Genomic DNA, 54,205 nt, shown 5'->3' with positions numbered 1-54,205 from the left:
TGTGTGTGCCCATCCTGTGTCCATGGCTCCATACATGTGTGTGTGCTCATGCTGTGTCCATGGTTCCATATATGTGTGTGTGTGCCCATCCTGTGTCCATGGTTCCATCCATGTGTGTGTGCTCATCCTGTGTCCATGGCTCCATCCATGTGTGTGTGCTCATGCTGTGTCCATGCCTCCATACATGTGTGTGTGCTCATGCTGTGTCCATGGTTCCATACATGTGTGTGTGCCCATCCTGTGTCCATGGCTCCATACATGTGTGTGTGCTCATCCTGTGTCCATGGCTCCATACATGTGTGTGTGCTCATCCTGTGTCCATGGTTCCATACATGTGTGTGTGCCCATCCTGTGTCCATGGCTCCATACATGTGTGTGTGCTTATCCTGTGTCCATGGCTCCATACATGTGTGTGTGCTCATCCTGTGTCCATGGTTCCATATATGTGTGTGTGCCAATCCTGTGTCCATGGTTCCATACATGTGTGTGTACTCATGCTGTGTCCATGGCTCCATACATGTGTGTGTGCTCATGCTGTGTCCATGGCTCCATACATGTGTGTGTGCCCATCCTGTGTCCATGGCTCCATACATGTGTGTGTGCCCATCCTGTGTCCATGGTTCCATACATGTGTGTGTGCCCATCCTGTGTCCATGGTTCCATACATGTGTGTGTGCCCGTCCTGTGTCCATGGCTCCATACATGTGTGTGTGCCCATCCTGTGTCCATGGTTCCATACATGTGTGTGTGCCCATCCTGTGTCCATGGTTCCATACATGTGTGTGTGCCCATCCTGTGTCCATGGTTCCATACATGTGTGTGTGCCCATCCTGTGTCCATGGTTCCATACATGTGTGTGTGCTCATCCTGTGTCCATGGCTCCATACATGTGTGTGTGCCCGTCCTGCGTCCATGGTTCCATACATGTGTGTGTGCCCGTCCTGTGTCCATGGTTCCATACATGTGTGTGTGCTCATCCTGTGTCCATGGTTCCATACATGTGTGTGTGCTCATGCTGTGTCCATGGCTCCATACGTGTGTGTGCTCATGCTGTGTCCATGGCTCCATACATGTGTGTGTGCCCATCCACTGGCCATGGCTGCATACATGTGTGTGTGCCCATCCTGTGTCCATGGCTCCATACATGTGTGTGTGCTCATGCTGTGTCCATGGCTCCATACATGTGTGTGTGCCCATCCTGTGTCCATGGTTCCATACATGTGTGTGTGCCCATCCTGTGTCCATGGTTCCATATATGTGTGTGTGTGCCCATCCTGTGTCCATGGTTCCATACATGTGTGTGTGCTCATCCTGTGTCCATGGTTTCATACATGTGTGTGTGTGCCCGTCCTGTGTCCATGGCTCCATACATCTTTGTGTGCCCATCCTGTGTCCATGGCTCCATACATGTGTGTGTGCTCATGCTGTGTCCATGGTTCCATCCATGTGTGTGTGCCCATCCTGTGTCCATGGCTCCATACATGTGTGTGTGCTCATGCTGTGTCCATGGCTCCATATATGTGTGTGTGCTCATCCTGTGTCCATGGTTCCATACATGTGTGTGTGCTCCTCCTGTGTCCATGGTTCCATACATTTGTGTGTGCCCATCCTGTGTCCATGGCTCCATACATGTGTGTGTGCCCATGCTGTGTCCATGGTTCCATATATGTGTGTGTGTGCCCATCCTGTGTCCATGGTTCCATACATGTGTGTGTGCTCATGCTGTGTCCATGGTTCCATATATGTGTGTGTGTGCCCATCCTGTGTCCATGGTTCCATACATGTGTGTGTGCCCATCCTGTGTCCATGGTTCCATATATGTGTGTGTGTGCCCATCCTGTGTCCATGGTTCCATACATCTGTGTGTGCTCATGCTGTGTCCATGGCTCCATATATGTGTGTGTGTGCTCATCCTGTGTCCATGGTTCCATACATGTGTGTGTGTGCCCATCCTGTGTCCATGGCTCCATACATCTTTGTGTGCCCATCCTGTGTCCATGGCTCCATACATGTGTGTGTGCTCATGCTGTGTCCATGGTTCCATCCATGTGTGTGTGCCCATCCTGTGTCCATGGCTCCATACGTGTGTGTGTGCTCATGCTGTGTCCATGGCTCCATACGTGTGTGTGTGCTCATCCTGTGTCCATGGTTCCATACATGTGTGTGTGCCCATCCTGTGTCCATGGCTCCATATATGTGTGTGTGCCCATGCTGTGTCCATGGCTCTATACATGTGTGTGTGCCCATCCTGTGTCCATGGCTCCATACATGTGTGTGTGCTCATGCTGTGTCCATGGTTCCATACATGTGTGTGTGCCCATCCTGTGTCCATGGCTCCATATATGTGTGTGTGCCCATCCTGTGTCCATGGCTCCATACATGTGTGTGTGCCCATCCTGTGTCCATGGTTCCATACATGTGTGTGTGCCCATGCTGTGTCCATGGCTGTATACATGTGTGTGTGCCCATCCTGTGTCCATGGCTCCATACATGTGTGTGTGCTCATGCTGTGTCCATGGCTCCATATATGTGTGTGTGTGCTCATCCTGTGTCCATGGTTCCATACATGTGTGTGTGCTCATCCTGTGTCCATGGCTGCATACATGTGTGTGTGCCCATCCTGTGTCCATGGTTCCATACATGTGTGTGTGCTCATGCTGTGTCCATGGCTCCATACATGTATGTGTGCTCATGCTGTGTCCATGGCTCCATACATGTATGTGTGCTCATGCTGTGTCCATGGCTCCATACATGTGTGTGTGCTCATGCTGTGTCCATGGCTCCAACCATGTGTGTGTGTGCCCATCCTGTGTCTATGGCTCCATACATGTGTGTGTGCCCATCCTGTGTCCATGGCTCCATACATGTGTGTGTGCTCATGCTGTGTCCATGGTTCCATATATGTGTGTGTGCCCATCCTGTGTCCATGGCTCCTTACATGTGTGTGTGCTCATGCTGTGTCCATGGTTCCATACATGTGTGTGTGCTCATCCTGTGTCCATGGTTCCATACATGTGTGTGTGCTCATGCTGTGTCCATGGTTCCATACATGTGTGTGTGTGCCAATCCTGTGTCCATGGTTCCATACATGTGTGTGTGCTCATGCTGTGTCCATGGTTCCATATATGTGTGTGTGTGCCAATCCGGTGTCCATGGTTCCATACATGTGTGTGTGCTCATGCTGTGTCCATGGCTCCATATATGTGTGTGTGTGCTCATCCTGTGTCCATGGTTCCATACATGTGTGTGTGTGCCCATGGCTCCATACATGTGTGTGTGCCCATCCTGTGTCCATGGTTCCATACATGTGTGTGTGCTCATGCTGTGTCCATGGCTCCATACATGTGTGTGTGCCCATCCTGTGTCCATGGCTCTATACATTTGTGTGTGCCCATCCTGTGTCCATGGCTGCATACATGTGTGTGTGCTCATGCTGTGTCCATGGTTCCATACATGTGTGTGTGCCCATCCTGTGTCCATGGTTCCATACATGTGTGTGTGCCCATCCTGTGTCCATGGCTCCATACATGTGTGTGTGCTCATGCTGAGTCCATGGCTCCATCCATGTGTGTGTGCTCATGCTGTGTCCATGGCTCCATACATGTGTGTGTGCCCATCCTGTGTCCATGGTTCCATACATGTGTGTGTGCTCATGCTCTGTCCATGGTTCCATACATGTGTGTGTGCCCATCTTGTGTCCATGGCTCCATACATATGTGTGTGCCCATCCAGTGTCCATGGCTCCATACATGTGTGTGTGCCCATCCTGTGTCCATGGTTCCATACATGTGTGTGTGCCCATCCTGTGTCCATGGCTCCATACATGTGTGTGTGCCCATCCTGCGTCCATGGCTCCATACATGTGTGTGTGTGCTCATGCTGCGTCCATGGTTCCATACATGTGTGTGTGCTCATGCTGTGTCCATGGCTCCATACATGTGTGTGTGCTCATGCTGTGTCCATGGCTCCATACATGTGTGTGTGCTCATGCTGTGTCCATGGCTCCAACCATGTTTGTGTGTGCCTATCCTGTGTCCATGGCTCCATACATGTGTGTGTGCCCATCCTGTGTCCATGGCTCCATACATGTGTGTGTGCTCATGCTGTGTCCATGGTTCCATATATGTGTGTGTGCCCATCCTGTGTCCATGGCTCCTTACATGTGTGTGTGCTCATGCTGTGTCCATGGCTCCATACATCTGTGTGTGCTCATCCTGTGTCCATGGTTCCATACATGTGTGTGTGCTCATGCTGTGTCCATGGTTCCATATATGTGTGTGTGCCAATCCTGTGTCCATGGTTCCATACATGTGTGTGTGCTCATGCTGTGTCCATGGTTCCATATATGTGTGTGTGTGCCAGTCCGGTGTCCATGGTTCCATACATGTGTGTGTGCTCATGCTGTGTCCATGGCTCCTTATATGTGTGTGTGTGCTCATCCTGTGTCCATGGTTCCATACATGTGTGTGTGTGCCCATCCTGTGTCCATGGCTCCATACCTCTTTGTGTGCCCATCCTGCGTCCATGGTTCCATACATGTGTGTGTGCTCATGCTGTGTCCATGGCTCCATACATGTGTGTGTGCCCATCCTGTGTCCATGGCTCTATACATGTGTGTGTGCCCGTCCTGCGTCCATGGCTCCATACATGTGTGTCTGACCGTCCTGTGTCCATGGTTCCATACATGTGTGTCTGACCGTCCTGTGTCCATGGCTCCATACATGTGTGTGTGCCCATCCTGTGTCCATGGCTCCATACATGTGTGTGTGCTCATGCTGTGTCCATGGTTCCATACATGTGTGTGTGCTCATGCTGAGTCCACGGTTCAATACATGTGTGTGTGCCCATGCTGTGTCCATGGCTCCATACATGTGTGTGTGCTCATGCTGAGTCCATGGCTCCATACATGTGTGTGTGCTCATGCTGTGTCCATGGTTCCATATATGTGTGTGTGCTCATGCTGTGTCCATGGTTCCATACATGTGTGTGTGCTCCTGCTGTGTCCATGGCTCCATACATGTGTGTGTGCCCATCCTGTGTCCATGGCTCCATACATGTGTGTGTGCCCATGCTGTGTCCATGGTTCCATACATGTGTGTGTGCCCGTGCTGTGTCCTCAGTTCCATACATTTCTATTGAGGCATGATATACTATTTCCAGCTAGAAGTAACTTTTAGATTTTTACTTTTGGTGTCAGGAAAGCTTGCTTTGGGAGTCTGAAACCGGCTCTGTGCTCTGAACTTTTGTGGCTCAGGCTGTGTGCCAGTTCTGTGGCTGTATTCTGGACAGCTTCTCTGAAGTCATGTTTTGCAGTGTGTTTCTTCCAGCAGGGAGAGTGCTGATTCTGGTGCAGCAGGTGGAAGGATACTGGTAGAAAATTCACCTGCTATAGCTATAGTTTGTCAATAATTTGTGACTGGCAAAAAGTAGTTCAAAGGCTGTCACTTCCTTAGGGATGGGAGTTTGGCAGAGAGGATCACTCTTGCTTTGATACAACATCCAAATACTTCTGTGCCACAAAGTGCTCTGTTCTTATCTGGTGAAAGTGCCCAATATAAGCAGAGGTTTAAGAGAAGGTGGATAAATGGAGTTTGAATGTGTAACTGCTATTGAAGCCAGTTTCATAAGCAGCTTAGGCCTCTAGAAGCTGGTTTAGCCTCTGCAAGTCTGGAAACCTGTGCAATGCTTTGCTGTTTCTTTCCAGCCTGCTCTCTGGTGTTGGTACAAAAGTTGCATATGTTTATTTTTAAAGTTGGAGCTACCTTGGGCCAGTTTCCTGGTTCCAGTAGGTGTCTTAAGGCATACAGCAGCGTTTGAGGCAGGTGGGACCCCTCTTGTGGCTGCAGTGTTTGCGTAGGTTGATTGTGAAAGGACTGTTACAGCAAACCCCGGGATCAGAACCAAAACCTGTTAACACATGAGGAGTCTGTGTGTGAAATACAGGGCTAGGGGAAGCTCCTGTGGCTTAGTTACCCAGCTGGTGTAGCTGGAGAGAGGCTGACTTTCCCAGCTGGGAACAGCAGGCAGCAGCAGCGCTAGAAAGCAGCAGTTCCTGGCTCTTGGTGACATGCCTCTGTCTTAACTTCTCAGTGAGTCATAGCATGTTGTGGAAAAGACAGTGGGTGTCAGTGCAGAGAAGTAACCTGCAACTGGCACACCTTACGTGGACCTCCTGTCCAGCATGCTCTGGTCATTCCATACCTACTCTACAAATGTTGTTAAGACCTTTCCTGGTACTTTGATTACTACGTGGTACATCTGTGATTCAGATCCAGTCCTGTTACAGTTCTCTTTTTATATGTGTTTATACACAGCCACACACACAGACACACACACACAGCCCCGCCCCCACCTCACAGCCCCACATCCACACACACACAGAGATGACTTTTTCTCTAGTGATCACTCTTTAGAAGCTTTCAGGCCTCCACATTGGGAATACCTCAGAGCTTCATAGAGAGTTGCGTATCTTACAGAGTCATAGAATTATCAAGGTTGGAAGGGACCTCAAGGATCATCCAGTTCCAATCCCCCTGCCATGGGCAGGGACAGCTCACACTAGATCAGGTTGCTCAGAGCCACATCCAGCCTGGCTGCAAAAACCTCCAGGGATGAGGCTTCCACCACCTCCCTGGGCTACCTGTGCCAGTGTCTCACCACCCTCATGGGAAAGAATTTCTTCCTAACATCCAATCTGAATCTACCCTTTTCTAGTTTTGCCCTAGTCCTATCACTCCCTGCTACCCTAAAAAGTCCCTCCCCAGCTTTCTTGTAGCCCCCTTCAGATACTGGAAGGCCACAATCAGGTCTCCTCAGAGTCTTCTCTTCTCCAGACTGAACAGCCCCAACTCTCTCAGTCTGTCTCCTGTAGCCCTCTGATCATCCTCGTGGATGCTGGACACATTCCAGCACATCCAGATTCTCCTTGTAATAGGGACCCTAAGCCCAGACTGCTTGTTTTGTTTCATCCCTGTTTTGTGTGTCAAATTCTGTGTGCACTGTACTGGCTTCCTTCTAGGTAGATTTTGGTAGTATTGTACTTAGCAGCCCAATCTCTGTAGCCTGTAGGAACAGGAAGAGCTGGAACACTGTAGAGCACTTGTGTTTGTTACTAAGAACACTGATAGGTTTGTTGCTGGTGAAACCTGAGGTGCTTTAGTGGTCAGTAATCTCTGCTAGTTTGAGTTTTAAGTAGTTTGGAAAAACATCAAGGGTTGATAACAGTGCTAAGTTATGTCTAGTTCATCATAAAACAAACATAAATGTGTGATAACTTTTTAAAACCATTGGCATAAGGCATGGGAGAGGCTTGAATGAGTTCTAAAAGATCTGACACGAGAATGGGCCACAAGAATGTACAAGAGCCATGTCTCCAGTGCAGCAGGAATGTCTGGTGACACTACCTGTGCTCCTGTCTAAGCAGAGTGCAACAAACCTTGCCTTTTCTTCTTGTCTGTGGCTGCAACCTTTGTTTGCTGAATTTCTCTTTATTTTTGTTAAGGAAATTCAGCTGGGCTATATTGGTAAGCAGGCGGGGGGGACTGAGGTTAATCCCCCCACTTACTGCTGGAAGGCTGGCTGGGCAGATTGGAGCTTAAGGAGCAATCATAATGGGACAGATAAAAGCAGGGCTCAGATAGAATACAGGTGCCTCTATCTCAAAGAGAGTGATAACAATTCTGTTTGTATCACTGTGTTTATATTAAATATGGTACTCTCTGGGGAAAGGAAACTTAAGACTGTTCTCTTGCCCTTTCGTTGCTCTTGGACACCCTTGTCCTTACTTACGGATGTTTCATCCAATTTGGATCAAATGTGAGGATATATTTGAAGTTTCTGTGTGTTTTCTGGAAAGCAGCAGGCACAGAATCACAGCATGGTGTATGGTCCTACAGCTGCAGTGTATCTCCTCCACTTGCCCAATGGGCTGTGACTGGGAGTGACAGAGAAGTGCAGAATGAATGTATAGGAAACCAGGTATGTGCAGTTGTGCTGCTAATTAAATGATTATTAAAAAAGAAATGCTTTAAAGAAGGGCAACTCAGAATGCAAGAGCTCACAGTTTAGCTTGGCCTTTACCTTTTGAAGAGGCCCTGTTATGGCAAAGTCTGGCACAAAAAGTATGCCTTCGAAGGAGTTAAATGCAGCTGAAAAACTTGAGAGGAGGGTGTGGAAGGGCAAATGGGTAGAAATATCTTTTTGAAAGTGTTTTTTGTTTGGTTGGGCTTTTTTAATCCTGTTTTGAAGTAAGCCTTACCTTGCAATTTTGCAATTCAAATGCAAAATTTTCTAATGCTAGTTTGAGAGAAGGAGGAAACAAAAGAAGCTGGCAGAAATGAAAGTGAAACAATTGTGTTGCTTCCTTTCCCGAGCCTAAAATGAATTCTGCAGGAGTGAAACTGAAGCTGATTCAAAGCATTTTTAGTTTGGTTGTTGTAGGTGTGTATAGGCTTAGTAATTTTCTAGAGTTTGAGGGCAAATGGTATCTCATCTGACCTTAAGATGTTGTATTTCAGCCAGATTATTTTTCTACTAAGAGCCAAGAACTGAGCTAAATTTGAGAAGTAGCTGGCACTGTGCATTCAGAAAGCAGGGCAAATTGAGTCCCCTCCAACACCAGGAGATTGAATACATGAAGTATGCTGAAATTATTCCAACAGGTTAATCATAGCCCACGTTGCAAACACTGGTGAAAAACGCTGGTGGTGTTGCCAAGCTGCCTGGGAAGAAAGTAATTTTTGATTCCAGTTCTGGCAGTTTGGTGTGAGCCTGAGCTAGTGAATCAGATGTGCCATCCAGGTCTCAGAAAGGTGCCACCTCAGCACTGATTCACTCCGCTCCAGTGTTTTGTTCCCATGTTGCTCTTTTCAGAGGCTCTCCTTTCTCTCCTCCCATTTCCCTCTCCTGCACAAATGGCCAATGTCTGACAGAGGAAGCCTCCAGAGGATCTTCTGGAGACTGTCTTGGGTTTAATAGTGGTCTGCCTTCATTTTTCATGGCTAGCTTCATTATTTGGTGTACTTTGCAGTTCTTTGTGAGATGGTGCTGTAGTTACTATTATATTACAGATTTAAATTATTGTTTGATAAATCATTTTGGTATGAAAGCAAAAATCCATCCTGAATTACAACGTTAGGATTGCACTTGCATTTTCAGGGTCTGAATTTCACTGTGGAAATTAAATTGAACTTTCTAAGTAGAATTTTTGTAGATTTTTTGTTTGTTTGTTTGTTTTTAAACCTTCTTGCAAAACATGAATCTGAATTTGACGATTAGACAAAGTGGAGCACAACGAAACCCTACTTTTCCTGCACTGCCGGAGTTTCATGATAGCTTTAAGCTGGAAGTGGTGCCAAGAGAAGTTGTCCCCACCCTGCTAGTTGTTTGTTATTACCAGCTCCTGCTGCTCCTCCTCCCTGTGCCAGTTTTAAATTAAGCTGGATTGGTTTTCCAGTTTGGTTCACTGCACGAGGGAAGGAGCAGCCCGAGCCGAGGGAGTGAATGGTCTGGGTTGGAGAAGGAGTGCTCTTGCTTCTGTCAGGTTGGTGCTGACCTAAGCTGCTTTTCAGTCACCCTGCAATCGTGGTCTGGGTGTGCTCCAGGCGAGAGCTGAAGGGTGACGTTGATGTCAGAAATGAACGTGGGGTATTGGTTTGGGTTTGGGTTTTTTATTTTTTCCCTTCCTCTTCAGGTTGAGCTACTAGATCTTAAGGAATAGTTTAGAATTTGACAAACCCAGCTCTCTTTCCTCTTTTGATTGCATAAAAATTGCAGTAGAGCACAGTTTAAAAATAGCAATGTCTTGTGCATAGCTGTAACATCTCAGCAGGCTGTGGAGCACTGCTTCGTGCTGGTGGGCATGGACTGGAGTCCTTTAGCTGAACTGTGGGGCCCCTGGGCTCTGCTAACCACACTGAGACTTGGGCATCAGTGCTCCAGGTAGGCTGTAATCCCTGCTGCTGAGTTAGGGAGAATTGCTGTAGGAGGGCCGACTGCAATCTGAAGGCAAATATTGCTTAATCTTTGGGAGTTTTAACTTATGGTCTAGCAGTAAGAGCCAGGTGTAATCAGTTCTTAATAAAAAAAAAAAAATCATTGTAATATTAACTAAGTGTATTTGGAAGAGAAAGTACCTTAGCTTTTGGAAGGAATTTAGGAATACAGATGCTATTTTTCTTTTTAAAGTTTTATATTTTCCTAAAGACTGTGATGCTAGCATTAACCTCAGGAAAATTCCTCTGGCTTTTGTTTGATTTTCATTTGTGAAAGATAATAGATCATTTCAATTATGTCAATAGTGGCTTAAGAGAACCATTTTTGGTATGTCCTGAAGTGTTTACTGCTGTGTGTTTCTTTAAAGTGAGGGAGAGAGAGTGACTGTGTTAACTAATCTGAAAAAAAGAAACAGTACTGCCCTTTATGCTGATAATACTCACAAATAGTTCCTTTTTTAACCAGACATTTTAATATGACCCTTCCTTCTGGTTCTTATTATTGAAGTTCAAAAGTACATTGTGATAATTCTGACTTTTCTGTTATTGCTTTTCTTCACTAAATGATAAGCTGCTGAGTTTGATGGGTTCTCTAAATCCCAGAAATTTCCATGGATAGTACTTTTACCTCCTAAGTACATAGCTGGGCAGGAAGGAGAGAAACTCTGAACTCCATCTCTTGCTATAATTTTATAAAATGAATTCTGTTCTGTGTCCAGTACTTCATTCTTAGATTTTTATTGCTATCTCAAGGTTATTAAAAAAAATAAAAATCCAAGTTCTTATTGCAGATTTCCTGTTTGTGTTCTGTAGCAGTAAGAGTGATTCCTTACAGACAGGCCCATTGATACATGCTTACCTTCCCTTTGGACAGTGCTGGAGTTGTCTCCAATGTAAAGCTGAGGTGATTACACCACCTAACAGAACTGACTTTAGATAGGCAAGGTTCATCTCCAGCTAAGTGAAATCAAATATTTACTGTTTGTGAGGGTTTTGGCTAACCAAAATGTTACTTGCTGGCAGTTAACTCATATCAGAATTATACCTGTCAGAAATAAGTATCTGTGGACAAAGGTTGATGGGTCAAGTTTATTATTAATACTTGAAGCTCTGTCTCTAAATACTTTTTAATCAGCTAGGAAAATGGAACTGGCTTGCCAGAAAGTGAATTAGTTTTCTAATTTGAGCTGTATATTTATTGAGTGTTATTTTTTAGAGGTGTTATATTTTTTTCTCTCTTTTTTTTCAGTCCCAGTGGAGTTGCAGACATTTTGGTTCTTGTTTTATCTTTTTTTTTTTTCCCAAGAAAGCCAAAAATAGGAAGGAAAGAAAGAACAAGCTGTTGGCAGGTTTATCACTGAGTGTTTTTTACCATGTACTGCAGTTTTTTGTCTCTTCCTATTCCCTTCTCTTTTGAGCAGGAGTCAAGGTGGTCAAAATTTTCATGACTGTTATGAAGATTCATTTATGGCTGTGGGGGGAGTATGATTCCTATGACAACTTGTAGTTACACCTTAGAGAGGTTTATTTTATTGTGTTGTCTACACAGAGCTTTGATATTTCTGCTTGAGTTCAAAAATGTCTATCGTTGTTTCTTCAGTAGACAATCAGCTACGATCCTTGCCTGCACAGTGGATTTAAAATCAACTGCAAATTGCTGAAGAATTGCACTTCAAGTGGTCTCAAGAGACAGGAGAAGCAGGTCTTCACTATAATGGAAGAGGCCAAGAGCTCAAAGAATGGAAATCATGACCCAAGGAAGTCTGTCCGTCTTGCCTGTGAAGAAGGCAAAGCAGTCAGAGTTACAAATAACCAAAATTACAAGCATAATAGAAATGACAAATCTGTGAAAGATGTTGGGAGGAGCTCTCCAAGTGGGAATAGCAGCAAAAAAAGTAAACAAAATGATGGTTGTTGTGACAAACCAGGAGAGAATAAATCATTCAAAGTGAACAGTTGTATTCCTGGAACTAAAGACATGGGGTCAAGCATTCAGGAGAGAAGTCATGGAAAAGCTAAAAAAATTTCTAATTTATCATCACCAGTGGAAAACCTGAAACAGACAAAAGCTCAAGCAGTGGGAGAAGATTTTCCAGGCTCCCATGTTTCAGGGAATGGGGTCAGTATGGAAAGCTTGATGGCTGCACAGAAAGGGAAAGTGATGTTGGAAAACCCTCTGGGAGTTCATGCATCGAAGACCAGTGCTGATCAGACTGGGGATCCTGGTAAGGCTGCTTCAGATCAAAGGAAAATGGACCATAAGCCTGATGACTTCAGTGAGTATTGTTCATCGCTGTCTTACTCAATTTTCTTCTGCTAAAATTGTTAACCATCTGAAAGAGGCTTGGAAGTGTTTCTGTTTGCATCCCTTTTCACACATCTAGGAAGTTGCTGCTTGCATTTAGGCAGAACGTGCTCTTAATGCAAGCATGGTACTCAGAGAATAAGAAATTACAGCTGGCTTTTTTCCTCCTGCCTATGGCATAAATGTCTCTGCAAGATACTCAGTCTGCCTGAGTTTCAGGCAGTTTTGTGAAGGTAGTGCCTTGGAAGGGGAGACCCCTTCACTTACACTGCCATGTACCCAAATGCCACGTCTGCTTTGCAGAAAGGGCAGGGGAAGGTCTGCAAGAACAGCTTTTGTCATAGGTGGGGGCAAATATTTACCTTTTTTTTCTGTGACCATCGTGTTCTCTTCGTTACTAAAATGTTTCAAATGCTGATTTTGGGAGATCTGGAGTACCTGATGTCGCTCAGCAGTTAACCCTTGTGAGTGTTCAGTTTTTGCACCTCTTTTTCAGTTTAGCTCAGGCTTTCAGGATGCTGTTTGAAGACCTTCTACTAGTTGGAGACCTTCTAGTTGTAGAAGAACTTCCCATTGTTGCAATGGCAGTTGCTTCTGTGGAAATAGTGGGAAAATATTAACATGCATATTTTTTTAGCCATCTTAATAAAATCGAGCAGGAAAAGCAAGTTGAAGTGCAGCATCCTGTGAACAGTCAGCTCTTTGCAGACCACCATCATGTAGCACAGGTGCCATCTGTCACTGAGAAACCAGGGCTTGACAACTTGCTCCAGGTCAATTCCCAGCTGGTCTGGGGCCACAGATCTCATTTGAAAGGAAAGGAAAACAAAAGCGAAATGCAATGAACCCTCAATTTGTTGCTATAAAAGCCACTGGAATGATGGAAGCTGTGGCTTTTTGTCCAGGTTGGTGGCCTGTGACCAATCCACAGGCATCTGGAGGAACTGGCCGGTCGGAGCTGCCCTGCATGTTTGCGAGCAGCCGTGTTCCAAAGCTCTGCGCTTGCCAGCTGTGGGTGGCAGGGTGGCACGGTGTGCTCAGGTGCAGCTCCAGCAGCCTTCTAATTGAGAGCTTGGCATGCCCTGATGACTGGCTCCTTGAGATCATTGGCTGAGTGTCTTTAAAGCAGTTCTATGGCTGCTTCCTTAACAAAACACCTTTTTAAGGCTGGTGTTTGTGATTGTTACAGCAGAGCATCGGGACCTTGCATGCTCTGTTCTGCACAACCAAGCCCCCTGTTTCTTGCCTTGAACGACTTGAGAGAGAGTCTAAAGTTGTCACTGAAACACAAAATTCATCTACCAAATTTGTTCCTCTCTTTTTCCATAGCAAACTCTGAAGTCTCCGAGATGTTGGTTAACCTTCTAGAAAGACTCTGATATCTAAGGTGGTTTTGGCCAACCTTTGGACCAAACCCTGGAATGTAACTAATTTGTGTCTGGCTCCTTAGTGAGAAGCTCTTAACCTGCTGTGTCGTCTTAACTCTCGCTTTGCTTCTCCTTGAGTTACTCTGAGGAAAATATTTTTTTCTTCCTCTAGGTAAACTAAAGAATTCTGAATCAACTAAAGAGCATGCTTTGGAAGCTGATGACTTAGAAAATGCCACTGTCCTTGATGAATCTAACCTGACAGCTGAACAGCAGCTAGGATTGAAACAAGCTGAAGAACGCCTGGAAAGAGATTACATCTCCCGCCTTGAAAAAGTAGGTTGAGTGATTTATCAGACAAAAAAAATGAAATTAGTGGCTTCTTTCATTAGCATCACCATGTTTCTGGTTGGATGATATTTCTGCTAGAGCCTGTTGCTTCTGTTTCTTCTTTCTTTATAATCACTTTAGTGATCCAAGGTATTCCCAATAGCTGACTTGTGGCAGATGATATGGATTGGAAACTTAATGCTCCTTTTGTGGCACATGCAGCCTTCGGAGAACAGCATTTTTTAATTCTGCAGACCTAAGTTTTACAGTTCCAGTGCACAGCTATGATTTTTTAGGAGCTCTGGCCACTGGGAAACTCAGAATACAGGATCAGAAAGAACTTTGTACTATCTTCAGCAGGTGTCAGGTAATGATAGGACTAGGGGAAATGGAACAAAACTACAAATGGGTAGATTCAGATTGGATGTTAGAAAGAAACTCTTCACCATGAGGGTGGTGAGACACTGGCACAGGTTGCCCAGGGAGGTGGTGGAAGCCTCATTCCTGGAAGCTTTTAAGGCCAGACTGGATGTGGCTGTGAGCAACCTGCTGTAGTGTGAGGTGTCCCTGCCCATGGCAGGGGAGCTGGAAATGGATGATCCTTGAGGTCCCTTCCAACCCTAACGATTCTATGATTAGCCTTCCACCAGTCCAGGTCATGTGTATTGAACATGACTCATTAAATGTGTTCTTCATCCAGTCAGACTGGGGAGTCAGTCTAGGTAATTCAGAAGTATTGCTCAATGGAAGTGTTTCTTACAGCATTTTAATTCCTTATATCTTGTCCTAGGAAAATAAACCTAAGTTAATGGCTTTCTTCTACACACTTGAAGATCATTGCCATGCCTGCAGTCTTACCTTCTTTAGACTCATTCTTTGATTTAAGGGCTCATTTTTATTGCTGTTCTGTAGGCATCTGTCATGTGACTGGTATCCAAAAGTGGCCATGCAATTTCAGCTCAGGTCTTACACTCAGAGGAAAGATGACTTCATCTGTCTGATTAGGATCTCTGCTTTCTTGTAGCAGCAGTAGGATGTTGGTTTGTAGTTTGACCAGCAGTGCTCCCCCATATCCTTTTCTTAAGAAATGCCCTCTCAGGTGTTCCCAGTCCTGTGTTGTTTGCAGTTCATAATCCCTAAAGAGGAATGATACTTCGGTTTGGTATTACTTAATTGCAGGTTATTTAGTCCATTTCTCTGCTTTGTTGGGATCACTGAATTGTTGTTATGGCTTCTGTGACTCCTCCCACCTTGCTGTTTTTCACGGCTGTAGTCAACACACCCTCTGCTACATTTCTATGTCTTCAACAACAAACCTCAGCAGGACCCCTGTTGAAAAATCCTTAGCACGCTTTTAGACTCAGTGAACCAGTCCAGGTGTGTGTGCTCTGAGGCCACTGAGCAGTTTTGCTCCCACCTTACAGTTCTTTATCTAAGTAGGATTTATGGCCTCCTTCTGAGACTGATACTATGACATGTGACAAAAGCTTTGCCAAATTCTAGCTACAACATCTGCTGCTGCTTCCTCAAGCCCTTTGATTTTATCTTGAAAAGGCAGCCCTAGTATCAGTTCAGTGTGATTTGTTTCTAGCAGATGAGTTTCTCACCTATGAGCTGCTGTTGTGTTTATTACTAACTCCAGTTTATGACAGTGTTTTTCTGGGTGCTAATTCTGACTGGTCTCCAATTCCTTGGCTCATCCTGTTTAGCCTTCCCATTCTCTGTAAGGTCTTTGAAATACAACTAGCTCTAAAAGTTGCTTTAGTTCCCTGAAGGGAGGGGTTGAACTAGATGACCTTTGGAGGTCCCTTCCAACCCAGACCATTCTGTGTGATTCTGTGAATATCCAAGCACAAATTTCATGAGGTCTGGCTTGTTAGGATGCTTCTGTCTTAAGCAGTAGTCCATAGCTTTTTTTGTCTTGCTGTTTTGAGATCTTGCCCATTTCATTGCTGTTGAGAACTAAATGATTTAAAAAGGCCTTACAACAAAGGAAAAAAGGCCTTACATGATTCACCCTTTCTGGCAACATAATACTGCAGATCAGCACTGTAAATACTCAGTTCTCAGCAGTACTGCTACTGCTGATCTTCATTCACTTTTTGAAGAGTGGTAGATTTCATCTACTTAAATCATCAACTCTTCAACACTTGAAGCTTACAAGTTAGCCAAGAGTAATAGTCTGTAAGTTGTTTTCCAAATGAATGCTTAATTTCATCTTAGTAGGTACCTGCCTCACATACAATAAGGGTGAAGAGTATTAGTGCTAAAAGCATAATGACTGTTATTTTGAAGTGATGTTTTCTCTGCATTTGGACAGTATCAGACTTTTTTTCCCCTTTTTTTGCTAAAGATCAAACTCAGTAAATGGAATAAACTTGCCCAAGTTTGGAGTGGTTTAGGTTTCCATATCAGTAAGCTAAATTTACCTGATATACTTACTTAGTCCATTTTCTGTCTTCAAGTGGTATACATTCATTATTATGTCACTGTTTAAATATCTGGTGCTTTTCAGTATGCTTTTGGGTTTTAATAAATACAGATGTAGTAGAATTAGGATGAAAATGCTAAGTAGGACTTTTATTTTCCCAGTAATAACTCATAGCAGTTATTGGAGAAATGCTAACAAGTCTGGAGGAAGACTAAGGCTTTTTTATTGGGGCCCTTTGTCTTTGCAGTGAGCCTATCAAAACGTTTCCAGCCTCCATGGCTGTGTTTCATTAGAGCAAGACAACAGGATGAGACAGGTTAAATTACAACATTTGTGAACAAGCCTTCATCTTGGCAGAGTCGGTCATTTATGCCTTTTAGTTTCATAGCTCTCAGTGGTTTCTTGGTTGAATAAACTGCACAGTATCTGCTCTTGGACCCTAGGAAACCAATGATTCCCCAGCCCCCACCCCCAGCATCTCCTGAGGCTTGACTGCTTCTTACAGACTCTCAGGGGGCTCCCAGGTGGCAGCTTTCCATTTGTCTACTTCTTCTCTCCCAGCCTGTCTGTACACAAAGGTGATTGTTCTGCATTCCTGTCCAGTTCTGAGCATCCCAAAGTATTAATCACCATGGAATGATCTTCGCTTTGTCAGGGGGTCCCACCTTATCCGGAGTAGAGTCGTTAGCAGGTCAGACACTGGCTCTCTTCTTCCTTGTTGGCCAGCTGCACCCTTTGGACTGGAACAAAGCCTGCAGCACTTGCAGAGTGCTCTGGGAATGTGCTGGGCAGACAATAGCACCATCTGTCAGAACGTGGATAGAGGATGAGCCGGTGAACACTTCTCATTTTCTCATCAGAGAAAGCAGGATGCGTGCTGAGAGTTAATAAATCCATAGTTATTAAAAGCTTCAGCTGACAAGGGAATGACTTCCTGGCTTTTAGGTCAGCCTGAAGAGGCAGAAGCTCTCAGTCTTTGCTGAGAAGTGTCACACTCAAGCCAGCTCACTTTCTTTCTTCACTTTCCCCACGTGCCATGCAGGTAACAACCCAGTTCCACTGTTTTCTGAAGATTGCTTAACGTTTGCAAAGCATCCTTGACAAGTAGTTGTTACACCTGGGTTATTACTCAGAGAAGTTAATTTTTCAGACCCCCTTGGCAGAACATTTTGGTTTCATCTCTGGCCATTTGTCCCCAGCGCTCCCCGGAATACACCAACTGTCAGTACCTGTGCAAGCTCTGCTTGGTTCACATCGAAAACATCCAAGGAGCTCACAAGCACATTAAAGAAAAGCGGCATAAGAAAAACATCATGGTAAGTGAATACGTGCAGGGCTGTGTGGTTTGGTGCTGGGTGAAAGATCCACACATTTCTGCTGTTCATTTTCTGTTTGAATGGAACGTCTTGATGATCTGCCCAGGCAGAGAGCTCACTGCTTCTTAATTCGTATCTCCAAGTAGTAGCTCATCATACTTAGAGTGCAAGGTAACTTAAGTGAGAAACATATTTAAATCTTCCCTGTGTTCCAAACAATCACATTGTTGGTAGCAGGCCCTGCAGGGATCAGGTATTATGTCTAGAGTGAAAAAAAGAGAGGTAAAATACGGAAGGATTCCGTTCCCAAGGTGATACCATCCCCACTTGTCCTCAGGTAGGTTTTTGCTGCGTGCCAGAGGACAGCCATCAGAGGTACATAGCTCTCTTGGTGTTCCTGGTAACACACACCCATTGACAGCTCCAGCTGTGATGTACATGGCTATCAAAGGAGCTTAGCAGCAGCTGTGGCATCCCTACTCAAGAAAAACCACAAAGTGGAGACTTGATAAAACCCCCAGCCCTTTAAAATGCACATATCTATGCTAAATTTATTCAAGTAAGAACAGAGGAGTTGAGAGATGCTGCCTAGAGCTAGCCAAACCTTTTCATCCTGGGCTGTGTTCTCTTAGTGCTTTATTATTTCCTGGTTATTATTTCTTTCTGTTGTCAGTCACATGTTTCATTCCCTTGATAAATTTGTGAAACCAGTGATTGTTGTACTTAGTGACTTGACACATCTGACATATTTCCTGCTGTTGAATTGAATTGATTTATAATTTGATGCACTAAAAATAGCACCTTCTGACAGCAGCTGTTTAGGCTGCAGTGGGGCTCAACTTACCAACATTTCTTGGGAGCTATGAATAATTTTTCTGCCTCTGATGTCTTCCTTTCAAGAAAAATCCAGTCTGAAAAAAAATCTCTGTCTCTAGCAAGCTTTCCCAGCTCAGTTACTTTTATTATGTCTGAACAATTACAGCTTTTCATTCCCTGGATGAATTCTGTTTCAGAACTGTCAGAAAATGTGATTCAGGAATGCAACCCAGCAGATCTCCTTCCCAGCTGCCAGCTGTGGAACAACACCTTCTCTTTTAAACACTGAGCATCTCCTGGCATTTCTGTGAGCCAGTAGGGCCAGGCAGAATTCCTGCCTTAGCAAGTGTTTGGTCAGGACACCATATGAATAGGAGAACAGGAGGGAGAAAAAAAAAAAAGGCAAGCACTGTGTTCTTACAGCATGCAGTAGTATGAGATAACTTTTTTCCTCTTAAAATACCACTTTTTCCCTTTTGTCATCCACCAATTACTCAGGAAAAACAGGAAGAAAATGAGCTGCGTGCCCTGCCACCTCCTTCTCCTGCTCAGCTGGCTGCTCTGAGTTTCACACTGCTGGAGGCAGCAAATGAGCAAGGCATATCAGATGAGGACTTCAGAATTCGCCAGGAGATTGTGAATGAGATGGAAAAGATTATCCAACAGCCCTTACCAGGTACTCAGTGCTCTCCATTGGCTTTGGGAGCTGTTCTTTTCCTTTATTTTTACCCACATGTTGATAATTAAGAATGAATGAGTGCATCTGTAGTTATCTTTATATTCTGCATTCTTAAGGTGTGTTGACATTTCAACACAGTCTGGCAGTAAATTGAAAAGGAGCTGACAAAGCTACAAAAAGAGGAAAATATGATTGTGCTCAATTTTGCTTTTTTTGGTATGTCTTTAGTGAAGCTATTGATCCACTTTAAAATGATGATTTCTGCTGAAGATTGGAAATCCCCAGGGCATGAAATATTTCCTTCCTGGTTGTGTTTAAAGCCTCAGCCAGTGAGGATCTCCCTCTGACTCTCACCCTACAGACCTTTCCCCCCTATACCTTACCTAGTATCCACCTTACCTTACTCATTATCTGTGGCTGTTAGAGATTTTTTTTCAAGTGCACTTAAGTAAACTAATATGAATGTAGCAGGAGGGAAGTGAAAAGGAAAACAGAATATATTTATGTTTCCTACCTGTCCGTCCATTGTTCCTAACATCTTTCATGGCAGATAAAAGTTGCATGAGGCTATTGTTTTGTTTGTTTTCAAAGCATAGTTTTAGGGAACAAAAATTAAACCTCAGCTAGGAGTGATTTCAGTGAGCACATAGGACACAATTAGAATCATAGAATTGTCAGGGTTGGAAGGGACCTTAAGGATCATCTAGTTCCACCCCCCGCTTCCATGGGCAGGGACACCTCACACTAGATCAGGTTGCTCACAGCCACATCCAGCCTGGCCTTAAAAGCCTCCAGGGATGAGGCTTCCACCACCTCCCTGGCAACCTGTGCCAGTGTCTCAGCACCTTCATGGGGAAGAATTTCCTCCTAACATCCAATCTGAATCTACCCATTTCTAGTTTTGCTCCCTTCCCCCCAGTCCTGTCACTCCCTGACACCCTAAAAAGTCCCTCCCCAGCTTTCTTGTAGCCCCCTTCAGATACTGGAAGGCCACAAGAAGGTCTCCTCAGAGCCTTCTCTTCTCCAGACTGAACAGCCCCAACTCTCTCAGTCTGTCCTCATAGGAGAGGAGCTCCAGCCCTCTGCTCATCCTTGTGGCCCTTCTCTGGACACGTTCCAGCATGTCCAGTTCTTTCTTGTAATATGGGCTGCAGAATTGTGATCTGAAATATCTGCAGGTTCTAATGAGTAACCGCTCTTTCAAATAAGCCATTAAACCCCAAAAGGATTACTTGTTAAGAGGCATTTCTTTGTGGTTAATGTATCATAAAATGAGGAGGGTCCCTCAGCAAAGTCCCTCAAATAGTCTTAAATGATCAAAATTATTACATTTATTTAACTACCTATAAATATCATACCTTCTCTGCCTTTTTCTTGATTGTCTGCTTTAAGCTGATTAAAAATCAGATTGATTAAAACAAAAGGCCTTGAGTAGGTTAAATTCTCAGTCACCATTTTTCTGCATCAGTGGGTCAGCAGAGTTCACTGCTTTACCAGAGTTTGTAAGCATTGTCTGGCTAAGTTGAAGGGTTGTCTTCCCCCCCTTCCCATTCAGAGTGCAGCAGGACATGTTAAAGGTTCACATCCAATTTATACTACTGTTGGCAAATCAAATAATACAAATAGTATCACTGGATCACAGTACATGAGAGGTTGGAAGGGACCTCCAGAGATCATCAGGTCCAACCCCCCCTGCCAAAGCAGGATCACTCAGCGTAGTCTGCACAGGAATACATCCAAGTGCGTTTTGAAAGTCTCCAGAGGAGAAGACTCCACAACCTCTCTGGGCAGCCTGCTCCAGTGCTCTCTCACCCTCACTGTAAAGAAGTTTCTCCTCATGTTGAGGTGAAATCTTCTATGTTCAAGCTTGTGCCTCTTGTTCCTTGTCTTAGTATTGTGCACCACTGAAAAGAGCCTGGCCCCCTCCACTTGACCCCCACCCCTCAGATATTGATAGACATTGATCAGATCCCCCCTCAGTCTTCTCAAGGCTAAACAATAAATACAACAATAAGGTCATCTGGGACATTTCCTTCTTTGCACTGATTTCCCATCATCTCCTGTAGGTAGTTCACTGGAGTTGGAGAGCTGATTTTTGGTGCTGCAGTAATGGCTGATGTTGTGTTAACAATGTTCTGGGTTTCAGTGAATCTGAACAGAAGGATGTATTGAGCTCATTGACAAACCTCAAGTTTTCAAGCTTGTGATTTTATCTCTATTGGAACTGGGTTGATTTTTATTTTAGAAATACCTTCTGTTTTCCCTCTGCTCTATACCAGTACAGTAGTAAGATTCTGTTTGTTTGCTGCAGGATGGTTAGCTTTCCTTCTGGAATATATGTTAAATATATAGCTTCTGGAAGCTATATTAAATATGTGCTTAAATGGGAGGTGCTGAATGGAACAGGAGCATATTGTAGGGTGGAGATTTGCTAATCTGTTTGCTCTGTAGCATTGCCTCTTTCTGCAAGCTTCAGCTTTGTCAGGCTGCTGAGTTTTCCACTGCTGGTGCATTAGCATAAGACAAAGCAGAGGGAATTGCTAGTTTGACATAAATACTCATGAAATTACTATGTCAGTGGTACTGAGCTGGCTGACTTGTTTGAATTGAGGAACTAATGTGGAGGCGTAGTAGTAGTGGAGAGAGCCTATAGTAGTAAATGACAATTTGTTATTCCCCTTTGCAAAACCTGCTGTGGTATAGTAACTGTATTTTCTAGGTTGTAAATTAGGGAAAAATTAATAGATGCACAGTGTAGAAAACAGGATGGTCTGGTATGATTTTCTCCTGAGGAAAAAAGTTCTTACTCCTATGAAAAGCCATTGGAAACTATGGCAGATGATTGTTGTTGTTGTTTACCCTACAGGAATTCATTTTGAGAGGGTTAGTTTCTAAGTAGTGAAAAATACAGAAGGGTTTGCTTGAAGCTGTGTATGTGTAGGATTTGTTTTCTCTTTTAAGAATTATTTTGTTCTGTTTGAGAGAATTTGGTCAGAAAAAAAATGAAAGTACTAAGGAAAAATACTAGGAAAAGCCTCTTCACTCTGAGGCTGGCTGAACATTGTCAGAGGTTGCCTCTCCATCCTTGGAGAGTCAGCTGGTCACAGTTCTGGGCAGCCTGCTTGAGCAGGGTGTTGGATTTGGAAGGGATTGAGAATAGCCTCAATTCTCAGCTGACATAATTACGTCAGAGCCCTAATCTGTATTACAGGAAAGTTTTCATCTACAAAAGTTCTGTCCTGAAGTGGGATAAATGGTTGTTTCTGGAGTGGAATGGCATTTCTCAAGATGTTAGTACTGAATTGTAATTGTTACTTTCTAGTGAGTTTAGATCTGTAGTGTAGCTTTGCAGGTGAGGAGCACTGTACTGAAGAGTTACTTTCTCATGAGTTTAGATTTATTGTACAGCTTTGCAGATGAGGAGAAGTGGTAACTACAAACCCACTCAATGGGTACAGTACTTTTTGTCTTGAATTGCACTGAAGTTAGGTTTTGCATGCATGTTTTGTAATGAATTGTGCGCAGGAACTTGCTAATGAAATGAACAAATCCTAGCACCTGTTAAAACCTTTGTGACAGAAGTGTGGGAGGCAACAGAAAATTCTGAAATTGGCTACCTGCTGCAGGGGCATCCAGATGGACTCAACAAAAGCTGTTAAATAACATCCTGCACTGGGATGGTGACAGTTGTTAGTGGTTTATATTTAATTTTGCATTAAGAACACACAAAACTAAAGCTGGGCTGCAACAACACTTCCAAAGAGCTTGAAAAATTTGGGATGCTTGGCAATGATGCTATTGGAATGATCCCTTGTTACAGAAATAACTTAGTCTTCACAGGAGTGAGGAAGGGCTTCAGTAATTAATCTGGGAGTACCACTTGGGAAGTGCATTGTCTAAAGCAAGGACATTAAGGAATAATCGTGCTGAGTAATGCCCTTTCTGTCTCTGCAGACTGCTCACTGAGGATGTATGGCTCCTGTTTAACCAGATTCGCTTTTAAGAGCAGCGATGTTAACATCGATATCAAATTCCCACCCAAGGTGTGTATGTGTTCATTTGTATTAAAATAAGGCTGGGCTTTAAACCAAGGACATCAGCCTTGCATTTCTATTGCATGACCTTCATCTTCTCCAGGGGCATACCGTGCTAGAGTAGCACAAAGCATGCAAGCTTTGATGCCTGTCAGTTGTGCTGTGAATTGAGTGGATAAAGTTTGTGTTGCTTGTTAGATAACTTCAGTTCTGGGGAGGGTTGAACAGTTCTTATTGCAGCCTTTTTGGGGGGTTGAATTGTTGACTAAGCAGTGAAGCAGTATGGCAATAGTTGACTCTAGATAAGTGTACTTTTATGTGCTGGTGATTCAGGCAGTAAAATCTTGTAGATCTTCATCCCTCCCCAACCTCATTCTGAAGGTGGCTTTAGCAGTTCTCCATGCACGTTTTAGTCACTTGCATTTGCTCACAGCCCAGGTTGCTGTGGTACAGTACTGCTGCAGGGTACTGTGGCTTCTCTTTAAACGCTGAAGTTGGTTCACCTTTAGTGTGATATTGGCAGCACATTCTCCTTAGAGGCAATGGTGTATGTTGACACTGAAATTGTTTTCCTGGTGCAAACACATAGAGTTAACTCCTTGATGAATGCTGACACCTGATTCCACTTCTGTGGAAGAACATATTGCTGCTCTTTGTGCAGTTGAAGGGATTTTAAAATGTGAAATAAACCAGGCTGGTCTGAATAATGTCATCTGCTCTGATTTTTGGCATTTCAGATGAGTCAACCAGATGTTCTGATACAGGTGCTTGAAATCTTGAAGAACAGTGGTAAGTTCTAGCTGCACCCCATTTTTATTTGATTAACATTCCATCTGCTGTTCATTTGGGTTTGGGCCTCATTTTTCTAGACAAAAATGGTTTAGTTTTCAACCAAAGTAGGTGAGCTTTTTTGATATGATTTTTCTGAATACTAATGCTTGTGTGAGTGAGATCTGAGAAGCTGCAGCACGAGTCCAGTTCAGATTGTTAGAATTCCTGGTAGTGATGTTAGAGGCCAGGTGAAAAAGCATTCAGCTTGAAGCCACTTTCCTCTGAGTGTGAGAACTGTTACAATACTTCTGAAACTTGTAGCAGCCTTGTTCTGTCAGCAAGTCACCTAACCCTGACAGGCCTTCAACCAAGTCACACAAGTAGCACTGCATTTTTGATCCTTAAGGAAGCATTGGTAGGTCAGCTCCAGAAGTGGTTCTCAGACTATCCTGATCCTTTGTCAGAAGTTCAGCCTCATGTTTTTCAAATATTGTGAAGACAAAAATGGTTTGAGAAGATAAGCCAGCCCAGTTTGAAGAGTTTGCCTTTATTTTTTTATTTTTCCTGCTGGCTGCATCTGATGCTGGTGGTGACCATCAAAAATAACCAGAAAATACTGCTTACTGCTCAGCTGTGGTCAGCTGTGGGTCATCTATGGTCAGCTATGGTTAGCTATGGGTCAGCTGTGGTCAGCTATGGTCACCTATGGTTAGCTATGGTCAGCTGTAGTTACCTGTGGTCAGCTGTGGTTAGCTGTAGTCAGCTGTGATCAGCTATGGTCTCCAGTGGTTAACTGTGGTCACCTATGGTTTGCTGTAGTCAGCTATGGTCACCTATGGTTAGCTGTATCAGCTCTGGTTAGCTCTGGTCAGTTCTGGTTAGCTCTGGTCAGCTCTGGTCACCTATGGTTAGCTATGGTCAGCTATGGTCAGATAGAGTCAGTTCTGGTCAGCTGTGGTCAGCTGTGCTGCACTTAATTTGAATTGTTATGTAAAAATGTGCTATCAATGTCATAGATTTAAAGACTTAAAGACTGATTTGGGAAGTCTGTAAAAGGCTTTCATACATGATGTTGTCTGTCTGTTTTTTTTCTCTCCTTGCTCAGCTGTCTACTCAGATGTGGAGTCAGATTTCCATGCCAAAGTTCCTGTTGTGTTTTGCAAAGATGTAAAAAGGTACATGTTGGTTCTGCTGTGTTCCTTCATAGCAGGTGCTGGCCTGCACTCCTGACAAGAAGTGTCCCTGTAACATTTAGCTCACAGTCATGGGCCAGGGAATTACTCATACACAAACCCACAAGCTTAGAAAGCAAGCTTAGCTTTGGTTTTGTGCTTCCCAGGGCTCATTAGCTGTAGGAGTCTGAAAATACCCGTTCTACATAGAGTTAACTTGGGGAGAAGTGGAGTGGTTTTCAGTTGACAGTTAAAATTTCTGCCAGCAGTTCAATCCAAGACTTCTAAAAACATTTTCTAAGCTCCACATTGCCAGGAAGGACACGTCAGCTGAGCAGCTCAGTCAGCTCCAACAGGAGGTGGAATTGGTGTGTGCTGGCTGCGCTGCTCTGACTGGCTAGCACTAAGTGACTGACGCTCCGGGGAGGTAAATGCAACAAGGGTTGGTTGATCTTTCCATCTCCTTGTAGATTATGCAAATGCCTTCTGAGTACTAAGAGAGTGAAAAGAATGATTCTGAGAAGCAAACCACAAGTTTTTAGAGAAGCAGTTTTGTGGGCTCACCACTGTTAGTGTGCAGCAGGCCTGGAGTTTTGATTGATTGGTTATGTATTTGGTATATGGAGAATCACAGAATGTTAAAGGGACGGAAGGGACTTTAAAAGATCATCCAGTGCAACCCCCCTGCCAGAGGAGGATCACCTAGAGCAGATCACACAGGAACACATCCAGGCAGGTTTTGAGTATCTCCAGAGACCCCCCAGGCAGCCTGTTCCAGTGTTCTGTCTCCTCTACATGGAGTTTGAGTTGTGTAAGATTGCACAATTAAGTAGTGGCAGAAAGAGCGAATTCTTAATGCTGTTTTTGTATTGTTGGCTGTAATGAGCCTTTGAAAGTTCTAGACCAAACTGATAAACTAATAGTAAAAAAAAACCCAAAAGTGTTATGTAACTTTTTTCAAGTTTGGGTTATTACGTAGTGAGGCACCGATGGATGTTTTTATTATGGTGGATGTGATGCCCCCCTTGCCCTGTTCCCCAAGCATCATCTGTATACACAAGGCAATAACCCTGTTTTCTCTGTTTTCCATTTGTAATTGCAGTGGTTTGACATGTAAAGTGAGTGCTAGGAATGATGTGGCTTGCCTTACAACTGACCTGCTGGCTGCTCTTGGCAAACTGGAGCCTGTCCTTATTCCCTTGGTTTTGGCTTTCCGCTACTGGGCTAGAGTAAGTTTCTAACTAGGGAAGAGAATGAAATATCCATGTTCCCTCTTTGGAGGTGCTGCATACAATATAATGTGTAACATCTTGGTAGAAAGGAATTGGTGCCACTAGTTCACCTCTCATCTTAACAGGCTAGAGTGAGACTGAAGATTTTGATGAGAAGCTTACACTGTTCTGTTAGCAAGCTATTACACTAATTCCTTAAAACTAGTTAATTAAGCCTTAAATCCAGCTCAGCAGAGCAGTCCTGCCTTGCAAATTTTCAATGTGACCTCAACAGCAGAAGAAAGTTAACTTGCTCAAGAAGGGGCCTGTCGTCATAGCCTGCAGTACTTCTTACAGATGTCAGCAACCATCACAGGAACCAAGTTGTAATGGTCACAGCCAGCATTTAACTGTCTTGTAATTCAGCCCTGAAGCTGCTGCCAGGCCAGACTTGACTTAGAATGTTTTGGCTTTATTGAAAAATGAGTTGATATTATTGTTGCTTGATTTAGGAAGATGCTTTTACTGAAATTCCTGGTTTATGACATAAGTTTACAACATCAATGGCAGCAGTAGAAACTACAAAGAACTGTTCAAAGTCTGATAGGTTTCTCAAATCCCTCTTGAGTACCCATGGAAGAGGTCAGTGTGAGATTACAGCCAGATGCATAGAATCTCCATCTCCATGCATAAGATGTTGCACAGTAACAAACACCTGACAGCTGGCTGGACTTCTGCATACGGTAATAGACGTGTCCCACAGTCACAGAAATGTGATGAAACGGAAGATAATAAGAAAGAATTGAACCCCAGGCACTGCGTGAGTGACTGCAGTTGGCATTCTGTATGTCCATGGCATAGTGACTGTAGTTTCTGAGACAAAGGTTCCTGTTTCACTCTAGTATGTACCTCACGTTTCTTTAATACTTGCCCTTTTATATTAGGTTTGAAATGAAAATGCTGCTACTACACCAGAAAAACAATTCTTTATGCTCTTGCAGCTCTGTCACATTGACTGTCAAGCTGAAGGTGGAATTCCCTCATATTCCTTTGCCTTAATGGTGATATTTTTTCTTCAACAAAGAAAGCCACGGATTTTGCCATCCTATTTGGGCAGCTGGGTAAGTGGGCTGGTAACAGAGTCACCTTGTTCCTTGGCTGTTGGCATCATTTCTGTGTTCTGTGCAAGGAATTTATCAATAGGAAACACTGGTACCTAATCCTTCTGTGGCTTTGATGCCTGATGGTTCTGATGACTTTTAAGAAAAGGCAGCTGCTGTAGCCAGGGCTGTTATGTCCTCCTGAATTTTGGAGACAAGGACAAACGTTTCCTTCTTGACGTCGGTTACGCTTGTGGGGGCTAAATACCACAGTTGTCAGTGTTACCTTTGATGAAAGCTTTGGGTTGTTTGTGTTGTGTACAGCATTATTTCAGAGACTTTAATTGTTGTTAGATTGAAGGCTTTGATTCAAAGAGGCCAGATGACCACCAGCTGAAAGGTGTAGAAGGAGAAGAGTTTGTACGGTGGGAGTACAAGCCACCACCAAATGGTGCAGCAAAAAACTCTGTTGGAGCGGAAAGCAAAACTAAAGTTGAACAACAAAAAGGTGGTGGCAAGAAGGTAACAAACTCAGAAGTGGACAGCCAGAGTAATGTGAAGGAGAAGCAAGGCAATGTAAGTGGTGGCTTTATTTCCTGTCTCTTCCCCATGTTTTATCTTTAGATGTTAATGTTGGGTGGAACCAGGGCAAAACAAGGGATTTTAATTTCTTACTGCAATTGAGCATTCTTGTTTCAGTCTGTCTTAGCATTCAGAACCCCCCACCAAGTTTCCCTGGGGCAGCTGTGGCTGGAGCTGTTGAAGTTTTACACACTGGAGTTTGCTTTGGAGGAATATGTCATCAGCATCCGGGTCCAGGAGCTCCTCACCAGGGAGAACAAGAACTGGCCCAAGAGGCGAATAGCCATCGAAGGTAGGGCAATACCCTTTTCCTGCTTCCTGCAGCATTACCTTTATTTACCTAATGCTTGCAGCTCTGTCACAAGAAGCCTGGACAATAGATTACATCACTAATTGGAGAAGAAAGAAAATGTGTATTTTATTTTGCTTGATATAATTTGTCAACTATTTAATCTGCTTAAAGACAAATTTTCTGTTCACTACAACTGCTTGCAGTTCTGGTCTTTGAAATGCTAGGTGTTAAGTTTCTTACCATTTGGGCTCCATTATTTCCATAAGCTGTTATTTATTCCTATCCAACAACTTTGATATTAGTATCTTCAGCACCCCTAGCTGCATTTCCAAAAGCACAATGTGTTTTGAATGTTACCAGCTAGCAGTTTGCTTCCTCTAACTCTAATGCAGGCTGAGCAGAGAGGTTAGCTCTGATCAGAGAGAACTGGACCAAACCCATCACAGTGACACAAGCAGCACCCTCCCTTGGTGCTTTTCCTGTTGGAACCATTTCCATACTGGGAAATTGAATGGCTGTGTTTCAGGGCCTGTATGTTCTGCTGAAGAGTGAGACCCTGTGAATTTTCTGATCATACGAACCCTGAGTTAGGCATGATGAGGAAAGAAAGAAAGAGAGATAGAGAAAGAGAGAAAGAGAAAGAAAAAAAAAGACAAAGAAAAAGAGAGAAAAAGAGGGAGAGAAGGAAAGAGGGAGAAAGAGAAAGAAACAGAGGGAGAGAAGGAAAGAGAGAGAGAAAAAGAGAAAGAAAAAGAGAATGAAAGAGAGAAAGACAGAGAAAGAAAGATAATGACTTTGTTACTTCTTGATAACAGGAAGGTATCTTTATTTTCTGTTCCTCAACAGAAAAGTATGTAAACAGTACTTGAGAGGGAAAGTCACAGAGCAGTGCAGCGCTTTCTGAATTGCCTTAAGAATAGAGAGCTGGGGTGTTCCAGGAAGGTTAAGAAAACATCTCAGGTGATACTTTTATAAAAGTATAAGTCACGGGGTTTGGACTCTTTCTAGAGATGTTGATGAAGCAGCTTTACTGTAACTCCCATGAAATGATGGAGAGGAGAATAATAGGTCAAAGAGAACTGTAAAGACCGAGAATGAGTTACTGAAGGTATATTGAAGGATGAACAAGGAGGAAGAGTAAAAAGGAGAAAAGCAGGCAATGAATTGCTGAGGCATGTGTTGAGTAGTGGGTCCCCAGATCATTCCTGCAACTTTAATTTTCCCTTCCAATTCTTTCCTTCAATCACTTCAGCTAAAGAGTTTTAAATTACAGCAGTGTTTATTCAGCCTGAACCTGTAAGATGAAAGAGCAAATTGTTGAGGAGGAACCAGGAAGCCATGTCAAAAAGCAGACTGCTTGCTCCTTCCGATACCTCTTACTGCTGATCTGGTTGTATTATTTCTCTGTGGTTTGGGGGTTTGGGTTTGGTTGTGGGTTTTGGTTTGGTTTGTTTTTTTGTTAACTTTGTAACTGAAATGATTAAGTAACAGAGTCTCAGTTTGATGCTATCTTCCCAGGCAAACTTGTAGCAACTATGCAGGTGTCTTTGTACTTGGAACACATGTTTGAGCTAAAAAGCGCTAGGAAGGACTAAGAGTGAAACCTGGTGAGACTGGTTCATATAATCCTTACAGCATTACTGTTGCTCTTAGAGAAGTTAATGTCTTCAGGGAAGTGCGAATCCTTCCTCAGTGAGGAGGGAAAAGACTTCAGGCAGGCCCACCTTTCTTTGGCCTTTGCTTTCAGGTTTAGAAGTTGGCCACCACATAATCATAGAATGGTCTGGGTTGGAAGGGACCTCCAAAGGTCATCTAGTCCAACCCACTCTGCAGCAAGCAGGGGCATCCTCAACTAGTTAAGGTTGCCCAGAGCCCTGTCAAGCTCCTCTTTGAATATCTTCAGGGATGGGGCCCCAACCACCTCCCTGGGCAACCTGTTCCAGTGTTCTACCTACTCTCATAGTAAAGAACCTGTTGTTGACATCTAATCTAAATCTGCTCTTTTCTGTCTTGAAGCCATTGCCCCTCGTCCTGTCACTGGAGGCCTTTGTAAACAGTCTCTCTCCTTCCTGTAGGCCCCCTTCAGGTACTGGAAAGCTGCTGTTAGGCCTCCTCTAACAGGATGCCCCTAACAGGAGTATTTCAAGAGAAAAAGAACTTGTAATAATGGTCAGTGTAGCTGTGAGTTGCTTTTTAAACAACACTATGTAGAATGGTTTTATGGTTGCCAGCCATTCTTAGCCACATGTGTGCTGTGTTTGCTGTGGAAGGAGTCCAAAAGACCTCATGGGCCCTGTGTTCTCTAAGGGTATCCAAATCCAACTCTGGGTTGTATTAAAGAATCTCTCTCTAGCTGCAGTATCATAACTTAGGCATTTCAGTTGCTTGGGTGAAATGTAGAAATGAAAGACTTCTGATGACAGGGTTGTTTCTCTTCTAGACCCTTTTGCACTAAAGAGGAATGTTGCACGGAGCCTCAACAGCCAGATGGTGTTTGAGTACATCCTGGAGCGCTTTAGGACGGCGTATAAATATTTTGCCTGTCCACAAAGCAAAGATGGGATTAAATCCAAGCCAGATACAAAGAAAAAGGAAAAAGGGAAAATGAACAATAAGAAATCCACGAGGTCTGAAGAGTCTGTAGCCAACTGCTGCCTTCCACAAGGGGAAAAAGTTGAGGATAAACACAATATAGGAAGTGGATGTAAGACACCAGAGAACGAACTTGAATGTAATGAGATGGTAGAAGCTGCAGCCAAAAGATGTACTCCCAAGGACACGGACTCTCTGCTGCTGTCGACACTGGACTCTAGCTACGATGAAGACAAAGATGAAGCTGTATCCCTCCTTCCTAAGGAATGCTGTGAACTGAAGCAGGAATCACTTACAGAGAGGGATGACGGAGAAATTTCAGTTTGTGTGAGTGAAAGCGAGCTAAGCCCCTGCTGTCACTGCAGTGAACATCGGCCCTATGACACGCGTCCCAGCAACGAACTTCCTGATGCTGAAAGCAGCCAGGGTTTGGGAACGCAGTCCTCTCAGAAGAGTCAGTGCACTGGCACACCAGCTACCTCGCCCCACTGCAAAGCACTGCTGGAAGCTCATGAGCTCAAAGATGAAGGCAGACTCTCTACAGAAGAAATGCATTATGTGTTTGATAAGTTTATTTTGACTTCAGGAAAGGTAAGTGTGTGCAAGTGACAGTTGTATGTCAGTGGGCTGTTACTTCTGAGTCACTACAGCTAAGGGTGGATGGATGGTGGGGTTCTCCTGGTGACTGTTACAGTTTCTCTTAGGTGTGGTACTCTGTAGCCTTTCCAGAGTAGCTGGGTTTCAGGAATGCAAAACACTGAACCTCTGTGCTGTTGGGCCTCTGTGCATTTGGGCCTCTCTGCATTTGGGCCTCTCTGCATTTGGACCTCTCTGCATTCAGACTCTATTGCTCTCATCTTATTCAAAGTGTTCTAATTTCCTAAGAAAAGCCCCCCACAACCTGGGTTTTATTTTTCCAGTGGTTTAGGTGGGTTTTTTTGCCCCTTCCTCCTGCTTTCTTGTAGAATTTCCAGTTGCTGGTACAACAAAATGCAGCCTGTTCTTCTGTTCTTTGTTGAGACTCTGTTACTTTTCAGGGGTTATACATGCTTGGTTGCATGACTCAGATGGAAATGTTAGGTCTGTTGAAATACCTTAAAAGTAAAATGACATTTGTGCACTCCCCTCTGCCCCTCAAGCCACCAACTATAGTATGCAGCATCTGCAAAAGGGATGGACATTCCAAAAATGACTGCCCAGAGGATTTCAAGAAAATTGATCTAAAACCACTACCACCAATGACAGACAGATTCCGGGAGATCCTTGATATAGTCTGCAAAAGATGTTTTGGTAAGCTGGGAAAGTGTTTGTTTGTATTCCACTGTAAACTCTGATCTGGGGGAAAAAAAAAACACCACCACAAAAAAACCAACTCCAGGGTTGCATTGCCCACGCTGGGAAATTCAGTGAAGTCTGCCATGTACCCAAGGCTACCATTTTAATCTTAATTCTCATGTAGTCTATGGTTGTAATATCAAGTTCTTGTAGCCATTTAAGAAGCTAATACTACACAGGATTGCTCCCTGAGCTTGTAAAAAGTTACTCCTGTTTCCAGAAATTAGGCTCTTATTTTGGTGCTATGGTGAGTTAACCTTGGCTGGATGCCAGGTGCCTGCCAAGCCACTCCTGTGCTGGAGTTAAGTACAAAGGAACCAGACACCTGAAATTAAATCCTGGCGACTCTATTAATATCAGAAAGAATTAAAACTTGCATTAAAAGAAAGTAAATGTAACAAAAAGGTATCCAATACTTGGGCTTAACTGGAAAAGATTTTTGAGGTAGTTGGACCTGATCTGACTGTGTTTTAACTTGTTTTCAGATGAATTATCCCCTCCTTTATCTGAGCAACAAAACAGAGAGCAAATTCTGGCAAGTCTGGAAAGATTTATTCGCAAGGAGTATAATGGTAGGTGCCAGTGGGTAGTGACTCTTGGTAGTGCCTTCTTCATTCCTGCTGGCCACACTATGAAGATCACAGAATCAAGGAATGCATTGGGTTGGAAGAGACCTTTCAAGGTCATTTTGTCCAACCCCTCTGCAGTAAGCAGGGACATAATTGTCTCATAATTGCTCATTTTCCTTGCTTAAAGCAGTGGTATCTCTTTCCCTTCTATGTATGTATGTAAAGCTATCTTGTAGCCTTCTAACGGGAACATTCCTCAGTGCTGTTCCATGGAAATGTCCCTGGAGTGGAGGAAGAGCTTCAAGAGAGTCATGCAGATACAGGACTGTTGTAGTCAGGACAAAAAGAGCCCTTGCCAGTTTGCTTTACTGTTACCTGGCTTGTGGGCCAAGTGCTCTTTTTGCCTCATCACCAGTGTTGAAGTACCTCAGAAATCTTACTGAGCTGGTTATCTGCTTTTAGTATCCTACTACAGTGAGGGGAGTCCAGGTAGAGTTGGAAAGTGATTCTTTTCGTAGGTGTTACAAAACAGTGCCAACCCCAGGTCACCAGCTGTGGATGTGCTCTCTTCAAGCTCACTTCTGATGGGCATCTACACGTTCTGGTTAGGCAGTATCCCGTAGGAAACACTTAACCATTCAGCTGCAAAAGTACTTACGTGTTTTGGTCTGCTCTTTCCATCAGACAAAGCCAGACTTTGCTTGTTTGGTTCTTCAAAGAATGGGTTTGGATTTCGGGACAGTGATCTAGATATCTGCATGACGTTGGAAGGCCACGAAAATGCAGAGGTAAGAGTTTTGAAACTGGTAACATTACTGGTTTGAATTTGAGAAGTCTTGAAGTGGTTTAGTTCAGTTAAGTAGGATTTTGCTAGTACCACATTGGCTTGTTGCAGTCTGTAGAGCTGAAGCAAGCTAAGCCTGTTTTAATGCCCTGTAGACACACACCTCGTGCACTGTAGATGTTCATGTAGAGTATGAGTTATGTGCTGGCTTACTGCTTACTACTTTTCCTTAGTGAAATACATGCTTGATAGTAAATACAGGTTTCATAGTAAATACATGTTTTGTAGTAAATGTGCTGGTTGGGACAGAATCCATATTTGAACATCTGAAGCTGTGATATTTGTTCTTCCTAGAAATTAAATTGTAAAGAAATAATAGAAGGCTTGGCAAAAGTTCTTAAGAAGCATCCAGGTAGGTGTTTAAAGTATTACTTTGTTTGTATTTGCATTTACTGTCTAGGTAGTTAATGGAAATATTTTACGTACTAAAGTGTAACTTCCCCAGGTTTGAGAAACATCTTGCCTATAACCACAGCCAAAGTGCCTATCGTGAAATTTGAGCACAGACGGAGTGGCTTGGAAGGGGACATCAGTTTATACAATACACTGGTAAGCATCTGCCTGGGTTTGGGTTTCTGTTCAAAGAAAGCATTTTAATTCAGTGTAACTCACTCAAACATTTGTTTGAGGGAACAATTTTGAAACCAAAATTAAAATGCTGGTGTGTGTTTGGTTTGAGTTTTTACATTATTTAAATTCAGTGGCCCACACACACAGTCCAACCCAAGTGACTGTAGTCTGATGGCAGAGGAGCAGCATGGCACACCAAGCATTTCTGTGCATGCCCCTGCAAAGCTGTTAGTGCTGCACTCACTGGGACCTTTCTGCCAACCCAACCCAAGTGACTGTAGCCTAATGGCAGAGGAGTAGCATGGCACACCAAGCATTTCTGTGCTCCTACAGAGCTGGTAGTGCTGCACTCACTGGGGCCTTTCTGCCATCATCAGCCATACAGCTCATCCCAGCTTACATCTAGCACAGTGGAATTTTACCATTTCTAGTGTAATGGCCTCACATTCACTTGCAAAGAAGATACACTGTGTGGAATTTCACAGAATTGTCAGGATTGGAGGGAACCTCAAGGATCATCCAGTTCCAGCCCCCCTGCCATGGCCAGGGACACCTCACACTAGATTGGGTTGCTCAGAGCCACATCCAGCCTGGCCTTAAAAACCTCCATGGATGATGCTTCTACCACCTGCCTGGGCAACATGTTCCAGTGTCTCACCAACCTTATGGTGAAGAACTTGTTCCTAAGGTGTAATCTAAATATCCCCTCCTCTAACTTGGATCCATCCCCCTAGTCCTATCACTACCTGACACCCTAAAAAGTCCCTGCCCAGCTTTCTTGGAGGCCCCCTTCAGATACTGATGGAATATTGCTATGATTTTGGGGTTTTTTTTTGTCCTTGTATTATATTATGCATCTTTTGTACTTGAACTGCAGACTATACTGTAATGAACTTAAATTACCTGGAAACATCTGTTTGGTTTTTTAGTTGAGATTTTTTTTTTTTATTTTGCCTTTTCCCAGGCACAGCATAACACAAGAATGCTGGCTACATATGCAGCTATTGATCCTAGAGTGCAGTATTTGGGCTACACAATGAAAGTTTTTGCAAAGGTAATGTGAAAAGAAGGTTCTTGTTCTTGTTTGCATAGCCTCTGGGTTTACTTCTAATAGCAACTGGGAAGGAGATAGTAGAATGCTCTTAACAGGAAGTGCACTTTCTTAAGCTGACTGTGTTGCACCTGCTTGTGTGTGTCAGAATCAAGTTCTGGTAACTTCTGCTACCTGTTCAAAACTTTTGCCGAAGAGGAAGCTGATGGAAGGAAAACTTTTGTGGGTTTTTTGGGTTTTTTTTGGTTTTTTTTTTTTTTTAAATGTAAGAAACTCCTCCCAGACAAAAAACCTTGGAAAATTGGTAACCGTTAAGAGAGAGGACCATGTGGTTGTGCATGGGATTTCCAAGTTTCCATATCTAGGACCAGCCCAGAGGTTATTGTAGCTTTCTTCTGGCTGAGTTGCCTTGTTCTGCTTGCTCTTAAATTGGGAGCAGGTATGGGCTGTGATGAATGAGTGCCTAAGTGCCTGGGCTTGGTATGCCCAGGACATGCACTTGTCATTAAGGGTTTGGAAATAACGAATTCAGAATCTCCTGCATCTTTTTTTCCTTATGATACTCTAATGAAGAGTCCTACTAAACAGCCCTTGCTAACTCAAACATGAGCTTTCTTTTTATTCAAGCTGCACTGACAAATATCCTCCCCCAAACAGCTTAGTGAGACAGGGCAAATAGAAAATGGGTTATAGAGAGTGTAATAAAATGCATCAGGTTGAATGAAATACCTGTGTTCCAGAATGGAATGGACATGTCCATTATACTTCCACTAAGACTTTTGTTTTGGTGATGTCTCTTCGGTGGCAAGATGAAAAATGCCTTGTGTCCATAATAATGAATCTTGCTCCTCTGCTCGTCTTTTTTGGTAGTGCTGTGTACAAGAGTATATTAGTGTAATGTAATATATAATGAGATAGGCAGTACTCTCTTGTGGTAGGGTTATATACAGCCTACAGTGTATAATTGTGTACATTCTAGAAAACTTACTGCAAAGAGCAATTTTCCAAGTTGTGTGACACAGTCTCCTGCCTCTGTATGGTTGCAGGTGACTTCATAGCTATACAAATACTCTGTGTTTAAGCAAAATGCCTCCTCCTCTGTGTACGTTGGCAGAAAAACCCAGGAACAGCTGTCACCTCTGCTGCTAATGGGAATTTGTGGATCCCTGTTTTTTTCCAGACTTAGGAGGTTAAAAACGTGTTGTTTGTTATGACACAAAGGGTAGTTAGAGGCAGGTGCAGCAGAAAGGTTATACTAGAATAAGGTTTTCAAGCACAGTAAGGTAATGCACTGAGATTTGCATTATGCTGTGCTGTGCAGGCTTGGCTCCTGTGTGCATTTGCTAGCAGACTGCCTAAGGTGCAAGTGCACCATGGCAGTACTTGCCCAGTAATTATTCACAAAGTGGTGGGGAACCAGAGCAAGAAAGAATGACAGAAACAGCTCAAGTGACATGAGTTTAGGAATATTCATTTTTACACTGTTGGATATCAGACCTGAAGGTTTGGTGGGATTTTTGTGTTGGGACTTTTGATTTGCCCCCCCTCCCTTTTTTAAAATTTTTATTTATTTTTTTTCTTTAATTTGGCACATAACAAACTAAAAAGTAACATTTTGGCTATGACAAGCTCTTCTGTTTTTCTGTTAGTTGAGTTACACTGTGGGTTTGCCGGATGGCACCTGTCTCTAAGGACATTTGTTTTTCAGGCCGATTCTTAGTTCTGAAATGAAAGTGTTTTCTGTTCCTGGTGGGGATTCTGCTTGCTGTCTGCCATCACTGTTAGTCTTGACTACTGAAACCTAAGCTCAGTGTTCTGTTTCCCATGTGTTTGCCAGCGCTGCGATATTGGAGATGCGTCCCGTGGCAGCCTGTCTTCGTACGCCTATATTCTTATGGTTTTGTACTTCCTACAGCAGAGGAATCCACCAGTTATTCCAGTCCTGCAGGAGGTAGGCTTTCAGAAAAAGTAGCTGGGAAAATAGATGCACTGTTCCTTCCAGCCAGATACAAGAAGTCAGGGCCTTTAGGATCAGGGGAATGAATGAAGTGTGAGGCCCTTTTGCATTAGTAGCTTCCCGCCTCCTGCTTTGGTTTAGTGAGTAAAAACCTGCCAAGAAAATTAGAGCAAAATGGGAAATCTATTAAACCTAAGTTCTGCTGTTAATTTACTTTGGGATTTTTTTTGGTCTTAGGATGGTATTTATATGCAGAATAGGATAGAAAAAAGTTGGCAGGTGGTATGGAGAGAAGGGAATTGTAATTATGACGCTGTGCCATACGATCTTGAGATGCGAGTCCAGCTCTGCCATCAGTGACTGTCAGAAGCCTTATTTATTGCTCAACACCTTATCTGTAAGATAAGAAGTTTATTTTATGATTTCATTAAGGGGAAATAAAAATGCTAAGTAATTCTTTGGTACAACTATAAATACACTATCTCACATGTGCCAGGAAACTTTACTAAGAAAATAACATTCTGTACCTCTGTCGCATGGGTGGGGAGACTCTAATTAGTCAGCTACCTCCCTCTTCCAAGCACTTCTAAATCTGTTCCTTCCTGACTTTTTTTGCTTTTTTTTGTCTGCAAGAGGAAAATTGGCTTAAGCACTGCAGCTGAGACTCAGACTTTCTTGCTGATACTTCAGTAGTGGTTGGGGGGTGTTAGTTTATTGTTACCTTGAGAGTGCATTTAAATAACAGTGGAATTTCCCCTTGGCTTAGCTAAAGTCAAAATGTAATAAGAGTGGTATAAAGTCTCCTTAGAGAGTTTGTGGGCAGGAGGGATGCTGGAATCCTGATGAGGTAATTCAGTTGTGTTTGCTTAGTTGCAAAGAACAAGTCAAAATAAAATAACCTCTCTCCGATGGTTGGGTTTAGCAGTAATGCAGAATTACTTTCAGACTTTTTAGCAATTGGATCTTCTGCACCTATAACAAGTAATTGTTAAAGTGGAAAAGATTTCTGGTTTGCTATTGTTTCTTACCAGCAAGGCTTTTATAGTGGCTTTGAATTAGAGTTGTAACTCTGTCCCTTTATTTTGGCAGATATTTGATGGAAAACAAATTCCACAAAGAATGGTGGATGGATGGAATGCCTTCTTCTTTGATGACATGGAAGAATTGGTAATATTCTAAATCCAGAAGAGTCACTAAAACATACAAGATTGTTTTGATTGGAAAGTCATCTGTTTCTAACAGTGTAATACATAAAGGAATAAACTGGAAGAGGCTTCAGGGAGACCTAATAGCAGCCTGCCAGTACCTGAAGGGGCCTACAAGAAGGATGGAGAGAGACTGTTTACAAAGGCCTGCAGTAACAGGGCAAGGGTCAATGGCTTCAAACTGGAGAGGAGCAGATTTAGATTGGATGTTATGAGCAAGTTCTTTACTCTGAGGGTGGTGGATCACTGGAAGAGGTTGCCCAGGGAGGTGGTTGGGGCTCCTTCCCTGGAGATATTCAAGGTGAGGCTCAATGAGGCCCTGGGCAGCCTGATCTAGTTGGGGATGTCCCTGCTGACTGCAGGGAGGTCAGACCTTTGGCCCAGACCATTCTATGATTCTGAACTTCCTTAGCTATATTATTACATCTTTCTTAACCAGTCCTGTTTTGCTGGAATAAGTTTCTGGGATTTTTGTTTTTTTGGTTTATTGTAAATGATTTCTAAAAAACACAAAGCAAAAAGAAATAATAAACAGCCCAGGACTGAGGTAGTGTAGAGGTAACTGTAGAGATTTAACTTGAACCAGATGAAACTGTCGGTGGCAGACAAACTCGGAGAGAGAGAGTTGAGGAGGAGAAGCAAGTGTAGCTCAATAAATGTGTCTTCAATTGCATGCAGAAGAAGCGCCTGCCCTCTCTTGGGAAGAACACTGAGTCCCTGGGGGAGCTGTGGCTGGGGCTGCTGCGCTTCTACACTGAGGAGTTTGACTTCAAGGAGTATGTGATCAGCATCCGGCAGAAGAAGCTGCTGACAACGTTCGAGAAACAATGGACGTCCAAGTGTATTGCTATTGAAGGTACTCACCTAGTGAGGCTGGCTCCAGTGGGGAGGGACAGCTGCAGCATCTGTTCTCCTTCTGCACAGGAGCCTTATGTGAGGAAAATACCATCAGTGCTTAAAAGACAAGTGTGTTTTGTAAGGCTACAGCTTACCAAATGAGATGATGCTGCAGCCCTTTCAGTGTCCAGCAGGATGCTGCTCTCAGTTTGTTATGGTTAGTTGTGTACATTCAGAACATTCTGCATTGTGCCCTTGTGGCCAAGAAGGCCAATGGGATCCTGGGGTGCATTAAGAGGAGTGTGTCCAGCAGATCCAGGGAGGTTCTCCTCCCCCTCTACTCTGCCCTGGTGAGACCTCACCTGGAATATTGAATCCAGTTCTGGGATCCCCAGTTCAAGAGGGACAGGGATCTGTTGGAGAGAGTCCAAGGGAGGGCTACAAGGATGCTGAAGGGACTGGAGCACTGCCTGATGAGGAGAGGCTGAGAGCCCTGGGGCTGTTTAGTCTGGAGAGGAGAAGACTGAGAGGGGATTTAATCAATGTTTATAAATACCTGAGGGCTGAGCATCAAGAGGGAGGGGACAGGCTCTTCTCAGTTGCACCCTGGGATAGGACAAGGGGCAATGAGTGGAAACTCCAGCACAGGAGGTTCCACCTCAGTATGAGGAGGAACTTCTTCACTGTGAGGGTCCCAGAGGACTGGAACAGGCTTCCCAGAGAGGTTGTGGAGTCTCCTTCTCTGGAGACTTTCAAGCCCTGTCTGGATGTGTTCCTGTGTGACCTGCACTAGATCCTGTGATTACTTTCTTACCATCTGCTCTGTGAGTGCACTGAAAAATTAGTTCTCTGTCTTAAAAAAAAAAAAAAGGTTGCATCATATTTTTTCCAATTCTGAGTTGTTTTTCTCCCTTCTTTATACAGATCCTTTTGACTTGAATCATAATCTCGGTGCTGGAGTCTCTAGGAAAAGTAAGCTATTAATGCCTGCTAATAATTAATGGCCACTAATTTCTAGAGTGCTGCAGCTTTTCTGATGTTTTCCAATAACTTTGTCTTTCTTCAATAGTGACCAATTTCATCATGAAGGCATTTATCAACGGGAGAAAATTATTCGGTACCCCTTTCTACCCAGCTGTTGGAAGAGAAGCTGTAAGTGTTCGTAGTTTTTTACTTTGTCCACTGAACCAATGCATCCAAAGCAAATATCTTCAATGTGTCTGTCAGTTTGGTATGCACCATGCATGGAACTGCACATCACTGCATCTGATGGACAGCTTGGGGGTAAACTCTGGCAATATAAACTCCACAGAGGCAGAGGTTGGCCCAGCCCTGACCCTTGACAATGGGTGAAGGTTATTTTTGGCAGGTTTGGGGAAAATGACTTTGTTTTGGCTTTGGGGTTCTTTTATAAAACTTCATTGTGTGACAATAAATCTTGCAGAAAACTGCAGAATTGGCTATAAACCCTAGCAAAAGCTTTAGGGCCTTTACTAGCTATTCATGCAGCCAAAGAAAACAAACTCAAGAGCTGTTTCATTCTCCTTGTGTTTCCAGCAGGGGAGAAAGGAAGGATTGCTGCTTAAGGAAGAGAAAGGGTGGTGGTAAACATAGGGATTTTTAGTAAGCTGGGCTTCCTAAGTTGCATGGTGATAAAGGGTCAGGAGTGTGTTCATGCAACATCATACTAGAGAAAGTATCCTGGGTGCTACAAGCTCCAGTTAACAGAAAACTGGTTGTGTTTCTGTGTGCTGGTAAGTCTTGTGGAATATATAGGAAGGACATGGACCTGATGGAGAGGGTCCACAGAAGGCCACGAAAATGATCAGGGAATTGGAGCACCTCTGCTACAAGGCCAGGCTGAGGGAGCTGGGGGTGTTCAGCCTGGAGAAGAGAAGGCTCCAGGGAGACCTAATAGCAGCCTGCAGGACCTGAAGGGGGCTACAGGAAGGCTGGAGAGAGACTGTTTGCAAAGGCCTGCAGGGACAGGACGAGGGACAATGGCTTCAAACTAGAGAAGAGCAGATTTAGATTGGATGTCAGGAAGAAGTTCTTGACAGTGGGGGTGGTGGAACACTGGAAGAGGTTGCCCAGGGAGGTGGTTGAGGCTCCTTCCTTGGAGATATTCAAGGTGAGGCTTAATGAGGCCCTGGGCAGCCTGATCTAGTTGGGGATGTTCCTGCTGACTGCAGGGAGGTTGGACTGGATGACCTTTGGAGGTCCCTTCTGGTCTGGACCATTCTATGATTCTATGAATTGATACTTTTAACATCTACTTAGAAAGGTTTTCTATGACAGTTCAGAGGGCCGTTCACAGAATCACAGGATATTGGGGGTTGGAAGGGACCTCAAGAGATCATCCAGTCCAATCCCCCTTCCAGAGCATGATCACCTAGAGGAGATCACACAGGAAGGTGTCCAGGCAGGTTTTGAATATCTCCAGAGAGGGAGACTTCACAACCCCCTTGGGCAGCCTGCTCCAGTGTTCTGTCACCCTCACAGAGAAAAATTTTCCCCTCATGTTTACATGGATGGCTTTCAGCCAGGTTTGTTTCTAAGGGATATAAAAAAATCTTTTGAAAGCTTTTGTTTCCTTTCATCCTTCTCTGTCTTCTCTTTTCCATTAGCTTTCTTTATCTGTGTTAATACAAACTCAGGAAAAAAAGAAGTTCTTTGATGCAGGGGCTGTGTTGTTTTGTGCTGTGCCTAGTGAAACAGGGCTTTTGAGTGCTCCTGTGACACAACTAGTAATATGAATTACAGTGTGAGTGCAGCTGTCTGCAACTGACAAATACCTGAGCCTGTGGAATAAACAGCATTGCTAGTCAGGTTTTTCTCAGTTGTTTGCATCCATGCTCAACAGAAGGCTGTGGTGCTTGTGAGAAGCACACACTGTGTGTGTAGCTGTGGTCAGTCGTGATGGTCTGCCTCTCCTCAGGTTTCCACTGAACGTTTTACCCACAGATAGCAGCCCTTGCATGCAAAGGGGCTGCCTCTCCTGAAGGGAATAATGCCAGTGGCATTGCTGAGCATTTGCTTTCTCCAAAGTGCCCAACAAAGACAAAGCCTCAGTCTCCTTCCAAAGCCAGTGCCCTGTGTGGCAGCTTAGTGGTACAGAGAAGAAATGGTAGCACTGTCTGCACTGGGACTCTGTACATTCTGTCTGTATCTCTGTTTCAGTCTCCCCAGCAAGAGAGTGTTTTCATCATGTCTGTGTTGCTCAGGGGCTGTGAACTGCAGCCTCTGTGGTGGCTGACATCAGAACTGCAGCTGTCCTGAGCAAAGTCCAGGGAAAGGGAATGACAGAGGACAGTGTGCAGATGACTCCATCTGTTTCCCACTTGAGCTTTGTGCTGCCTAGAGGGATATAGTCATGGCATTTAGGAAGGGACAGAGGCTGCTTCAGAAAGCATACAAGCAGTGACTCAGTTGCCAGCAAAGATCATATGCAGGGAACTGTCCTGTTGTGATGGGTTGAAATTAACCCCAAAATAAAATTGCCAGACTAGTTCAGTTGGAAAGCAAATGAAGCTCTATGTACAAGCACACTAAAATCTAGAAATATGAAATGCAATGAATCTGTACAAAATATACAACATATACATGGATTTACAATTTCTAAACAACACAAGAACCACCCTAGACAAACCAGGGGGGCTACTAACAGCTTCTCCTCTCCTTGCCTCCCTTCCCCCCTGTACAAGGTAAAAGAGGGAGAAGAGCAGAGAGTAGCTGTTAGTACTTAGACACAACAAGAACACAGCCAAGGTCAGCAACAGCCAAGCAAAAGCTACCAGCCAGTGTCTGCTAGAGTGAAGAAGTTGAAAAGAGAAAAGAGTTAGTTTATACAACTAACTTTATGTTAGTAATCAGACCAATGGGATTTTTTAGACTTCATCATTATTTTCCTTTTGCATCCAATGGTAATTTATTTCCATTCTACCACTTTCCTACTCAATCTGTGGAAAATTTTCCTAGGCACAGCCTAAAATTGCCACACCTCCGAAGAGCCTTGGGGCAGCAGAAGGTAGAGAGCAGGCTAGAGCTGCAAATTCTACAATTTCAGCCTCTGGCCCTAAGACTAAATAGCCCTTTTTAGCCCCAACTGCTCCACATCTCTGCAGAAGCTGCCATCATTTACAGGTAGGAAAGGACTGGGTGTGTTCTGAGCAGCAGTGAAACCTCGGGAGGTGAAAGCTGTCTATGGTGGGTGGTTTATGTGTTGTATCTCTCTGCTGTCTTTTGACAGGAATACTTCTTTGACTCAAAAGTGCTGACAGATGGGGAATTGGCACCCAATGACAGATGTTGTCGTGTCTGTGGCAAAATTGGTCACTATATGAAAGACTGCCCAAAGAGGAGGAGGTAAGGGTTACACGAAGCTGGCATCAGACCTTCGGGATTAAATCAGGAGAGATTTGGGTATTTGAAATTCTGGTGGAAATTAAGAATGTGTTGCATTGCAGAGAAAGTCAAGGCTTCATATCTCATCCTCAGCTTCTCATCCTATTTTTGCTTTTCTTAGGACTATTTCTGGTCATCTCTTTAAATGTTAAGCATGTTTATGGAAGCACACACAGAGTAAAATCAGCAGTCTGTTGTATGTTAATACTTTTGCTTCGTGTTCTATCTGTACTTACAGCTTAACTTAAGATTCAGGTCACTAAGTTGTGTTTTTATAGTGTAAACACTCAGATGGAGACCTGACCTGCACAGTTTGTAATGTATTAGAAGTAGCTTTCCTGTAGTGGTCATGTTCAGAGGAGAGTGTTGAATAGGAGTGGTTCTGCAGACCTGGGCCTGTGCCTGCTCCAGGCAGGCAAGCGCTCATTTCTAACATCCAGGAGCAGCTGAAACATGCATGGCTGGGGTGTGGTTCTGTAACTCAGACTAGTGCCAGGCACCTGCTGACCCTGCACTTGCACATGAATTGCAGTTGAAAAGTTTTGACTCCAGTACCCCAGCCAGAGGAGGCCCTAGTGAGTGCAGGTCAGTGTCTCCAAATAGAGTTCAGCAGGAACTGACGGAGAGGCACTCGTCACATTTTTACTTCTTTGGATCTTTAGTGACCCCTTCAATGTAGGTTGCCTGGTTAAAGCCCTTAGAATTCAGGTTCGAGTCTGTTTTTTTTTAATTTACTCCTTGTGTTCAGTTGTGTGCTCCATGATTCTTTAAAAGATTCTTTTTTCTTTCTTGCTGCTGAGTCCTTACTTGCAGCCTTTTGGTCAGTCAGCAGAGTTCAAGATACATGAAACTGCAGTAGAACCCTAAGGTCACAGATGACTATTTCCTTCAGCCTCACATAAAATGCTCCTCACAAGCACTAGCACGTGGAATTGCATCACCTTTCCCTACGTGCCTCAGGAGAAGTAGTTGTGGTCTGCTTTTCACAGCAGCTGCTACAACAGCACAGCCCCACAGAATCTCTCCCAAACTATAAGTACAGCTCACAAAATAGCATTGCTGTTTAACAGTCCTAAGGTAGCACATGGAGAAAGAGCTCTATTTCTTGTCTTGGTTCCTGATCACTACCTTTTCTCTCTGTTTTATTGGTACTGAGTGTTTGAAAGAAGCTTGGAGCTTTCTTTCATGTCTTGTGCAGGCTCAAGATGCTGATGTACTCTTGCAGAGACATACACTGTCTGCAGGCAGGTGGAGCTTATGTCTACAACAGTGTTCTGACTCAGTGGGATTGCTCCCTAGAACTAATTCCAAATTAACTGGCAGGCTAAGCCAGTTAATGCAGGTACAGTCCTGAAATGCAGGTACAGTCCTTGACTAATACAATCAGATAGCCTCTGGACAGTTCTGGGGAGCTTCCATGTTCATTAGAGTTACACAGACAGGTTGTTAGCTAGCCCAGAGTCTGAAAGTGTTTTTTCTGGGGTTCCTGAGCTATTTGTTCTGCCTCAGCAGCTGTTTTTGTAACCATTTCCTGTCATCCCAGTGTAACAGCCATGCACAGATCTGCTCTGTGTGTGTATGTGTGTGCGCTTTTGTGATATTGCTAATAAAAAAATATTATTCAGGTTAAAGAAAAAAGAGAATGAGAAAGATGATGAAAAAGACACGAAAGATGATGACAGAGAAACAAGAGAGAAAAGGTGTTTCATCTGTGGGGACGTGGGTCATGTTAGAAGAGATTGCCCTGAGTTCAAACAAACCCGGCAGAGAAACAACAGCGTGGCAGGTACGTCAGGGTGGGTGGTGGCAGTGTCACTGGAGAGCTCTGAGATCCATTCTCTCTAGGGTTCTCTACAGACTTGGTAAACATCTTCCCCAAAAGCTGTAACTAACCTTTTCAGTGATTGCAAATACAGCTTCTAAGGGCAAGTGCTGCTTTGCTTCAAGGGGACTCATGCCTCCTGAAGCAGAGTCTTTGCGTGGGTGAGAAAGGAAGTGTACTCAGCAGTAAGAGTAGTCTGCTTCAGGGGACAGCACTGTTTGTCTTCCACTTACGCTGGGGGCATTTGGGAGTAGCAATAATTGAATGCATTTCCTCTTGTGAGTGTTTCTCAAATGTCGGCTCTCCTTCCATCACTTGAGAGGTAAGGAAGTATATTTTCCCCCAAAAGCAGTGTCTCAGAGTAATATTTCCAAAAGTGAATAGATGCCTTAGGAAGCTAGAGCCAGTTTTCAAGTTACTGTTAGCAGAGACAAGTCTGATTGAACCCCTAGGTGCCTGCAGTACTTAAACAGGTAGAGCAAGCCCATCATAAATGAACTCCAGAGAGAACCTTGCTGCTTTCCTGTAACCTGATGTCCCTTACTTTTTGTTTCTTTACCCAAAAGGTTCCATTGTTGCTATTTAAAATCGCACTGCTTACAGCAGTGGCACAGAAACTTGCACCGAGTAGCCCTCCCATAGCAAAGTGAGGATTTGTGTTACTGGAAATTGTGTCTGGGTTTGGCTGCTGTACCTATTGATGTCCCTTAGTGCCAGCAGACAGAAAGCTTCCCACCTAAAGGAGAGGTTTAGGTGATGGATCTGCTGTGTCGCATGAGAGCTGAGGTGTCACTGACGCCAGGTCTCTGTTTGTTATTGTCACCCATCCCCTTGTGGGGCTGATTAACATCTTTGTTCCTGGCTTAGGCACCCAGCTGGTCCGGAGCATGGTCAATTCCCAGCTAGTGGCTGTGAGCCAGCAGCAGGTGGAACGCCCCTTGCGCACCAGGCAGTCCTCAGAATGTGTAAGTTGCAAGCAGCTGTGGCAGTGAAGTAAGCAAGCTGGAGCAAACCAACAGGCTTGGGCCAGGCTAGCAACAGGCTAGCACAGGTTTTTCTCAACAGCCTCTGCACTTGGTAATGACAGCATTGCACTCTGCAGTTAATGACCTTTGGTTTATGGTGTCCTGACTTTTGGAGAGCATTGATGGCCTTCCTATATGGAAACTACATGGTCAGCTTGGTGTGAGAGAGCTTGCAGCTCCAAAAGGCCAGCTTCACTGGCTTGGTGATTGCAGCCTTACAGGCTCCCCAGAGAGTTTGTGGAGTCTCCTTCTCTGGAGACTTTCAAGACCCATCTGGATGTGTTCTGTGCGACCTGTTCTGGCAGAGGGGTTGGACTCGATCTCCGGAGGTCCTTTCCAACCCCTTACAATCTATGATCCTGTGAACTCTTGTGCTTAATTACTCTGGCAGTGTTCTGCAGTTACTAAGGGTAGTAAAGCATAGTTCATTAACACGCTGGCGACTCAGGTTTGTGATTGTCTGTGCTCTGAGGCCTCTCTTAAGGGAACGCAGATGAACTCTTCAGTTCAGCTGTGGGTCCACAGGGCAGAAGTCTGGCAGAGCACACCAGAAACACAAACAGAACAAGGGGGAGGTTGTAGGTTTCTCTTAGAACGTGTTTAAGTATCAAGAGATATGGATAAAATGTTTAACTTGGTGATGGAGAGCAAATATGGCTGGTGGCATTTAATGTTGTTGGAGTACAGAATACAGCAGAAATTAATTAATTTTAATGAGAAACATACCTGCTAATGAAGCTGGCAAGTAAGCAAGCATAGTAATAGGGGATGCTGATTGCTGATGCTCTTGGTTCACTTTACTGCTTTAGGTAGAGTATTTCTTAACTGATCACAAGTGTCTCGTTGCAGTAACAGAGGCTTCCTGCCACCATTGTTACTGTATACATGCTGTTGAGGCTGTAAATAAGTTGGGTGGGGAAGACTGGTTAAAAATCAGAAACAGATGTGTGAGGAGTCTAGTGAAGAGCTTGGGACTTCACATTTGCTCACAGTGGTGTTTCTGATGGGGGTGTGTGCCAGGCTAACAGACCAAATTATCGTATGGTGAAAATCAGTGTCAGCTGAGCTGCACTGACTGTGCCCAAGTGCTGGTTTAAATGCTTGGGGTGTTGCTGGGGAGTGCTTTGCCTTTTTTATGAGTAGTCTGATGTGGTGGGTGCTTACTGAAGTGAACTACTGCTAAACAGCTAGTGAACTAATGCATCCTTTTTCTTCCCTTCCAGTCTGATTCGCAGCAGTCCTCTTACTCTCCACAACCTCAGCAGTTTCCACAGAACTCCTCTCAACCAGCCTCCATTACCCAGGCTCAGCCACAGCCTGTGTCCCAATCCAAGCACGTGCCGCAGCCACAGCAGGGTGCACAGCCACCCCACCAGGTCCAGCTGCCTTTGTTTAACTTTCCCCAATCTCCCCCAGGTCAGTATTCCACCTTGCATAACCTGGGACTGCTTCAGATGCATCATCACCACCAAATTCAGCTTCCCAACACCTCTTGGCCTATTCATGGGCCTGTGATTCACTCTGCACCGGGTAACCCTCCTCATTCTGCAAATGTTCCATTTTCTATGAGATCTGGCAGCAGCAGCACCACAAATAACCAGAGCAGTTTAAGCTTGAACGATCCCAGTATCATCTTTGCACAGCCTGCTGCCAGGCCCATGGGAATCCCCAGCACTTCTCACGAGGGACACTGGCACAGCCCTGTGACTCCGAACTCACTGGTGAACAATGGCACTGTGGGCAACTCAGGTAACTCTTCTCTGTCCTATCAAAGCTCTCTCACTATGTGTACGAATGTTAAGTGGTACAGGAACAGCCAGCTCAACCCTGATTGAGTTTAAAAATGCCATGCTTAAGAAGCTAAGTCATTAACTTCACTGTAGGAAAAAGGTCAGGCAAGTCAGATTATTGTAACCTCCAGGCTTGGCCTATGTCTGCCCTTACCAGGTGTGCAGCACATGAGAAATCATGCATTCAACTGAGCAATGCTCTAGCTGTTGTGTGCCTGAAGCCCCTTCCTGTGAATCATAGAATTGTTAGGGCTGGAGGGGACCTCAAGGATCATCTAGTTCCAACCCCCATGCCATGGGCAGGGATACCTCACATTAGATCAGGTTGTTCAGAGCCACATCCAGCCTTAAAAACCTCCAAGGATGAGGCTTCTACCACCTCCCTGCACAACCTGTTCCTGTGTCTCACCACCCTCATGGTGAAGAACTTCTTCCTAACATCCAATCTGAATCTACCCTTTCTAGTTTTGCTCATTTCTAGATGCTTACAAGGATGTTTTCCATGTTTGTTATGTAGCTTGTTAGATGAATGCTGAGACTGGGAACTTAGAGAGTGGCAGAATTGTGGTTGTGCAAGTCGAATGTTGTCTCCTTGCATTTAGTGCAGTAGAACATTATCTGATGCATTCTTTTCTCCCATAGTTTATCCTGCCACATTTCACTTCCATAGTTTTAATGCCATCTCCTGAAAGGACTCACTAGGGATGTTTCCTGTGACAAATGGGTAACAGCCTTTGCCTCCTACCAAAGCCATTTGTGTGTTTGAGGCTGAGAAATGCAGTGCGTAGTAATTGAAGCCCCTACAATTCTCTGTGCCGCAGAAATTGTGGCAGCTCCTGAGTGAGGAGTCTGATCTTCAGATCAAATGGTCTTTTGATCTGTTCTGTGTAACTTCTCCTGTGGTTAAGAAGCACATCCATCATCCACTACACTGATGTGGTTGGTCCTCAGGAGATGGAGATGTTGACTTCCCTGCATAGTTTTTCTCTGTGCTAATAAGGTGGTTGGCAGCTGCAGGAGCTGAGCCAGCAGTGCTGGGTCAGGCAGTCAGCAGCCAGCTGCAGATGCTGATGAGCAGGAGATGCATGTTTTTCTCTCCAGAGCTTGGTGGGGAATGCATTTTAGAGAATACAAAATCAGCTGTCAGTGTGTTTCCTGTGCTTTTGGTGTGCTTTGTCCCTACCTCTGCATTTCTGATTCAGGCTTGTCTGACCCCTTTTCCATGTCCATCCCAGCTCTGACTTTTTCCTCAGTCAGCTCCTTGAAATCCAAGTCGTCTTCCCCTGATAGCTACCTTCTTTCAGACAAGCTCCCCAGATCCTAGTTTCTGCTCCATTCTCCCTTCATGAGCCCCATTTCTCATCATGTAATCAGTCAGTTTCAGCCTCTTTTCATTTGCTTTACCTGCTGTTTGCTTCCAGTCTCGTTGTGCCAGCAAGAAGGTTTCCCAGTTTTCTTGTGCTCTTAGCCATATTTTATTTTTTTCCCCCCTTTCCTTCACTTCCATCTATGTTCATTTTTCATTACTCTCTTTTTCCTAGTTCCCAGTCCTGCTATTTTTCATCTTTGTATTTTAATAATCTCTGTTTCCTTTTTGGCTTAGGTACCATAAGGGTGGGGCCACTGGGTAGGGCAGAGTAGAGATGAGCTGGCTGTTTGGTTTGAAGCCTGCTCTCTTACTTGCTTGGGACAATCTGAGAACAGTCAGTTCATGGAAACTTTGTCTTGGCTCATATAACCTTCTTCCAAGCCTCTTCACTTCCTTTTCAGTGGACAATGGGTCAGAAGGAGGATCAGTGGTAGCTCAGTGTCTTCTTCATGCAGCCTCCAGAGCCATGCTTTGTGTTTAGTGGGCAACAGTCACTGCTCTCCCTAAACCTGCAGGACACTGCTATGCAGTGGAATTTTGTCTGCAAGGTTTGTGTTATGATGAACTTGAAGGGGAGCTGACAGGATACTTACATTCATTCAGTTAGTTCTGAGTGTCCCTGGATCAAGTTTTGAAATGAGCAGGCATTGCTGTGTCTCGTAAAATTGGGAACAAGATCGGTAACAGAGCATTTGGCATCAGCCTGTGCCCCCCTGCCTCCTTGGATGCTTGATTTCTCATCCCTGACACTGCAGTGTTACTGACTCTGTAAGTGGAGCAGCTTGCAATTGGTCTGCTTACTTCCAAAGTTTTCCATCTTAAGCTGGTCCAATGATCTAGACCCTGAGTTTCTTAAGCATGCAGGTACTAGTGGAAGTCTGTCTACATCTGAGAATCCTTTCTTGCAGTAGGACAATAGCCTTCATGTCCCAGCTCTGTCAGTGAAGGTTTCTGTAGGCTCAGATACCAGTGACACTGTTGAGACCTGGTGGTTTTCATCATGAGAATGACATAGGAATAGTGGCATTGTAGGCCTTGATTTTCATGGTGATTCCTCCTCTGTCTACCTCCCCAGTAAATTCTGTTACAGTGAGTAAATGAAATGATGTAGGTGGTAATTTTTGTTGCTGTGTATTCAAACAAACAAGCCAACCAAACGAGTAGCACATCAGCCTCATTGCATTGTCCCCCTGCAGACTGTTATATACAATGTAAATTGTATTTGTGACTTACTGTTTAATTATTTCAACTTGCAATGTGCTTTTCCCTTTCAATTGAAAAATAGATCAGGGTTTCCAAGGACAGTTTGGTAAAATGAACCCTCCTTCTGTCCCTTGGGACCATGGGACCCCTACCCATTTTCCTCTCCTCCGAGGAGCGTGGCCTTACAATATGCCTCAGAACTACATGCAGCAGGGAAATGCCAGCTACCCACCGAACAAACCTTTCTACCCTCAAGGTACTAGCACTAGTATATGAATCAACAGCTTGTGCAACCTGTCTCTTTACTGTCTCAAGGGCTTTAAAAGCCAAGCAATCATTGTTTCACTTGCTAGGCTCCCTGGAACCATAATGAACCCAAGAATCAACCCTTTGGCTTCCTCTATGGATGGATGAAAATTTTTGTGGGAGGGAAGGGATTAAATCAGAATCTGAAACCTGAGCCAATTTGCAATCTGTTGCACTTCAGGCTCTTTCTCCTTCACTGCTGCTATCTCAGTGTAGAGCCACCTCTGCTTCAGTAGAGGTTAAGATGATTTGCCCATGAGCATGTTAAGAAGTTGAACTTTGTCCTGGTTCATTGTATTTGGCTTTTGTACCTTGCCTGTGGGATGACTTACAGACAGACCATGGAATAACTCAGGCTAGGGTGGGCCTCTGCAGGTTATCTAGTCCAACCTGTCTGCAGTCCAAGCAGTGCTAGCCTCAAAGGTAGGACAGGTTCAGCTATTCAGGTACTTGAAAGGACTGACTTTACCTCAACTCTTTCTGATGCTAGTGAAGTGAATGGTGTTCAGCATCTGCCAGGATTGGGAGAGGCTGTAGAAAAAAGACCTTTGGCCCCACTAAGAGAGAAACTCTGCCCAGATTGTACTTGGAAGCTTTGCAGTTCCCATGTTGCTGGGTCCTCCAGTGTCAAATGAGATACTGGCACCAAACCCTTTGCTCCAGATCTAATCTGCTGGCTGCAGCAAGGCTTCCAAGAGACCCACATTAAAAAGAAAAGTCCTGAAATGGCTTTGTTAAGTAACTGAAGCAACGCACAAAATGATGCTGGAGATGCTGAGGGAGTTTTGGAGAGGGGATTGAAGTAGCACTGCAGGGTGCCATGGAGTGGGTTAGGTGCAGAGTCTAGTCAATGCCACAGTGACTCTAGCCAAGGGCTGCTGCTGCTGTGTCCTGACGTAACTGTGATCCCTTTGCTTGCAGCTGGCCCACTGATGCAGAGCAACCAGCGCTTCTCGCTCCTGGCTCAAGGACACCCACACTTGAATCTGAGCTACATTCAGCAGAAAAAGTGAAATGGGATGGGGCTAGGGGGGAGGGAGGGAGGGAAGGAGAAAGGGAGGGAGGGGGAGGAAAAAAAGATTCAGGTTCTGATTTAAAATCTTAATGCAACATGTTTAGATACAAGATTATTTAAGACTGTTTTTAAACTGTATCATTTGTACATAGATATGAAGTATAGTTTTTACAAGTATCACAAAGCCCAGTGATACAAATTTCATCTATTTTATTACCCTATTTTTAAGGGGAATTGTGTTTTGGTCTATCTTGATAAAACTGTAAAGAGAGAGAATTTTTAAAATTAAGTTCTTTATTTTCTATTAGCTGTATTCATACTTTGGTTGCTTCAGACTTTATATATATTGTTCTACAAAAAAAAAAAGGCAAGAAAAAAACAAATAAAATTAGAAGGGGATTTCGTGTGTTTAAAAATTTGTCACTTCTATTCTTTACAGAACTATGTAGTGCCAAAAAAACCCATTCCTTTTTAAAAGAAAAATAAAACTGAAAAAAAAAAAAAGAAAAGGACATAATCATTTTCCTCTTCCCTCTTTGTATGCATGCTTGCATTCAGCTGTAATTAGGAAGCCAGAGTAATAAAAGCAGCTGTAATTTAGGTGTCTTAACAGAGGAGCAGCTGCAGTGAGTCATACAATCAGTACAGCTGTGTTGTTCCCCAGGTGTCTTCCTTGCAAAACACTCGAGGGAAGAGCACACCTGCTCTGTGCAGCCTGCTTTGCACAGGTTCACTGTGCTCTGGAGAACTCAGGCTGTACAGTGAACCCATGCTAGAGACCTTTCCATCAGTTCATTTGCTACTGCCACTTTGTGTTGCAGTCTTGTGAGCATACCTGGGCTGTAAATGCAGTGTTCAGCAGAAACCTGGCAGTTCCTGATCCTGAAGCAGTACTCAGGAATGACTATGAATAAGGGCTGGTGCACAAGGGCTTTCACTGATGACTGCACTATATCATTAACTACTAGGATGAGAACTCTATCGTAACAGCTTAATTACTCTTAATTTGTAAAACAGGGACTTACTGTGTGCCAGCTTCATTCAGAGAGGGTAGAGCTGAGAAAAACTGTGCCCTGTTCTGTTCTCAGGCACAGGTAGGCCACAAACTATGCCGAAAGTAGTGCTTTAGTGTCTGTGAATACACTGAGTAATTCCTGCCTGTAAAGGTACATAGAGTCACAGAATGGTCAGGGTTGGAAGGGACCTCAAGAATCATCTAGTTCAAATCCCCCTGCCATGCCCAGGGACACCTCACACTAGAGCAGGTTGCTCAGAGCCACATCCAGCCTGGCCTTAAAACCTCCAGGGATGAGGCTTCCACCACCTCCCTGGGCAACCTGTGCCAGTGTCTCATCACGCTCATGGGGAAAAACTTCTTCCTAACATCCAACTGAATCTACCTGTTTCTAGTTTTGTTCCATTCCCCCCAGTCCTATCACTACCTGACACCTTAAAAGGTCCCTCTCCAGCTTTCTTGTAGCCCCCTTCAGACACTGGAAGGCCACAAGAAGGTCTCCTCAGGGCCTTCTCCTCTCCAGACCGAACAGCCCCAACTCTGTCTCCCATATCAGAGGAGCTCCAGCCCTCTGATCATCCTCATGGCCCTTCTTTGGACACATTCCACATCTAGATCCTTCTTGTAATAGAGGCTCCACAACTGGACACAGTACTCCAAGTGTGGTCTCACCAGAGTGGAGTAGAGGGGCAGAATCACCTCCCTGGCCCTGCTGGCCACACTTCTCTTGCTGCAGCCCAGGCTCTGGTTGGCTTTCTAGGCTGCAAGTGCTCACTGCTGGCTCCTGTTGAGCTTCTCATCCCCCAGCACCCCCAAGGCCTTTTCTTCAGGGCTGCTCTCAAGCCAGTCCCTGCCCAGCCTGTATTGGTGCTTGGACTGCTTGAAGCTTCTGACACTT

The 54,205-nt window shown here is 44.2% G+C and overlaps 1 protein-coding gene across 1 annotated transcript; it reads left to right on the top strand.

Annotated features, from left to right (window-relative positions):
* Window positions 1–11,706: 11,706 nt before the first annotated feature.
* On the top strand, window positions 11,707–52,290 carry TUT4 (terminal uridylyl transferase 4). The gene is made up of 29 exons (XM_054384619.1): window positions 11,707–12,268; window positions 13,837–14,000; window positions 17,625–17,741; window positions 19,056–19,233; window positions 23,191–23,279; window positions 24,008–24,059; window positions 25,147–25,216; window positions 26,316–26,442; window positions 27,426–27,545; window positions 27,879–28,100; window positions 28,224–28,398; window positions 30,839–31,581; window positions 32,130–32,280; window positions 32,811–32,897; window positions 33,579–33,682; window positions 34,033–34,090; window positions 34,184–34,287; window positions 35,273–35,362; window positions 37,197–37,310; window positions 38,406–38,483; window positions 39,200–39,377; window positions 40,283–40,330; window positions 40,428–40,510; window positions 43,608–43,723; window positions 45,388–45,548; window positions 46,452–46,549; window positions 47,833–48,358; window positions 51,054–51,227; window positions 52,199–52,290. Exons 1-29 carry the CDS (start codon window positions 11,707–11,709, stop codon window positions 52,288–52,290), a joined length of 4,881 nt encoding a protein of 1,626 aa, XP_054240594.1.
* Window positions 52,291–54,205: the final 1,915 nt, after the last annotated feature.

The sequence above is a fragment of the Indicator indicator genome, chromosome 10, assembly GCF_027791375.1.
Source record: "Indicator indicator isolate 239-I01 chromosome 10, UM_Iind_1.1, whole genome shotgun sequence".
NCBI classification, from domain to species: domain Eukaryota; kingdom Metazoa; phylum Chordata; class Aves; order Piciformes; family Indicatoridae; genus Indicator; species Indicator indicator.
The sequence above is the reverse complement of the archived record's forward strand: the minus strand, read 5'-3'. Positions and strand labels throughout refer to the sequence as shown.

Coding starts and splice junctions, on each gene's coding strand:
- TUT4 (XM_054384619.1), top strand. CDS start 11,707: ATGGAAGAGGCCAAGAGCTCAAAGAATGGAAATCATGACCCAAGGAAG. Junction 28,399..30,838: donor GAGGCGAATAGCCATCGAAG/GTAGGGCAATAC, acceptor TTTCTCTTCTAG/ACCCTTTTGCACTAAAGAGG. Junction 43,724..45,387: donor GACTGCCCAAAGAGGAGGAG/GTAAGGGTTACA, acceptor AATATTATTCAG/GTTAAAGAAAAAAGAGAATG.